General features: G+C 44.9%; 1 protein-coding gene across 1 annotated transcript; it reads right to left on the reverse strand.

Annotated features, from left to right (window-relative positions):
* Positions 1–27,748: 27,748 nt before the first annotated feature.
* Positions 27,749–60,362, reverse strand: LOC137345797 (probable G-protein coupled receptor 139). The gene is made up of 7 exons (XM_068009050.1): positions 60,316–60,362; positions 59,979–60,143; positions 58,900–59,005; positions 45,419–45,597; positions 38,401–38,991; positions 31,947–32,788; positions 27,749–27,781 (listed from the first exon to the last, which is right to left on the reverse strand). The coding sequence occupies exons 5-7, from the start codon at positions 38,462–38,464 to the stop codon at positions 27,749–27,751; spliced, it is 939 nt and encodes a 312-aa protein (XP_067865151.1). The 5' UTR covers positions 38,465–38,991; positions 45,419–45,597; positions 58,900–59,005; positions 59,979–60,143; positions 60,316–60,362.
* Between the last annotated feature and the right edge of the window lie 11,727 nt (positions 60,363–72,089).

A 72,089-nucleotide genomic window follows, 5' to 3' on the forward strand; every position in this document is an offset into this window, starting at 1 on the left:
ACCTTGAAATCATCTATCTTGTTGCGAATGCTATGTGCATTCAGGTGGAGTGTCCTTAACCTTGTCTTCTTGACATTCTGCATTCTATGCCTAGTTGATGCTTGCCTTTGTTTCGCTTGCCTTCTAACATCACTTGCTACTTTTCTATCTCTTGATACCGTCTTTACTTCCTTCCAATTTGAGTTACCCCTCAGGTTCCCATCCCCTGGACAAGCTAGTTTAAACCCTCCCCAAAAGCACTAGCAAATCTCCCTGCAAGGATGTTAGTTCCGGTCCTGTTAAGATGTAGACAGTCCATCTTAAACTGGTCTCACCTGCCCCAGAACTGCCTCAGAAATATGATTCCCTCCCTCCTACACCAACCCTCCAGCCACGTGATCAATTGATCAATCCTCCTATTCCTATGCTCACTAGCACATGGTGCTGGGAGTAATCTTGAGATTACTCCTGAGGTACTGCTTTTTAATTTACTTCCTAACTCCCTAAAATCTGATTTCAGGACCTCATCCCTCTTCCTACCTGTGTCATTGCTACAAATGTGGACCACGACTTCTGGCAGTTCACCCTCCCCCAAGGAGGATGTCCTGCAGCCGTTCTTTGACATCCTTGACCCTGGCACCAGGAAGGCAACACACCATCTCGGAGCCACATTTACTGCCGCTGAAATGCCTGTCTGATTCCCAGACTATCGAATCCCCTATTACTATTGCTCTTCCACTCTTCTTCTTTCTCCCCTCCTATGTAGCTGAGCCATCCGTAGTGCCACAGACTTTGCTCTGGTTGCACTGCCCCTGAGCAGCCATTGCTCTCATCAGTATCAAAATGGAAAATGGATTATCAAGCAAGATAGACTCAGGGGACTCCCGTGCTACTTGCCTGATTCTTTTAAGACTGCCTGGCGGTCACCCATTCTCTGCCTGCATGTTCCTAACCTGCGGTATGACCACTTCCCTAAGTGTGCTATTCATGTAGTCCTCTGCCTCGTTGATGCACAACAGTGATTCCATTCACTGCTAGAGTTCCGAAACCCGGAGCTCAAGCTTCTACTGCCGATGACACTTCCTGCAGATGTGTTCATCTAAGAATATGGTGCGTTCATGACTTCCCATATACCTCAGGATGTACATTCCACTTGGCCGAGCTGATCTGCCCGACCGTAACTTTAAAAACATTTTAGTACAATGAGAAGTAGAATAACTTACCAGTTACTTACCAATAAGCTTCTACCGAAGACAGGCAGCAAGTGAAGGCTGAAAAAAGGTAAAAGATAGAAAGAAAAAAAGAAAGGATCCTTTCACTCACGCAGCAAACTCAATCTTTACACTCGGTGCACGCAAAGCAGCTCTCAGTGCAGTCAGATTTATTTTTTGTCTTAATTTATAGTGCCCCTCCTGACTGAACTTTATCACTCATCAAACTCCCTTCTTCACACTCTGTGTTTCCTGCAGCACTCAATGCAGACAAGTAGCACTGAGAGTCCCCTGAATTTATACTCTGAAAACAATGCTGTGTCAGCTCTACTCGAGCTCTGCTAGAGCTCAGAAACCAGTTTAAGGAGGGTAGAATGTGGGAGACCAGCCAGGAATGCATTAGAATAGTCGATTCTGGAGGTAACAAAGAAATAGATGAGGGTTTCAGCAGCAGATGAGCTGAGGCAGAGGTGAAGTCGGGAGATGTTACAGAGGTTGAAATAGGTGGTCTTAGTGATGGAGTGAATATGAGCTCGGAAGCTCATCTCAGGTTGTGAACAGTCTGGTTGAGTCTCAGACAGTTGCCAGGGAGATGGATGAAGTTGGTGGCTCGAGAACAGAGTTTGTAACAGCACCGAAGAGAATGGCTTCTACCTTCCCGATACTTAAATAGAGGAAATTTCTGCCCTCCCAGTGCTGGATGTCAGGTAAGCAGTTTAATAATTTATCAACAGTGGAGGAGTCGAGAGAGGTGGTGGTGAGGTAGAGCTGGATGTTGTCAGTGTACATGTGAAAATTAACAGTGTGTTTTCAGATGATGTGACTGAGGGGCAACATGTAGATGAGAAATAGGAGGGAGCCAAGGATAGATCCTTGGGGGACACCAAAGGTAATGGTGTGGGAAAAAGAAGAGAAGCCATTAGAATTATACAGCACTGAAACAGGCCCTTCGGCCCACTGAGTCTGTGCTGACCAACAACCACCCATTTATACCAATCCTACATTAATCCCATATTGCCAACCATATGCCCACCATTCTCCTACCACCTACCTACACTAGGGGCAATTTACAATGGTCAATTTACCTATCAACCTGCAAGTCTTTGGCTGTGGAAGGAAACCAGAGCACCCGGCAGAAACCCACACAGTCACAGGGAGAATTTTCAAACTCCACACAGGCAGTACCCAGAACTGAACCCAGGTCGCTGGAGCTGTGAGGTTGCAGTGCTAACCACTGTGCCACTGTGCTGCCCCAATCACTGCGCCACTGTGCAAGTGATTCTCTGACTATGATTAGATAGATAAGCATGGAACCAGGTGAGAGTAGTCCCACCCAGCTGGACGACAGTGCAGAGGTGTTGGAGGAGGATGGTGCGGTCAACCGTGTCAAAGGCTGCAGACAGGTCGAGAAGGATGAGTAGGGAAAGTTTACCTTTGTCACAGTCACATAGGATGTCATTTGTGACTTAGATAAGAGCTGTTTCGGTATGGTGACAGGGGCAGAAACCTGATTGGAGGATTCAAACATGGTGTTCTGGGAAAGATGGCCATGGATTTGGGAAGTGACAACACGTTCAAGGACTTTGGAGAGGAAAGGGAGTTGTAGATGGGGTGTTAGTTCACAAGGATAGAGCAGGTCAAGGGTTTATTTTAGGAGAAGGGTGATAACTGGACATTTGAAAGTGAGAGAGAGAGACCATGATGAGAGGGAACCACTAACAATATCAGCTAACATGGGAGCCAGGAAGGGACCCGGCCCCGTCCACCCGAGCACCACGAAGCTGAGGCCCCGGGGTTGTCAGCTCAAGTGACGAGCGCGACCCCACTCCCTCCTGCTGGGTCCCGACACCCTATCCCAGTGCTTCAGCTGAGCTTTTCCTGATGTAAGCCCCTTCCCCCCCACCCCCCGCCACACACACAACACCGTCTGACTCAGATAGAGAGAGAGAGAGAGAGACGACAGTGACCTGGCGGGGGAATGGAAGGGAGAAAGACTCAATAAATTGTCTCCAAATAAAATAATTCACATGAGAAGATTTCCAGCAACTGCAGCATTTTAGTTTTTATAAGAATATTTTTGAATTCTAAGCAGATGTGAGGAGCTGAGAATTGAACGAGTGGAGGTGGGGGAGAGACTGGCTTCTACATACGAACATACAGATTAGGAGCAGAAGTAGACCATTCGGTCCCTCTAGCCTGTTCTGCCATTCAATAAGATCATGGCTGATCGAATACCACACTCCCATCTACCCCGGTAATCTTTGATTCCCTTGCCGAACAAGAATCTGAAGAAGGGTCACTAACCTGAAACGTTAACTCTGCTTCTCTTTCCACAGATGCTGCCAGACCTGCTGAGTATTTCCAGCATTTCTTGTTTTTATTTCAGATTTCCAGCATCCGCTGGAATCTATCTACCCCCACCTTAAAAATATTCAATGACCCCGCCTCCACCACCTTCTGTGGCAGAGAATTCCAAAGTCGCACAACCCTTTGAGAGAAAGATTTCTCCAGATCTCTGTCCTAAAAGGGTGTCCACTAATTTTAAAACAGTGCTCCCTCATTCTGGACTCACCCACAAGAGGAACCATCCTTTTCACATCCACCTTATCAAGACCATTCAGGATCTTATATACTTCCAGCAAGTCTCCCCTCAATCTTCTAAACTCCAGTGAAAACAAGCCCAGTCTTTCCAACCTTTCCTCATAAGACAACCCGCTCATTATCAATTTAGTAAACCTCTTCTGAACTGCCTCTAACGCATTCACATCCTTCCTTAAATAAGGAGACCAAAACTGCACACAGTATGAGAGATGTGGTCTCCAATGCCCTGTTTAACTGAAGCATAACATCCTGACTTTTATTTTCTATTCCTCTTGTAATAAAGGATAGCATTCCATTATCCTTCTTTATTACTTGCTGTACCTCTAGACTACCTTTTTGTCACTCATGCACACGAACACCTAGATCTCTCTGCACCTCAGAGTTCTGCAGTCTTTCTCCGTTTAAGTAATACTCTTTTTTTTATTCTTCCTTCTAAAGTGAACAACTTCACATTTTCCCACATTATACTCCATTTGACAGATTTTTGCCCAATCACTCAACCTATCGATATCAGTCTGCAATCTCCTTCTGTCCTCTTCACAACATACTTTCCTACCGATCAGCTGTTTCCCTCCTGTGCTGCAGCAGGTGGTGTTAGTCTCTTTCAGCCCCCCTAAACCTCTCCCACTCCCACCGCTGGGGGTATTTTCACATCCTCAGCGATTCCTGCTGTCATTCAGTTGATGGAAGTCTGGGGATAAATATTCCATTCATGGACTGGAAACACTGGGACCTGCCTCTGGGCTGTTCTCAGTTGTTTTGTTTATTCATTAATTGAATAATTGGTGTAACCGGATATTTCACTGCGCTCTTGACCTGCTCTCTGAACTTGGACTGAGTCACCACATAAATAAATGTGTTTGTGCAGCAACTTAAATTCTGCAGCATATATCCAACTTGTTCAAATATAAAAGAAAAATCATCATCAAAGTGATATGTGATGTTTAAATAATGTAAAACGTAAATCAACCACAGAAGTATGAAGTTGACGGATATGGTGAAGAGTAAAATCACAGACTTCCTTCTGCTCTCCATCTCTGGGTCACTATGATTCTCTCCCTTGCTCTGACCCCTCAGTCCCTGACGGACTCGACTGGCCACTAAAATGTGTCTGACTGTCAGAGCGTTGAGCAACAGAATTAAAGCGAATGGGATCAATGGGGTTAAAACTGTGTTAAACCAGTCAAATCCCACCCATCCAGGCTCAGTAAAATAGCTTGGCTTCAAATAACAGAACCACGGTACATTGTCGATTATCTCTCCAGGTTCATGTGCAAAGTAGATGGGGATGTTTTTTGAACAGAGCAGAATGTAGGTCGTTGCTAGAACCACAGCCACAGTTTTCTTGGTGCAATATTTAGTTTTCAGCTTCTGGCAACAAATGGCCACAAATCGATCAAAGGTGAAAGTGACGGTGAACCAGACAGAACAGTCTGTGGCTGCACGAAGCAGGACAATGTTAACACTACACACAGGAGTGATGTTTACAAAAGACACGGGGAAATAATAATAACTGATCTGGTTCTGTATCACCTCAAATATAATAACCAGTAGATCTGCTGTTGCCATGGCCACCAGGTAGCAAGTGGTGCAGGTGGAGAGGCCGCACTTTCCCCGGGACAGGATTACAATTGCAAGTAAATTAACTATAATAGAGAGAAGGGAAAAGAGACTGGAAATTACTGATCAAACATTTTCCGTGTCTGACCCAGACAGTAAGGGCAGGATTTTAGCACCAAAAACCAGGGGAGTTGGGGGCAGGTCAGAGGTTAAAATTTTAAAATCTCAACCCACCCACTTCCAGGTTTAACAGAGTCGGGAAAGTGGGCGGACAGACAACCGCTCCAGGGAGGCGGGTTGGTAATTTAAATATTTGAATGAGGCAGGAAGTCTCTGATTTAATCTGTTTTACAAGTCTAACTCTGTCCGGCCAGGTTTCCCTGTTAGACCCCACACCACATACAAAGACACTAAGGATTGGTGATTCGAACAGTCCCCCCTCCGGGATGAACCACTCCCTCGGGATCATCCCCACTTTCCCCACGATAGGATCCCACCAGTGCCCGGCATCGGACTGCAGCCCAAGTGATCGGACTGCAACCACCCCCAATTACCCACCCCCGTCTCAAATCGGATTTCACCAGGATTGCAAGCCCTGTGATTGAACCTCATCACTCCCTGGAGTCAGACTGCATCCCCATGGATCAGAGCTCTCCACCACCGGGATTCGAGCCAAATACCCCTAGGACTGTACCATTCCTGGGATCGGACTCTCCTACTTGGATGGGATTCCCCCTGCCCCTACACTACGGGCTTAGAACCCTACTCCTGGGAAACCCCGGAAAATCAGATCCTCCCATTGAGTCTTGGATCAGACACTCCCCCTGACCGGACTGGGATGAATCTCTAGGATAGGAGACCCCTCCCTGGTGTTGATGACCAGACACTCCCCTCTTTCTCCTCTCCCTCTCCTCCTCCCCAAAATCAGACCACGCTGCAGGGTAGGAGACCCATCCCCAGGTTTGTGGATCAACAGACCAGTGATCGTAGATGGCCCCACTCTCTTCCCCTCTGGAGATGGTGATTGGACACCCTCCGATATCAGGTATCTCCCCCAAAACGCCGGAGGCAGCATTTGGACCGTCCTGGTCCTGAGGCCTGCTCCAGAGTCCACCTTACCCGACTGGAAGCCAAGCCTGTCAATCAGGCTGACTTCAGGGCGGGGAACCTGTCAAGGATAAAAGAGGCAGTCTGTGGAGTTAAAACTCTGAAACTCCGCTCCCCACCTATGTCACTCACCCCTGTTAATATCCAGGATTAAACATTGGAGTAAAAACAAAATACTGAAACTGCTGTAAATCTGATCAAAATAGGAGAATGTTGAAAACACTCAGCAGGTCAGGCAGCATCTGTGGAGAGAGAAACAGAGTTAATGTTTCAGGCTGATAGGCTTTCATCAGAACAGGAAGATATTAGAGATTAACAGTTTTAAAACAATCATGTAGTCAGTGAAAAGTGGGATATAGGGGGAGGAAAGAACAAAAGGGAAGGTCTGTGATTGGGTGGAGGGCAGGAGTTATTCAATGATAAAAGGGATGATGGTGCAAGGTGAATGGGACAATTAAAGAAACAGAGGATGGTCCAGAGGAGGTGCAAATGGTTCCAGCAGAATAACAGAGGGAGAGGGGAGCATGGAAAACCTGGCAAAGAGGAGAAGGCTCCAGTGGCCAGGAAAAGTGATGGAGAATGGTGGGTAGACCCCAGGGATGTGGAGCAGCCTGCCAGCTGTGTACCAATAGGGGATCCTCACCCCCGGTACCAGGCCTGTATTTTCTACAGTTTCGGAGAATGCGAGGTGATGTCATTGAAGCATATAAAATTGGTACAGGACGCGAAAGGGTTGATGCAGGAAGGATCTTTCCCCTGGTTGAGGTTCAAGGAACAGGGGACACAGTCTCAGAATAAGAGGTAGTCCATTTTGAACAGAGATGAGGAGGAATTTCTTCACTCAGAGGATGATGAGTCTTTGGAATTCTCAACCCCAGAGGGCTGTGGAGGCTCAGTCATTGAGTACAAGACAGAGATCAATAGATTTCTAGATGTTAAAGATATCAAGGAGATAGTGCGGGAAAATGGCATTGAGGTAGTAGATCAGCCATGATCTGGTTGAATGGCGGAGCAGGCTCGTGGGGCCGAATGGTAAAGTCCTGCTCCTATCAATGATAGTAACAATAACAGTTATACAACAGGTTCATACAGTCTATTTCTTATAAACAAAGTGATAATACCTGTAGATGTTGTCCCTCCAGCTGTCATGTGTGTTCTCCCCCCAAGAAAAGGTTGTCTCCTGATATTTCTGTGCCCTTTCTTTGTGAATTCCAACACAATTTGGGCGGCACAGTGGCGCAGTGGTTATCACCGCAGCCTCACAGCTCCAGCGACCCGGGTTCAATTCTGGGTACTGCCTGTGTGGAGTTTGCAAGTTCTCCCTGTGTCTGCGTGGGTTTTCTCCGGGTGCTCCGGTTTCCTCCCACAAGCCAAAAGACTTGCAGGTTGGTAGGTGAATTGGCCATTATAAATTGCCCCTAGTATAGGTAGGTGGTAGGGAAATATAGGGACAGGTGGGGATGTGGTAGTAATATGGGATTAGTGTAGGATTAGTATATATGGGTGGTTGATGGTCGGCACAGACTCGGTGGGCCAAAGGGCCTGTTTCAGTGCTGTATCTCTAAACTAAACTAAACATGATGCTCAAAATGTGTATTGAAGTGAGTTCCTCCTCACCCAACCTTCAGATTTGCATAATGACTGTCTTGATGGCTTAAATATTGAGCAATTAATTTTACAAAAGGACCAGGATGAACTAGACAATCCTAAATAGTTAAGTATACTGCTTGGGTGCTTCCAATCTTCTGTCTCATATCTCATCCTCACAACTTGACATGGGATTTAGCCAACATGTCTGTATAGTTAGTACTTGCATTGTTCTGACTAATCCCTGTTAACCCAATTCCAAATTCTGATAATCAGATTAACTTTGGGCCATGGGCAAATCTAACACACCAGAACAGGAGGAGGTCATTCAGCCCCCTCGAGCCTGTTAAACAGGAACAGGAGAAGGTCATTCATCTCCTTAAGCCTGTTACACATTCTAAGATTTAGGTTCAGGTGTAACAGATTACCCAAAATAGGCAGTCGTGTACTCATAAGTAATTTAAAATTATAATATTAATATATAATAAAATCCATTCAAAAGCAACAGTGCAGATATGATGCATAAGCTAAATAGATATAAGAAGTATACGATCTGTGACAGATGGTTTTGCAGCTGATCTCTGCAGTTGGAAGTCTTCTCTCTCTCTCTCTCCCTCCCTCTCTCTCTCTCTTTTCACCTCCTCCAGTTAGCCGAGTTGTCAGGAAACTCTTTATCTTCTGCCAGACAGGAGCTGCTGTCTCTGCTGCTCCTAGGATCCTTTGATAAACCTTATTACTGGAGGCTGGAAGTTCATCCTCAATCACTTGTTCGAACTCTTCTAACCAATGAATACAGGACAGGTACCCAAGGTGGCAGGGGTCATCACCTCCCCCTTGTCCATCACTCTGTCCCCCCCAAAGTCATCTGTCACATTATCTCATGCTTTGCTTCATCTGTAAACTTCTGCCAGACACTTGTCCAGAGAGGATATGAGCCTCCATCTTATCAGCTTGAAGAATGTCTTGTTTCAGAGCCTGTGCGAGAGTCATGTCCTTGGCAGAGATAACAGACCTACTCTGTCCTAGCTGCCTACTGTCGAATCTTTCTTAAGAGCGAGAGAGAACTATTTCGATAAGAATTCTATATTATGTGAATTATCATTTATTAAAGGTCTGTTATGACTGGGTGAGGAAGGGGTCTCAGGCTCCCCTCTTCTCCCTTTCCTGGTTTGTCCGTAACATGGTTTCTCTTTTAAAACACAGTGATTTTAGTTTACCACCTCAGTGAGCCCTGGCACACTGCACTCTAATTGTAATTGCAAATGAACCAATCACACAGGTTTTCTTCAATTTAAACAAGAAAGATGCAAGTTTATTAACCTTATCACTCTAACCTGTTTAAAATCACTAAAATACATGACGTACCCATGCGCACATGCATACGAGAGGCATACACACACAAATAGATACAGAGGGGGAGAAAAAATAATTGCAGGAGGGTTGAAGAAGAGTTCATAATAAATGAAATACAGATACGGTTCTTAGTGTTCTTGCAGAACTGTCCTTGATTGAAGTGAAGGTCTTGGAGTCCTCACTGGGGCCTGGTGCACAATTTCAGGATTGCTTCTCTGGTACCAGAAGGCTGAAGTGGGACTCTGACTGTAGTCTTGAAGTTTAAGCTGCCACCGTGAGTTCCCTGGGAGTTTGCTGAAGAGAGAAAGACAGAGAGAGAAAGACTATTCTTCTGCCAGTCCAGTTGCAGTTTGTTTCCTTTCTGTGAGGCACAATTCAAAAGCTTACCAGCAGGTAGGTCATGTGACCATCTCTTTGTTGAAACAACAACTTCTGGGAGGGTTGTTGGATTTCAGAGCGTCCCAGACATGGTGGGGGGGTAAAGTTTTGTCTCTTTCAAAGTCAAAGGCTGTCGATGTGTTTGATCATCACTATTGAACAAACCCCTCTCACTAATTGAATCAGTGAGCACTCGGTTATGACCAGGTGAGAAAGTGGTCTAGGGTTCCCTTTCAACCTTCACCTGGTCTTACTGTAACAGGGTTTAATTTTAAACACACCGTGTTTTTAGCTCCGCCTTGGTGAATCCTTGTTCACAGCTTTCCAATGATAAGGCAAAGAACCCGCACACACACAGGTTTTCTGTTCACACTCTCTTGGGGTTCATGTGTCTTCAATGGGTTTTTTGGAGTTCCGTGAGAAAGAGATGGGAGCAAGAAGACAGGCAGGAGGTCTTCTTCAGTCCAGGAGCAAAGAGCTTTTTGCCAGTTCAAACACTGTCACTCCAATTTAAAACTCTCAGTTGAAACTCTGCAACAGCCAGTTCGTTATGTGACTAACTGGTCTGATCACATCTTGGCTCTATATATTGTGTGTGTCAGGAAATAGTCCTTTGTCTGCACACACAGTCTGTTAATATGCAAAAATGTTTTTCTAGCCAGGAGCCTGTCAACCCCTTGTAACAGGCCTTCTCTTCTTCCCAGCAACAATTTGAAATTTAATGTCCATGTGGTGAAATTAATGTCTCATTCTTGGCAGGTGGAGGCCTGCATGACACCTCCACACCCAGGGGGAATGAAATGCAATTTGAGAAAAGGTGCGTTTCATTAAAAGGATCGAAAAAAATATATATAAGGTACAGAAAACCATGCATTTCTCTAATTCGTTCCCAATCATTCATGAATCCTAAAGCTGATTAAAACTGTCTTTTCTTGGTGCCAGTGCTGCATTAATTTCCCCCTTTTGGCATCCCAGGAACCATGTGGTTCTTTGGGAAGTTTTTGCTTCAGTTTGCCCATTGCCATGCCGACCAAGGGTCTTTGTGTTGTTGAGATCTGCCAAAGGGAGGGGCAGGGGCGGGGGAGTTAGATTTGATTAGTCCTAAATTGCAATTTTTTCCCAAGAGAGACAGCAGCGGGCAGGTCTATCCTGAACTCCATTTCAGTGCTTTGCTGAGTCATGTAAAGGCTTTTGACTTCAGGGGATGGGTGGTTCGCTTTTTCTCTGACTGTAGGAGAGAATTCTTTATTAATCTCCCCTTTGTTCTCTGGGACACTGCTGCCTGCAGGTATGTGTGCAGACTCTACTGCACTGCCCTGGTGGCACTTCGACGAGGTGAGGCATCACCCTCAAAGTTTCTGTGCCCCTAAAGGTTTTCTTTGTCTCTGCAGGTTCCTGTAATTGCTGGTCTCAACTCTGGTGGGGTACTTCTTGTGTCTGCATTTACGTAGGAAGATATGAGGTCCAACTTTTCACATATTTCGGGGTTAGCTGACCGGACAGTAAGGGTTTTTATACGGGATTCCTCCTGGACTTCCTTTAACCTGCCTTCTTGCTCACTTTTCCCTCTTCCCTGTCTAACCTTTTCCCAGCCATATGCCTGCCTATTCCCTTTTGTTCTCGGTGGGGGTTTCTTCCAGTTCACCAGCCCTCTGCTGGACTGTCCTCCTAACACTGGTACAGGACTTAGGGGTGCAGGTTTCACTGTAGGTTGGGGTTTCTCCTCAACCTGGCACATGTGGCAATTCCTCCAGTACTCCACCACATCTTGGTAGAGTTTTGGCCAGTCAAACTGCTGTCTTATGCGGGCTTTGGTCTTTTCGTAAACCAGCAGTACAGCCACTGTAGTCTTGTGGGCCCTTCTTACCATTTCTCTCCGGTACATCGATGCACCACTAACTGGTGAACTACTGTCTACTCTTTGCTCTCAGGTCTGTGAGAAGAACTCCATTTCCTCATCAGTACCTCATTCTTTAAATAGTAGCAATCAGGGACTCCCTCTGCTTCAATTTCAGACTGGGCAGCCTGTGCGAACTCTCACAATACTGGGGCAGCTCGCTGAGCCTCAGCTAGGGAAAATCCATTTAATTCATTCCCTGGGTCTCCTAACTTTCCAAAGAAAGTCTCGGACAGGCAGACCTTATGGCCATCTGCCTGCAGTGCCAATGTAGTCTCCTCTGGGAGAGTTGGTTTAAGCATAACCTGATCCACGGCATAGTCAAGGAAACTGCAGGGGTCTGTCTCCCGCCCTTGCCCCGTCTCTCTGACTTCCTGCAGTCTTTCTTTCACTACTTGGGGGGGCTACCACCTTCAGCCCTGCCAGATCATTACCTCGGAGCAGGTCAACCCCATCCACAGGCAAACTAGGGACAATCCCTACGGTCACCAGTCCCAAAACTAGGTCGCACTCTAGGTGCACACATTGTACAGGTACAGTCATACACTGCCTTCCAATACCATCCACCACTATTCTGGTGTTCACTGCGCTCTTTGGGGGAAAAGTCAGGTCTTTTCCCAGTAAAAGGGATCTAGTGTCCCCTGTGTTCCTAAGGATTTACTATGGGCTTGTTTGTCCCACTCGAAGGGTATGGGGTTACTTTCCCTTCAGACACAAAACCTTGATAACCCTCAGGAATCCTATTAAATTTTCCTGCACTTGCAGCCATAAGCTTCCTGGGTTGCACTCTTACTGCAGTTAAAGCCACAGCTTGTTCTGCTGTGCTTTCCATCAGGTTCACATCTTCACTGAGTGGGTGTGCCCTGATTAACCCTACCGGTGTTCCCTTTAGTTTCCAGCAGTCAGCTTTTAAATGCCCTGCCTTATTACAATTGAAACACACAGGTCTCCAGGTCTCACTCTTGCTCACAGTACCTTCCTTTTAGGCTAGAGGAGGGCCCCCTTGTGTCTCCTGATTTCCTTTCTCTCCCAGGACTGCCTGGGTGGATATCACCTGCCCACCCATTATCCTTTTTGCATTTGTGGGGGAGATTAGTAAAGTTTCTCCCCTAGGAAACTGACTTATAAATTAAAGCAAACTAATCGGCCAGAATGGCCACTTGCCCCAGGCTCTCTGGACCCGTTACTTCTCTACATGTGTCTTTATGGAGAGTGGGAGAGAGTGTTTAAATTCCTCTAACAAAATTACGTCTCTGAGAGTCTCATAGCTGAATTGTATTTTTAAAACCCTCAGTCACCGCTCAAAAACCAGCTGCTTGCCGCTTTCAAACTCCAGATTCGTTTGATTGGCTTGCTTCTTGATTGTTCTAAACTTTTGGTGATAGGCTTTGGGTACTAATTCATATACCACGTGTATAGCATTTTTGATTAGTGCATAATTTGATGGACTCTCATCTGACAACAGGGAATAAACCTTATCGTCTTTTCCAGTTAGCTTGCTTTGTCATAATACAGACCAGGTCTCTAGCTGCTTTGCCAGTTTCTCAAAGGACACAGAAAATACTTCTACATCCTCTTCATTGAACTTTGAAATTAGGTGAGCTAGTTTTAATAATTCTGTACCCATCCCTGAATTACGCTCCTTTATGTTGGCCATGCTTTCACTGGGGTTACTCTGTCGCCTCCTAGTTACCTCAGGCCACTTAAACTCTCTTTCTTCGCATTCTTTCTGGAATATTCTCTCTCTCCTGCCTTTCGTTTTCTTCACGTTCCTTCTGGAAGGCTTTGTCTTTCTCCCTCTCCTGCCTCTCTCCCTCTTTTTCCTCTCATTCAACTTTCCTTTGTTCCAACTGTATCATTGCTAGCAGTACCCTGTCTGGGTCTGCTTCTAACTTTGTTTCTGCTTCTTCAGATTCAAGGGAAAAATGGTTGGCCACTAGACTTAGGAGTTCAGACGTCCTAACCTTGCCACATACAGTGATCCCACACTGCTTAGCAATTTTCCTCAACTCATCCATAGACAGTGCTTTTAACTTATCCCAAGTTACTTCACCCTGGTTTGGGGAGCTACTAGCTTCCGTTGTTGCAGACATGTTAGTATTCAATCAAACACAACGACAAGAAATCCTGTATTAATCTTGCTCTTTTTTGATTGGGAACAATTTGGCTTCCCAATTCCAATTTCTCCTGTTTGTCTGTGGGTCACTTCTGGACACTAGCACCCAAATTTCTGTTATGACCAGGTGAGAAAGAGGTCTAGGGTTCCCTTTCAGCCTTCACCTGGTCTTACTGTAACAGGGTTTAATTTTAAACACACCGTGTTTTTAGCTCCGCCTTGGTGAATTCTTGTTCACTGCTTTCCAATTATAAGGCAAGGAACCCCGTACACACACAGGTTTTCTTAGCTTTAAAGAAGAAAAGTGAAATGTTATTAAACTCAAACTCTATTCCAGTTAACGCCTATGGATACACGACGCGCCCACGCTAGCATGCATACGCAATACACACATGAAGATAGGGACAGAAAAGAGCAGAAGAAATAATGTGGAAATGTTTGAGGCAACATCTGAAGACTTTTTTGTTGGGAGTGTTCAAGCTCACTGTAGAGTCCTTGCTTGTAGGTAGATTTTTCTTTTTGTCGGGGCCTAGCATTCTTCTTAAACCATGTTCACAGTAGGAGACTTTTTTTTCTTGGAGTTCATGTGGCTTCAGTGGATTTTTGGAGTTCCGTGAGAAAGAGATGGGAGCAAGAAGACAGGCAGGAGGTCTTCTTCAGTCCAGGAGCAAAGAGCTTTCTGCCAGTTCAATCACTGTCGCTCCAATTTAAAACTCTCATTTCAAACTCTGCAATAGCCAGTTAGTCATGTGCCTAACTGGTCTGACCATGTCTTGGCTCTGTATATCGTGTGTATCAGAGAATGGTCCTTTGCCTGCACACACAGTCTATTAATATGCAAAAATGTCTTTCTAGCCAGGGGCCTGGCAACCCCTTATAACAGGCCTTCTCTTCTTCCCAGCAATAATTTTAAATTTAATGTCCATGTGGTGAAATTAATATGCCTCATTCTTGGCAGGTGGGGGCCTGCATAACAACTCCCATTGTCTCTCTATTCAACTGTCTCTCAGCTAGTCCTGGTCTTCTCAGAATGCAAATGTGCAACCATGTTTTCAGCTGTTCCGTTATTTTTTTAAAAAACAAGTTATTTGCAATGTCCAATAAAAAAAGTTTCATGTAGTGTCCCATATGACGAAATTAATATGTTTCCATTTAGCAGATGTGATTTCTGTCACAGGTATCATTTGCGTACAGCTACCCCTCTCCACCCCCCACCCCCCGGCAATACTTGAGAAGGTAATATCCTTATTGACATCTCACAACTGATTTTTAGCTAAGCTAGATATTTCTAAGCCGCCACCAAGAATAAATGTAGAAACTTTTCTGGTAAGATGTGAGCACCACTGACTTATTTTGGTGTTCCCCACATGCAGAGCATCTCACTCAATTCTAAATTATTGGCATGCCATTAATATATATGATTCAAACAAAAGATCACGCATGGTCTTAAAAGATTCTACAGCTCTCCTTTTGCCTGTATCCATCTTGTGGATAATTCTTATGAATTCTAGACCTATTCCTCAATTGTCATAAGCCAGATTCCATAACCCTCCTTATGTTAAGTGCCGACAATTCTATTTCCTCTGACAGGTACCATTCTGTCCTGATTGTTGTAAAGTCAGTTTCTCTATGGAGTCAATGCTTTGATGTTTTAAAATTTTGTTTCACTCCACTGGCCACATTAACCATCTCATGTTGTCCTGTTGTCAAGTAGCTGAGCATGTCTGAGACCCATTCTTCAGTGCAGGTTCACCATGCATTTTACATTTTAGTTACTTCACACGTAGCACATCACATTTGTACACTTATACTGGTGTCCCAGAATTGAGTCACATATTCTTGACTCTCCGGTGATCTTATCAAAAGATCAAGGGGGTGTTGGGGGAATATCTGTCTGAAGAACAAGTTATTTGCAATGTCCAATTCAAAACGTTTCAAGTAGTATCCCATATGACGAAATTAATATGTTTCCATTTAGCAGATTCCTTATCTCCTCCTACATGGTCCCAATGTCTTGGGTTGTGACCAGACTATCAAATGCAGTTACATAGCCATCTCCAAGAGAAAGCTGTCAAGTACAATTCTTAACCACACTTCCCTAAATCTTCCAATTCCTATTTGATAATGTAATTTTTTTTCTGACTCTATCACTTACCTTCAATCACTTACTCTCATCCAGTTTTACACATCCCATTAGTTACCATTCTATCTCATTCATAAGCCCTGGAGAAACTTTACAATCCAATGTAATATTCTCACAATATCTTTAGAACAAAAACTATACATTCATGTGATGCTTGACATCAACACTTACTTTTTGTCTTGCATCTTATGTTTTGTCATTTCACAATTATCCCATATTCAAATAACAGTGCTATTGGGCTGACAGGTTTTGTCGATGTTCAATTCATTTCTCCCCAAAAGATTTTTTTTTTTTGGGAACTACCTAGACTGCTTTTCCATCAGTTTTTTGTTGAATGAAAATTTGATTATCCTCTTAAATTTCAAATTACTTCTCCCTTTGAAGGCATGAAATTGCTACTCAAATCAATTTATTTTAATCAGTTCAAATCTCAGATACAATTATTCCCAGGCTTGATGGTTTAACGTTTCAAGTTGGCTTCAATATCTTCCCTTCTCAAGCACTATACCCTGGAATATAACAAATGACCTGAATGGGTTAAGGCTAAATCTTTGAAAGGCAAAACCTTTTTAGCCCAAATTGTCACCATCCTTTGACATGTGATGTCTGCAGATAAATTCTTAAATTCTTTTTAAAAAACTGCCAGATCTCTTGCTGTGACATCAGTCCTCATGTGGTCCTGGAAACCATCGTCACCTGTTAAAAAAAACACAAAGAATCCATTGTGATTCTGCCTCAGAGTCCAGTGGTTAATTTATCCAATCATATCTGTCAATTTAGAAACTTAAAAATTCAACAATATCCAATATATGAATTTACACTCAACAATACGAATGTTGTGTGGTGAATTAAATGTAAAAATAATCACAGGTGTCAGCACAAAGGGTTAACCTGTCTGCTTATTTTCAAGGTGGTTGGGGGGAGGGGGGAGCAAAACATTCCCAGATGCATCACTTTATGGAACTTTTTTTCCAATCAAACAACCAAGAACCATTTTAAACTGTTTCCCAACACTTAGAGCCCTTTCTAAACTTGCACAAGTATTTTTTTTTATATTCTAAGGAATTGAAAACAACAAAATCAGTGGCAACATTCTCAACTTCAAAGGAAAACATTGGCATCAGGGAAGATAGTATTTTAGATTAAACTCCAATTGTTTCCAAACTTATTAGTTTCTTCCTCAAACTGATTTTTCAATTTCTGATGTTTGTGAACAACACTCTGCTTTAACAATGACTCAGCAGTGGTTCACATATACAGTAAACTTTCAACAAGCCTATGATTCCGACCACTATGAATCCCACTCCTGACACCAATTTGTAACATTTAGGTTCGGGAGTCACACATTACCCAAAATAAGTGGTCGAGAACTCATAAGTAATTTTAAAATAGTTTGTTAAATTTAGTAAGAAGCAACAGTTTAGATAATGTATCAGCTAAATTGAAAGAAAAGGTATACGACCCGATCTCGGGGGAATGAGAGAGCTGATCTCTTGCAGCTGGGGTGACCATCTTTTACAGCTGATCTCTGTAGCTGGAAGGACAGTCTTCTTCTTCTTCTCTCTCGCTCTTTCTCTCTGTCTCTGTTTTTATGCCTCCTCCAGTTAGCTGAGTTGTCAGGAACCTCTCTATCTTCTGCTAGACAGGAGCTGCTGTCTCTGCTCCTCCCAGCATCCATTGATAAACCTTGTTACTAGGGCTGGTAGTTCACCCTCTGTCAATTACTTGCTCGAACCCTTCCAGCAAATGAATGCAGGACAGGTAGCCGAGGTGTCAGGGGTCGTCACCTCCCCTTTGTCCATCACTTCAGCTTGAGGTCATCTTTCAGTTTACTTCATACTGGAGTCCAAATGTTCACTTTGATTCGACACTTGTACAGATAAGAGGGAAAACAAGGTGTGAAAAGCCTCCCTCCTATTAGCTTAGGAATGTCTATGGTGTCTAGTGGCTTCTATATGACCCCCTTGAGAATGTCCTGCTCTTCTCTCCCTATCCCTATTAATGCTGGCTTTGTCAGCAGCATCCACCTCCCACACAACAATCTATACAGTGAACAAATTTGGAAAAAGATGGTGAATATTTATTCAAAGTCTTTCACAGACCTTGGTGAGTGGGGGGATTATCCTGCAGTGTGTATTCAGGGTCTTTCACAGACCTTGGTGAGTGGGGGGATTATCCTGCAGTGTGTATTCAGGGTCTTTCACAGACCTTGGTGAGTGGGGGGATTATCCTGCAGTGTGTATTCAGGGTCTTTCACAGACCTTGGTGAGTGGGGGGATTATCCTGCAGTGTGCATTCAGGGTCTGTGAGTATGTCCATGAGTTTTATGAATGGGTGAATGTGCAGTCTCGATCTCACAGAGACACTGAATGTAAGGGGGTAGGTGAATAAAGTACATCTCCTCCCCTGCCTCAGCTCACCAACTGCTGAAATCCTCATCCATGCTTTTGTTACCCCAAACTTGACAAACCCAACGCTCTTCTGATTGGCTCCCATTTTCCACCCTCCATAAACTTCAGCTCATCCAACTCTCTGTTGCCCTGTGCCCTATCTCACAGCAGGTCTCGTTCAGCCATCTCCCCCGTGTTCACTGACCCACATTCACTCCTGGTCCAACAATATCTCAATTTTAAAATACTCATCTTCGAGGTCAAATCCCTCCAGGGCCTCGATCCTCATCACTGTAAACTCCTCTGGTCCAACATCTCTCCCTATCTCTGTAACGTCCTCCAGCCCCCTACACCACTCCTGATCTCTGTAACCTCCTCCAGCCCCGACACCCCTCCCTATCTCTGTAACCTCCTCCAGCCCCCTACACCACTCCTGATCTCTGTAACCTCCTCCAACCCCTACACCCCTCCCTATCTCTGTAACCTCCTCCAGCCCCTAAATCCCTCCCTATCTCTGTAACCTCCTCCAACCCCTACACCCCTCCCTAACTCTGTAACCTCCTCCAGCCCCGACACCCCTCCCTATCTCTGTAACCTCCTCCAGCCCCCTACACCACTCCTGATCTCTGTAACCTCCTCCAACCCCTACATCCCTCCCGATCTCTGTAACCTCCTCCAACCCCTACATCCCTCTTATCTCTGTAACCTCTTCCATGTGTGAATGGAATGTTAACAGCTGGATGAACATCTGGGGAACAGCTGGGGTGGGTGAAAGGAGAATAAGCCTCTGTGTAATAAATATCTGAAGCAGATCAGGAAGTGAAGGTTGTGAGGGATATCTGTGGTCATTGCTGTGTGTGGAATGTCCCGAGATCAGGAAACAGAGAGTTACACAAATGGGCAGTGGGGGAGGGGTCTATGTGATTATTGACCCCCTTACGTATTAACCCTGCTCACTTACACATTAATCACACGTAGTGGGAATGTACTTACACACTAACCTCACACTCACCTTACGTGAGCACTTTAGTAACTTGACCTGGTCTCACCTAGAGCTGGTGTGAATACCCAGAGGATGCAGCATGTGAATCCCCAATGAGATCATTGTTTGTGAGTTTGAGTGAGGTCGATCCCATGAACACTCCATGTGATGGGTTGTATTAGTGTGTTTATTAATAAAGATTGTTAATCAGACGTCTCTCTAACTCTTTGTGTTTCCGTTTCCCTCAATGCTCCCCTCAAGCCTCCCTCATCCCTCACTGACCGAGGAACAGGTGTAGATGTGAACAGGGAGTGAGCGTGGAACAGGTGTAGGTGTGAACCAGGAGTGAGTGTGGACCAGGTATAGGTGTGAATGGGGAGTGAGTGAGGAACAGGTGTAGGTGTGAACAGGGAGTGAGCTTGGAACAGGTGTAGGTGTGAACCAGGAGTGAGTGTGGAACAGGTGTAGGTGTGACCAGGGAGTGAGTGTGGACCAGGTATAGGTGTGAATGGGGAGTGAGTGAGGAACAGGTGTAGGTGTGAACAGGGAGTGAGTGAGGAACAGGTGTAGGTGTGAACCAGGAGTGAGTGTGGAACAGGTGTAGGTGTGACCAGGGAGTGAGTGTGGACCAGGTATAGGTGTGAATGGGGAGTGAGTGAGGAACAGGTGTAGGTGTGAACAGGGAGTGAGCTTGGAACAGGTGTAGGTGTGAACCAGGAGTGAGTGTGGAACAGGTGTAGGTGTGACCAGGGAGTGAGTGTGGACCAGGTATAGGTGTGAATGGGGAGTGAGTGAGGAACAGGTGTAGGTGTGAACAGGGAGTGAGCTTGGAACAGGTGTAGGTGTGAATGGGGAGTGAGTGAGGAACAGGTGTAGGTGTGAACAGGGAGTGAGCTTGGAACAGGTGTAGGTGTGAACAGGGAATGAGCATGGAACAGGTGTAGGTGTGAACAGGGAGTGAGTGTGGAACAGGGGTAGGTGTGAAGAGGGAGTGAGTGTGGAACAGGTGTAGGTGTGAATGGAGTGTCAGGCAAACCCCCACCTGCCAAGACTGAGGCACACATGATTTAGCACATGAACATTAAAATTTAAAACTGCAAGCCCCCTGACTGGAAAGACATTTGCATCGTACCAGACAATTTTGAAACAATGGGACCCAGTTGTTGCTTCCCCAATACACAGAAGTGGTCAGACCAGTTTTAATCACATGACTAGCTGGCTGTTGAGATTTGAACATCCAACAAAGGATTCGAACTCGGAATTCTCATGGCTCCTGGTTTGATTGAGACCTCTCTCCTGTCTGCCCTCATCTCCGTTTCACCAGCTTTGGTAACCATTGAAGACACGTAAACTCAAAGAGAGAAAAAGTTTCCTATGTAAACAAGGTTTAAAAGGAACACTGGGCCCCAACGAAACGCAAGACCATATCTTCAATCAAGGACTACAGTGAGCGCAAAGCACAGTAACAAGAGATTGCCTCAAACTGTTCTACTTATCTTTTCTTCTGCTCTTTTCTGTCCCGATTTGCATGTGTGTATCATGTGTGCATGCTAGCATAGGCACATCATATATCCATTGGCGTTAACCGTATTAGAGTTTAAGTTCAAGGTTTAATAAATTTTATCTTTCTTCTTTAAACCACAGAAAGCCTGTTTGTGCTCATTTCTTTGCATTGTGATTGGAAAGTTGTGAACAAGGATTCACAAAGGGGGAGCTCAAAACCCAGTGTATTTGAATTTAAATCCTGTTATAATAAGACCAGGTGAAGATAGTAACAGATCCCTAGACACATTTCTCACCTGGTCATAACAGAAATTGGGTGCTAGTGTCTGGATTCTTACCAACAGACAAATGAGTGAAAGTGGAATTGGAAAGCCAAATTGTTCCCACTCAAAAAGAGCAAAATATCAATACAGGTTTTCTTGTGGTTGTGTGTGATTGAATACTAACATGTCTGCAAGTGAAGCGAGGAGCTCGCCAAGCCAGGGTGAAGTAACTAACAATCAGGTAAAAGCACCGTCTATGGAGGAGTTGAGGAAAATTGCTGAACAGTGTGGGATCACTGTATGTGGCAAGGCTCGGAAGTCTGAACTCCTAAGTCTAGTGGCCAACCATTTTTTTCCTTGAATCTGAAGAAGCAGAAACAGGGTTAGAAGTAGACCCAGACAGGGTATTGCGAGCAAATTGGAACAAAAAGGAAACTTGAATTAGAGGAAAAAGGAGAGAGACAAGAGAGGGTGAAAGAGAGAGTCTTCCAGAAGGAATCAGAAGAAAATGAAAGGCAGGAGAGAGAGAGAGAAAGCATATTCCAGAAAGAATGCGAAAGTGTATAGCAGGTGTAGGTGTGAACTGGGAGTGAGTGAGGAACAGGTGTACATGTGAAATGGGAGTGAGTGAGGAACAGGTGTATGTGTGAAATGGGAGTGAGTGAGGAACAGGTGTATGTGTGAATGGGGAGTGAGTGAGGTACCGCTGTAGGTGTGAACTGGGAGTGAGTGAGGAACAGGTGTACATGTGAAATGGGAGTGAGTGAGGAACAGGTGTATGTGTGAAATGGGAGTGAGTGAGGTACCGCTGTAGGTGTGAATGGGGAGTGAGTGAGGTACAGGTGTTGTTGTGAACAGGTATATTTGTGAACAAGGGGTAAGTGTGGAACATGTGTAGGAGGGAACAGGTGGAACTTGCAGGTGATGGTGTTTCCATGCATTTGCTGCCCTTGCCCTTCTAGTTGGTAGAGGTCGCGGGTTTGGAAGGTGCTGTCTAACGAGCCTTGGTGCGTTGCTTCAGTGCATCTTGTAGATGATACACACTGCTGCCACTGTGCGTTGGTGGTGGAGGGAGTGAATGTTTATGGATGGGGTGTCAATCAGGCAACTGCTTAGTCCTGGATGATGTCGAGCTTCTTGAGTGTTGTTGGGGCTGCACCCATCCAGGCAAGTGGAGAGTATTAAATCACACAAAATACTGGAAATACTCAGCAGGTCTGGCAGCATCTGTGGAGAGAGAAGCAGAGTTAACATTTCAGGTCAGTGACCATTCTTCGGAACTGGCAAATATTAGAAATGTGAAAGGTTATAAGCAAGTAAAGGGGGTGGGGCAAGAGATAACAAAGGAGAAGGTGTAGATTGGACAAGGCCACAGAATAGCTGACCGGAAGGTTGTGGAGCAAAGGCAAACAATATGTTAATGGTGTGTTGAAAGACAAAGCATTAGTACAGAAAAGGTGTTAACAAGCTGAAAATAGAACAGCAGCAAGTACAAACATGAAAAAAACACTGGGTAAGCAAACTGAACAAACTAAGATGAAATAAAATAAACATACAAAAAAAATGTAAAAAATGTAAAAAAGAAAAAATAATTAAAAATGAAAGTAAAATGGGGGGCCCGTCATTCTGTGAAATTATTAAACTCAATGTTCAGTCCGGCAGGCTGTAGTATGCCTAATCGGTAAATCAGATGTTGTTCCTCGAGCTTGCGTTGATGTTCAGTGGAACACTGCAGCAAGCCCAGGACCGAGATGTGGGCATGAGAGCAGGGGGGAGTGTTGAATTGGCAAGCAACCGGAAGCTCAGGGTCCTGCTTGCGGACTGAGCGGAGGTGTTCCGCAAAGCGATCACCCAGTCTGCGTTTGGTCTCCCCAATGTAGAGGAGATCACATTGTGAGCAGCGAATACAGTATACAACATTGAAAGAAATACAAGTAAATCGCTGCTTCACCTGAAAGGAGTGTTTGGGGCCTGAGATCGTGAGGAGAGAGGAGGTAAATGGGCAGGTATTACACCTCCTGTGATTGCAGGGGAAGGTGCCCTGGGAAGGGGACGAGGTGGTGGGGGTAATGGGGGTGTGGACCAGGGTGTCGCGGAGGGAATGATCCCTTCGGAATGCTGACAGGGGAAGGGAGCGGAAGATGCATTTGGTAGTGGCATCACGCTGGAGGTGGCGGAAATGGCGGAGGGTGATCCTTTGGATATGGAGGCTGATGGGGTGGGAAGTGAGTAGAGTTGAAGGACAAGTTGTTCAATGTGAGAACATGTTCAGCCAGGTGAGGAGGGTGGTGGTGGATGGGGACCGTTGGGCCTCTGTTCAAGGAAGAAGCGGAGAGTCCTCAAACTGTCCTGGTGGGGGATGGGGGATTTTTTTTTCATGTTTCTTTTTCATTTTTGTACTTGCTGCTGTTCTATTTTCAGTCCGTTGACAGTCTATCTGTACTAATGCTTTGTCTTTCAACACATCCTTAACATATTGTTTGCCTTTGCTCCATGACCTTCTGGTCAGCTATTCTGTGGCCTTGTCCAATCTGCACCTTCTCCTTTGTTATCTCTTGCCCGACCCCCGTTTTATAACCTTTGACATTTCCAATATTTTCCAGTTCCGAAGAAGTGTCACTGACCCGAAACGTTAACTCTGCTTCTTTCTCCACAGATGCTGCCAGACCTGCTGTGTATTTCCAGCATTTCTTGTTTTCATTTCAGATTTCCAGCATCCGCAGTATTTTGCTTTTATTTTGTATTAAATCACACTCCTGACTTGTGCCTTGTAGATGGTGGACAGGCTTTGGGGAGTCAAGAGGTGAGTTACTCGCCATAATATTCCTAGCCTCTGACTTGCTCTTGCAGCCACGGTATTTATATGGCTACTCCAATTCAGTTTCTGGTCAATGGTAGCCCCTAGGATGTTGATAGTGGGGGATTCAATGATGGTAATGCCATTGAATGGCAAGGGGAGATGGTTAGATTCTCTCTTGTTGGAGATGGTCATTGCCTGGCACTTGTGTGGCACGAATGTTACTTGTCACTTATCAGCCCAAGCCTGGATATTGTCCAGGTCTTGCTGCGTTTCTACATGGACTGCTTCAGTATCTGAGGAGTTGCGAATGGTGCTGAACATTGTGCAATCATCAGTGAACATCCCCACTTCTGACCTTATGATTGAAGGAAGGTCATTGATGAAGCAGCTGAAGATGGTTGGGCCTAGTACACCACCCTGAGGAACTCCTGCAGTGATGTCCTGGAGCTCAGCTGATTGACCTCCAACAACCACAACCATCTTCCTTTGCATTAGGTATGACTCCAACCAGCAGAGAATTTTCCCCCTAATACCCATTGACTTCAGTTTTTCTAGGCCTCCTTGATGCCATACTCGGTCAAATGCTGCCTTGATGTCAAGTGCAGTCAGTCTCTCCTCACCTCTTGAGTTCACGTGTAGGTGTGAACTGGGAGTGAGTGTGAAACATGTGTAGGTGTGAATGGGGAGTGAGTGCAGAACAGGTGTAGGTGTGAACCGTGAGTGAGTGAGGAACAGATGTGCATGTGAAATGGTAGTGAGTGTGAACAGGTGTAGGTATGAACGGGGAGTAATTAAGTAGCATGTGTAGGTGTGAACTGGGACTGAGAGTGACCATAACTTTCCCTACTGACTGGGAGTGACAATACCTCACCACACTCACCAGAGGTGACCATAACTCCCCACATTGACTGGAAGTGACCATAACTCCGCACATTGACTGGAAGTGACCATTACTCCTCAAACTGATTGGGAGTGACCATAACTCCCCACAATGACTGAAAGTGACCATAACTCCCCACACTGATTGGGAGTGACCATAACTCCCCACACTGACCAAGAGTGACCATAACTCCCCACACTGATTGGGAGTCACTATAACTCCCCGCATTGACCAAGAATGACCATAGCTCCCCACACTGACTGGGAGTGACCATAACACCTCACACTGATTGGGAGTGACCATAACTCCCACACTGACTGGAAGTGACCATAGTTCACCACATTGACCAGGAGTGACCATAACTCCCCACACTGACCTCAATTGCGAAACTGGAGCAGGAACATGTGGGAACTGGACCTTCAGCTGCCTGGGCCCTAAGCTCTGGAATTCCCTCCCTAACCCTCTCCACCTCTCCACCTCTCTCTCCTCCTCTAAGATGCTCCTTAAAACCTACCTCTTTGACTGAGCTTTTGGTCCCTGTCCTAATATCTTCTCCCGTGTCTGGGTGTCAGTTTTTGTCTGATTGGTGATGAGGTGGAGATGAACAAGCTGTTTGTTTGTCTCTCGGAGCCTCTTGCAGTGGTGGACAGTCTCCACTCGATGTGTGTGTGTACACAGTACAGATGTTGTGTTCAGACTGTGCGTTGTTCTCCAGCTGGGATTAATAATTGCTGATTTCTCCTGACACATGCAGCTGACCCAAAGCTGGGTCACACACGGCCAAGTATCTCATCACTAGAGATCACGAACCTGAAGCAAGGTAGGAGCTCTCAAACAATGAGCAGAAAGAAAAGCATTTAAACATCAATGTATATCCATTCCCTATCTCCGTCTTGCTCCTCAAGACCCAGGTTTTTTGGGTCCGTTTCCCAATGTCTCTTTATCGAAGCTTGCTGTCTATTCAGTTACCTGTCCACCTGATTCTTCATGTTCCGTCCATAGTCATGTCGAATTGAAGGAAACCGATGGAACCTAATCAAAGGCCTTTTGAAAATCCAAATATATTATATCTGCCATTATTTTCAATATATAATAGGCATTTTCTCCTTAAAAAGTTATCTAAAAGTTATTATATATATTAACAAATTAAAATGGGAGTTTTTGCAGCTGATAAACATCTTTTCCAGATGCCTTGTGAATGATAATGCAAGTTTACTGGAAATGTTGTGTTTCGATGGTATTTCTTTAAAATTCTTCCTGCTTCTAAGGCAGAACTGAGAATTGTCTCTTGCTGTCATTAATTTTTGACATTTATTAACTTAATTCCAAGCGTGCTCGGACATGAGGCCGATGAACCTCACATATTCTTTACTGCCCAAGTTATCCTGAGAGACTTGTCTGTGTGTCACATGCTACGTTTGATTGTTTGATAAACACTGTCGGCTCATTCAGTCTATTTGAGTATCATTCACTTTGTGTGGGTGTGGGAGCGGCCGCTCAACAAACGAGAATAGGACTGGACCCCTTCACTTAGTCAGGTTTGCTCACTACTTTGTTCAATAAAGGTGTGGATTATACATGGTGATTGGGCAAATTTGACTCTTTGATCATGAAAAATGGAGTGTATGTTCTAATGTATTCAGAAAATTATGGTACTAAATTACCCTTGTCTACCCTTTCTGTTACTTCTTCAAAGACTTCAGTAATGTTGGTCAAGCATGACCTTCTCTTTTGGAATCTGTGTTGATCACTCTTTATTATATTTGCAGTTTCTGAATGTTTTTCTATTGTATCTTTGAATAAGGATTCCATATCTTTCCGACCACTGATGTTCACCGAATTGGTCTATTGTTCCCTTGTCCTTTTTAAATATAGGAATCACATTAACTGTTTGCCCGTCCACTGGCACTATTTACATTTCTAATGAATTTTTATATCTTTGTAATAGAGCCTTCCCGAACTTCTTATAATATCCACAGATGCTATGTGGGCCAGGGTTTTATCCTCTCTAACTTTGATTAGTTTATCAATTATCTCCTCCATTTCTATCTTTATATCTTTTTGTTTTCTTCCTCGAATATCATCTCCACCATGTTAGTCTCGCTGGTAAATCCCGAGGCAAAGTAATTATTTCATATTTCTGCCATTTCACTGTCATTACCTGTGAGTTTATCGTGTTTATCCCTTAGTGACCCTATCCCTGTCCTGATTTTCCATTAGTTATTTCTGTGTCTGTCGAATGCAATTCAATGATCTGAACCTTTCTTTTTTCTGTCCTCTTGCAGTGGGCGTGTGTGATAACTTGCTGACTCGGTGTGAGAATGGAGGAGTGTGTGAGGACAATGGGAGGTGGCTCTGCCCCGCTCCCTATACCGGCCTCCTGTGTGAGAAAGTCCAGTGCAGGAAGGAAGTTGGAGGATGTGTCTCCCAATCCCCCGGCCGAAACCCCACCTTACACCGGGTGCTGCTGTCACTGACTGTGCTGCTAACCAGTGCTAATGGCTGCCCGCCGCTCTGACCCACTTCCAGCATCATGGCCGCTCACCAGAAGGTGTGAAGAGCGCAGGAGAATCCAGCGTTTACTGCGTCTCCGGAAGAACATGCTCCCCACCTCCACATTCCTGGGGAAGGCAAACTGGAACTGAAGCCTGAGCCCAGCCACCCAGTCAGCCCGACTGGATCTCAGAGCCCGGAAGGAATGGGCAGTCAGTGGGGACTGGACTCTCTGACTCCCCGCGGCACCGAGGCAGCTGCTAATATTCATTCTCCAATCACCAGCCGCTCGTCCCATGTCTAGCTTTGGGACAAAGAAACAAAGAAAGGATTTGGATTTCTACAGAACCTTTCACCACCTCAGGACATCCCAAAGTGCTTTACAGACAATGAAGGACTTTTTCAACAAACAGCAATGTGATCATGAGCAGATAATCTGTTTTAGTGATGTTGGTTGTGGGATAAATATTGGTCAGGACACCAGGGAGAACTCCCCTGCTCTTCTTCAAATAGTGACCGTGGGATCTTTTACACCCACCTAAGAGGGCAGACAGGGCCTCAGTTTAGCATCTCATCTGAGTTACAACACCTCAGATAGTACAACACTCATTCCCTCCCTCCTCTCCCCTCCTCTCTCTCTCACCGCCTCCCACAACCCTTCCCTTCCTTCTGCCCTCCCTCCCCTCCTTCTCTGTCTCCCTCTCTGTGAGGGATTGCTGAGTGGGACCAGTCCTCTCTGTCAGTGCACCGTGATCTGAGGGAATGTGAGGAGCAGCTTCGAGTGTCCCACAGCCTGGGCTTCAGTGAGCGTTGCTGTGTAATCCTGGTCACTGGGGTTTTGTGTAATCACTTCCCCCCCGACCCACTCCTTATGAAATCCCGCTCCTATCCTGGTCTATCCACAGAGGCTGCATCAGTCCCATGTGGGAATAATCCTCAGCTACGATCGCAGTGTTAGTGCGTTTATTGATTGTTTTGTATTAAGATGAAGTTAATTTCTTGCAATCCCACAAGGTTTGATGTAGTTTTTGTATAAATAGTGGTTTGTGTTGGTGAATATATCTGTCACTGTCCACCATCTACAAGGCACAAGTCAGGAGTGTGATGGAATACTCTCCACTTGCCTGGATGGGTGCAGCTCCAACAACACTCAAGAAGCTCGACACCATCCAGGACAAAGCAGCCCGCTTGATTGGCACCCCATCTACAAACATTCACTCCCTCCACCACCGACGCACAGTGGCAGCAGTGTGTACCATCTACAAGATGCACTGCAGCAATGCACCAAGGCTCCTTAGACAGCACCTTCCAAACCCACGACCTCTAACAATTAGAAGGACAAGGGCAGTAAATGCATGGGAACAAGACCGCCTGCAAGTTCCTCTCCAAGTCACACACCATCCTGACTTGGAACTATATCGCTGTTCCTTCACTGTCACTGGGTCAAAATCCTGGAAATCCCTTCCTAACAGCACTGTGGGTGTACCTGCCCAAAATGGACTGCAGCGGTTCAAGAAGGCAGCTCACCAGCACCTTCTGAAGGGCAATTAGGGATGGGCAATAAATGCTGGCCTAGCCAGCGATGGCCACATCCCTGAATGAATAAAAAAAAATAGAAGAGATATTGTACCAAATTCAGGAAAAACTTTGGCATTTTCGACTCCCTTAAGGAAACTGAGCAGCTGACAGGAGTCCACGTCCAGTGTGAGACGTTTCCAGGGGTCTTTATCCTCAATCCCCATACCCTCCCCCAGGATATCTCCAGCCTCCGACAGTTAAGGAGCAACCATCTCCAGAGGGCCAGTCTCAAAGCTCAGTGTTGAATTGTATGAGCTTGTCTTTAGTGACTATATAGGGAGAGACAGACACAGCACTCAGATTCCACCCACCAGTTAACACGAGCTGTAATAGCCCAGTTAGAAGGCCAGGGAAGGATCTGCTCTCACTATCGATCAACACGATTCATACCTCAGGCACTGGCGGAGGAGCTGGATGAGGATTCCCCTTTATCAGGAGCTGTTAGTGAACAGTTTGTTAATGCCTGTACTACCATTATCAGAGAGACAGAGACAGAGTCAGTGAGCAAGATACAAAGAGAGTTGGAGAGACGGAGGGAGATGTAGGGAGAGAGGGAGAGGCAGGGACAGAGGGAGACATGGGCACAGAGGGAGACTGGGGATCGAGGGAGACAGGGGCACAGAGGGAGACAGGGGCGCAGAGGGAGACAGGGGCGCAGAGGGAGACAGGGGCGCAGAAGGAGACAGGGGCGCAGAAGGAGACAGGGGCGCAGAAGGAGACAGGGGCACAGAAGGAGACATGGGGTAGGAGGTTGACATGAGGAGGGAGGTTGGCACGGGAATGGAGGGAGACAAGGGGACAGTGGGAGTCACGGGGTCGGAGGTTGGCACGGGAAGGAGGGAGACACGGGAATGGAGGGAGACACGGGAACAGAGGGAGCCACGAGCTGTTGAGTGTATCATACACACAATGATCAATGAGCATGTGGTGTTCGTCTGTTCACTCGAGATCTACCGCGGAGGATGAGCATCACAAAAAGCAACTGACAGAGAGTGTAACTGAGAGAGGGGAGAGTGAGAGAGGGTTGGCGAGAGGTTGGGAGGGTAGAGGGAGGTGAGAAACGCGAGATTGAGAATAATAGTGAGACTGAAAGGGAAAGTGAGCAAAAGACAGAAAGAGAGACAGAGACAAAGAGAGAGAAAGTGAGGGAGACACAGGGGAAGAGAGACAGAGAGGAGAAATCACCGCTCCTGGATTTCCAGGTTGGAGATAGTGCAGAAGTATTTGGAGAGGTTCAGTGGGTCAACACTGGGCTTGAGGAGGTTACAGAGATAGGGAGGGTTGTAGGGGCTGGAGGAGGTTCGAGAGATAGGGAGGGTTGAAGCAATGGAGGCCTTTAAAAGCAAGGATGAGAATTTTAAAATCGAGGTGTTGCTGGACTGGGAGCCAATGTAAGGCAGTGAGCACAGGGGGTGTTATGTGAACGGGGTTTGGTGCGAGTTAAAATATGGTCAGCAGAGCTTTGGATGACCTCAAGTTTAAGGAAGGTAGAATGTGGGAGACCAGCCAGGAATGCATTAGAATAGTCGAGTCTAGAGGTAACAAAGGAATGGATGAGGGTTTCAGCCACAGATCAGCTGAGGTAGGGGTGGAGTCAGAAGATATTACAGAGGTTGAAATAGGCGGTCTTAGTGAAGGAGTGATTTTGAGCTCGGAAGCTCATCTCAGGTTGTGAACAGTCTGGTTGAGTCTCAGACAGTTGCCAGGGAGATGGATGGAGTCGGTGGCTCGAGAACAGAGTTTGCAGCAGCACCAAAGAGAATGGCTTCTGCCTTCCCGATACTTAAATGGAGGAAATTTCTGCCCTCCCACTGCTGGATGTCAGATAAGCAGTTTAATAATTTATCAACAGTGGAGGAGTGGAGAGAGGTGGTGGTGAGGTAGAGCTGGATGCTGTCAGTGTACATGTGAAAATTAACAGTGTGTTTTCAAATGATGTGGATGAGGGGCAGCATGTAGATGAGAAATAGGAGGAGGCCAAGGATAGATCATTGGGGGACACCAGAGGTAACGGTGTGGGAGCAGGAAGAGAAACCATTGCAAGTGATTCTCTGACTATGATTAGATAGATAAGTATGAAACCAGGTGAGAGCAGTCCCACCCAGCTGGACGACAGTGCAGAGGTGTTGGAGGAGGATGATGTGGTCAACTGTGTCAAAGGCTGTAGACAGGTCGAGAAGGACGAGGAGGGAAAGTTTACCTTTGTCACAGTCACATAGGATGTCATTTGTGACTTTGATAAAGAACTGTTTCAGTACGGTGACAGGGGCAGAAACCTGATTGGAGGATTCAAACATGGTATTCCGGGAAAAATGGCCATGGATTTGGGAGGTGACAACACGTTCAAGGACTTTGGAGAGGAACGGGAGTTTGGAGATGGGGCATTAGTTTGCAAGGACAGAGTGAGTCAAGAGTTGTTTTTTTTCAAAGGGTGATATTTGGAGATTTTAAAGAGAAAGGGACAGAATCTGAGGAGAGGGAACTGTTAACAATATCAGCTAACATGGGAGCCAGGAAGGGAGTCGGCTCTGCCATCTGGGCACCGTGAAGCTGAGTCCCTCTGACTGCCGGCTCCTGTACCGAGCCCGACCCCACTCCCTCACCCGGGTCCTGACTCCCTATCCTATTCCCTCAGCTGGGCTTGTCATAACGCAAACCCTCCACACACAACATCATCTGACTCAGAGAGAGAGGGAGAAAGAGAAACGACAGTGATCAGGTGGGGGGAATGGAAGGGTGAGGGACTCGACAATGTGTCTCCAGAAAAGAAATCTATTCAAACGATAAGATTTCCAGCATCTCCAGCATTTTGGCTTTTGTGATAACATTTTTGTTTTCTGAGCAGATGTGAGGAGCTGAGAATCGAACCAGTGGAGGTGGAGGAGAGACTGTGGCTGTTGTTTCTACTCCTGTCCTTCAGGGGGTGGTGTTAGTCTCTTCCAGCCCCCACTCCCACCGCTGGGGGTATTTTCACATCCCCAGCGATTCCTGCTGTCATTCAGTTGATGGAAGTTGTGGATAAATATTCCATTCATGGACTGGAAACACTGGGACCTGCCTCTGGGCTGCTCTCAGTTGTTTTGTTTATTCATTAATTGAATAATTGATGTAACTGGATATTTCACCGCACTCTTGACCTGCTCTCTGAACTTGGACTGAGTCACCACATAAATAAATGTGTTTGTGCAGCAACTTAATATCGACAGTATAAATCCAACCTGTCTAAATATATAATTAGAATCATCATCGAAGTTATATGTGATTTTAAAGTAATCTAAAATGTAGATAAACCACAGAAGTATGAAGCTGCCGGATATGGTGAAGAGTAAAATCACAGACTTCCTTCTGCTCTCCATCTCTGGGTCACTGTGATTCTCTCCCTTGCTCTGACCCCTCAGTCCCTTACGGACTCGACTGGCCACTAAAATGTGTCTGACTGTCAGAGCGTTGAACAACAGGATTAAAGCGAATGGGAGCAATGGGGTTAAAACCTTATCAAATGATTCAAATCCCACCCATCCGGGCTCAGTAAAATAGCTTGGCTTTGTAACACAGAACCACGGTACATTGTCGATTATTTCTCGAGGTTCATATATAAAGTAGAGGGAGATGTTTTTTGAACAGAGCAGAATGCAGGTTGTTGCTAGAACCACAGCCGCAGTTTTCTTGGTGCAATATTTTGTTTTCAACTTCTGGCAACAAATGGCCACAAATCGATCAAAGGTGAAAGTGACGGTGAACCAGATAGAACAGTCTATGGCTGCACGGAGCAGGACAAGGTTAACACGACACACAGGGGTGATATTTAGAAAAGATCCTGGGAAATAATAATAATTGATCCTGTACAGTATGACCCGAGTGATTATGACCAGTAGATCCGCCGTTGCCATGGCCACCAGGTAGCGAGTGGTGCAGGTGGAGAGGCCGCTCTTTCCCCGGGACAGGATCACAATCGCCAGTAAATTAACTGTAAGAGAGAGAAGGGAAAAGAGACTGGAAATTACTGATCAAACATTCTCCGTGTCTGACCCAGAAAGTAAGGACAGGATTTTAGCACCAAAAACAGGCGGGTTGGGGGCGAGTCAAAATTTAAGTGTCTCAAACCCGACCCCAACTGACCTCCGACCTGCCCACTTCTGGGTTTACTGGAGTCGGGAAAGGGGACGGACAGACAACCGCTCCCAGGAGGCGGGTTGGTAATTTAAAGATTTGAATGAGGCTGTAAGTCTCTGATTTAATCTGTTTTACAGGTTTAACTCTGTCCGACCGGGTTTCCCCGTTATACCCCAGACCACAAACAAGGACACCCGGGACTGGCGACTGGAACAGTCCTCCCCTCCAGGATCGAACCGCTCCCTCAGGATCATCCTTCCCACCCTGGGACTGCACCCCACCTTCCTTGCATAAAGACACCACCATTCCCCAGGATTGGACTGCACCCCCACCAATGGGATCCCAACCCCCCCACAGATTGGACCTCACTGCCCCTGGGATTGTATCCCTAACTCCGGGATTAGATACTCCACCTGGGAAGGGACCCCCCCCACCCCCCCCGGCCCACTACAGGCTTGGGCCTCATTTTCCAAGATCAGACCACAAACCCAGGTTCAGAAGACTCGAAAAATCAGGGTAACCCCATTGTGTCTTGTGTTAGACACGCCCCCCGCCCACTCTCCCTAACGGGACCGGGACCAATCTCCAGGATAGGAGACCACTGCCCAGAGTTGGGGATCAGACATCCACCCTTCCCCACCCCTCCCATCCTGCTCCTCCTCCCCTGACTCAGACCAGGTTGCAGGATAGGAGACCCCTCCCCGAGTTTGGGATCAACAGACCAGTGATCGGAGATGTCACCACTTGCTCCCCCTTTGGAGATGGTGATTGGACACCCCCTAGTATAAGGCATCTCCCCACAACACCAGGGTCAGCATTTGGACCGCCCTGGTCCTGAGGCCTGCTCAAGAGTCCACCCTGCCCGACTGGAAGCCAAACCTGTCAATCAAGCTGACTTCAGGGCGGGGAACCTGTCAAGGATAAAAGAGCCAGTCTGTGGAGTTAAAACTCTGAAACTCCGCTCCCCACCTATGTCACTCACCCCTGTTAATATCCAGGAATAAACACTGGAGTAAAAACAAAATACTGAAACTGCTGTAAATCTGATAAAAATAGGAGAATGTTGAAAACACTCAACAGGTCAGGCAGCATCTGTGGAGAGAGAAACAGAGTTAATGTTTCGGGCTGATAGGCTTTCATCAGAATGGGAAGATATTAGAGATTAACAGTTTTAAAACAATCATGTAGTCAGTGAAAAGTGGGGTATAGGGGGAGGAAAGAACAAAAGGGAAGGTCTGTGATCGGGTGGAGGGCAGGAGTGATTCAATGATAAAAGGGATGATGGTGCAAGGTGAATGGGACAATTAAAGAAACAGGATGGGTCCAGAGGAGGTGTAAATGGTTACAGCAAAATAACAGAGGGAGAGGGGAGCATGGAAAATCTGGCAAAAGAGGAGAAGGCTCCAGTAGCCTGGAAAAGTGATGGAGAATGGTGGGTAGACCCCAGGGGTGTGGACCAGCCTGCCAGCTGTGTATCCCCACCCCAAGCACCAGCCACACCCCCTCCACTCCCAGTGACTCTGATGTAGCCATCCTTCATTACCAGCAAAGGCCATCCCAGAAAGTGGCAGCAGCAGTTACATTCTGAAGGTTTTAATCTCAGGGTTGTGTCTGACAGGCAATATAATGCCTAATTGAAAAATACAGTACTATTCCTCATTGAACTTCAGTGAAGAGTGTAGGATATTGAGGACAGAGAGGTCAGAGTGGGAGTGGGGTGTAGAATTAAAATGACAAGTGACTAGAAGCTCAGGGTCACATTTGCAGACTGAACGGAGGAGTTCAGCAAAGCAATCACTCAATCTGTGTTTGCTCCTCTCCCAATGTCCAGGAGATTCCATCGTGAGCAGTGAATACTGTTAATAAATTGTAAGAAGTCCAAGGAAATCACTGTTTCACCTGGAAGGAGTGTTTTGGGCCTTGGACAGTGGGAAGGGAGGAGGTAAAAGGGCAGGTGTTACATCTCCTGTACTTGCATGGGAAGGTGCCTGGGGAAGAGGAGTTGATGTTGGGGGTGATTGAGGAGTAGATCAGGGTGTCACAATGCGTGGGGGGAAGGGAGGGGAGCAGAATATATGTTTGGTGTTGGACTTAGCTGAATGTGATAGAAATGTTGGAGGATGATGTGTTGAATGTGGAGGCTGGTGAGGTGGAAAGTGAGGACAAGGGGAACCTTATCGTGGTTCTGTCAGGGAGGGAAGAGGTGAAGGCAGTAACATGGGAAATGGGATGGACACGGTCGAGGGTCCTGTTAATCACAGTGGCGGGGAATCCTCGGCTGAGGAATAATGAAGACATTTCAGAAGCACTGGTGTGGAAGGTACCATTGTCAGTACTGATGGAACGGAGGTGGAGAAACTGGGAGAATGAAACAGAGTCCTTCCAGGAAGCCGGGTGGCAGGAAGTATAATCATGGTAGCTGTGGGAGTCGGTGGGATTATAGTAGATATTGGTGGATAGCCAATCCCCTGAAATGGAGGTAGAGAAGTCGAGGAAGGGAAGGGAAGTGTCAGAGACGGACCATGTGAAGACGAGGGAGGGGTGGAAATTAGAAGCAAAGTTGATGTAATTTTCCAGTTCAAGGCAAAAGAAGGAAATGACATCAGCACAGTCATCAAAGTATCGGAAAAATATGTGAAGGAGGGGAGCTAAGTAGGATTGGAACAAAGAATGGTCCATATATCCTACACAAAGGCACATAGCTAGGACCCAAAGTAAAAACAGGAAATGCTGGAACCACTCAGCAGGTCTGGCAGCATCTGTGGAAAGAGAAGCAGAGTTAACGTTTCGGGTCAGTGACGCTTCTTCAGAACTAGGACCCATACAGCTCCCATAGTGACAACTTTTGAGTGTGGAATATCCCAATGTTTACACCCGAGGTCCACACACCTATACTTTACAACAGGATCCCTGCACAAGGATCAGGATCAGGAACCTGCGAGGGTTTTCATTCCCAGACTAGATCTGGTGAGGAAGAGAGGAGTTCCAGCTGGAATGGCGAGTGAATGAAACAAAATGAATCAATTCCAAATGTGGCTCTCGGAATGTCCCAGCTGGAGATGGTGGAGGGAAACTGGCCGGGAAACGGCCTCATGGTGTCTGCCAGACAAGATCCCATCCACTGTGAGTTTAAGGAGAGCTCGGATTTACTGGACTTTGGAGCAGAGAGGGTCAGACTGACATGGACAGAAATGTAAATGGAATTCTGCAAGACAGCTCCGAGCTCAGAAGGAAGGAAGTCTGGGGTGTTGTGGGACAGTCGGGGCCAGAATGACCCAGTGGATGAGGATTCAGAGCCTGAAGAAGGGAGTGAGATCTCTGAGGGGACGAACTAAACTTGCAAATAATAATGAATAAATTCAATGAAAACTTCAAGACATTTAAGGCAGAAAGTGGGGAGATATTTGATTAAGTAATCAGAGACAAGAGCAAACTCTCTGGTTCAGATGGACTGTATCCACACAGACTAAAAAAGAAAGGTAGAGATAGCAGATGCACGATTATCTGTTCATTAATAATCATCAGAACAGAGAAGCAGTGCAAAAATCTGCAGACCAGTGACAGAAAAGATAATGGAATCCTTATTCAAAGATGCAACACAAAAACATCCAGAAACAAATATTATCATAAAGGCTGGTCAGCACATATTCCAAAAGGAAGGTCACACTTGACCAACCCTATTGAATTCTTTGAATAATATCAGAAAAGAGTGGATAAGACTAATATAGATGATGTCATCTACATTGATTTTCTAAAGGTCTTTGATGAGGGACCACACAGCAGACTCATGATTAACCTCAGAGCAAGTGAAGTTAGGGGACAAGCAGCAGAATGGACAGTGAGCTGGCTACAGAAACAGAAAACAGGGAGTAGGGGTTAAAGGTATTTCCTCAGATTGGTGGAAGGTGGGAAGTGGTGTTCCACAAGGATCAGCACTGGGAACATTGTCGTTCACCATTTACATAAACAATTTGGACTCGGGGAAACTGCAGCACAATTTCAAGATTTGTCGACAAATCAAAATTGAGAATACAGTTAATACAGAGGAAGATTGAAACAAAATAGCTGAAGACATTATTATTCCCGATTATACCTTGGAAAATAAGTATCTGAATGGGGTCGAGGGGAAAAGGGGTTCGGGGGCAGATTCACAAATCATTTAATGTAACAACACAGGTTAACAGGGTCATAAAGATACAAACAAAGCACTGGAGTTCATTTCTAGAGGAATGGAATTGAAAAAGCAAAGAGCTGATACTAAACGGATATAGAACCTTGGTTATACAACACTTAGCCTATTGTGTGCAGTTCTGGTCTCCATATTACAAAAAGGATATTGATGCACTGGAGAAGGTGCAATTGTTTTAACCAGAATGATACCAGAACTGAGAGAGGTGTACTGTTTATTTCATCATTAACAGTTTACTAATGTTATTATTTACTGCCCTCGGTCTGATCTCTTTATTGTGACATCTTTGTTACTCAGTTACTGGTGTCTCTCCTCACAGAGACACACCTCACTGAGATAAGGGCAGAGATTGGTTCAGGTTATATGTGTCGAGACTCTGAATCATAGATAAGAACTGATCCATCAAACCATAATCAGTTACAGAAGTGGATGATTCAATAAACAAAGCCCAATATTCATCCTGTGTAAGAGACAGATAATAAAATTCACCACTCAAGACCCACAGATTCTCAGGACCATGTTGGGGGAAGGGGATTAATTATCACTAAAAAAAAACTTGTGTTTACAGGGACTATACTCAGGGTAAGAAACATCATTATCCAGAGGATTAGAATGCAGTAACAGTGCTGTCCTGCTGTTTAACTGTCAGTAGGTAGTTAACATCTGTTTCTGTTGGAGCAGTTCAATAGGAGACAGAGCAATATCAATACATTTCACTTTATACACTTATTACCAAACAACAGCAAAAACGACTCTGCAATCAATTACATTGTTAAAACACAGAGGCAGCTTCATGGAATGGAGAGATCAGATACCTGAAACAATGATTTCAAAATAGAACCGGGTTGTACAATTGCACTCAGTACAATCCCACAGTTACAGATACTCCCAGTAATATATGGTCACTGGGATCAGGTGTTCCACTCCGGTTAGTGACCCACACTCAGTTTGATTTTACACTGACTGATGCTCCCACTAATACCTTCATTCAGAGAGTTGCTTTCACTGAGATCTAATTCAGCATTACACAATATTCCACGAAACATAATAACTTGATAAGTCAGAGAGCCTGTCAGTTACAAACAGACCTGACCGAGGTAATGGAATAAAACTGCAGAGATAATTCAGGATATTTGACATAAGGAAATGATATCACTGATCGGGTGTCTGTCTAACAGTGACCACTAGATCAGCATTTAACATTATCAGTCACAGAGAAAAACCAGAGACCAGCTCACACACAGATTTACACAACTTCAATAGTTAAAGTCACTTACTAGAAACCCCAATGACGGCAAGAATTGGGTAATATATTTTCAAGATACGATGAAATGTTTCCATTATTTTCTGTGAAGTGATGTGTCTCTTCGTGCTGCAGGCAATCTCTGTATTAAACTCTGAGGTGACACATTTCCAGAGCTTGTAATTTATACCCTGTGGGTTCGCCCCGGGGATATTGCGGTTGCAACATTGTTCAAACTGTTTTTTTCAAATTGAACAAACAGATTACAACATCGAGTTCAGTCCGTGTTGTGATAGAATATATTTATTTCTGAGATTGAATTGGAAAACTCCAAAGACTGGACAATTCTGATCACATTAATTAACTAATGAAAATTTGAAGCTGTATTCTCCCAGCAATGAGGTTGTTCTTTCAAACACCATCAGTCCCATCTCTAGATCTCATGTTGTTTCAGTGATGTCCTTCACTCGACTGTGGTTTGGGTGGTGAAGAGCAGATTGTGGCCATCGTCCATCTGGGCCTTAAGCTGCAGGCTCTCATTGTAAAGCACAGAGAACTGGGACTGCAGGCAGTGAAACTCTGGGGAGTCCTTCACCATCTCACTGGCAAGAGTCTTCAGCTGTTCCTGGGGAGAGTGAGGAGGAGACACAGGATAAGAACAGGGTTAACCAGAGAGAGTGATTCACTGCCCCACACCATGTCTGACCAATCAGAGTAAACACAGTAACAGAAGAAGGCCATTCAATCCCCTCGGGCCTGTTACACAGCAAAAGGAGGAGGCCTTTCAGCTTCTCGCGCCTGTAACGGAGGAACAGGAGGGAATTCAGCCCTCGAGGCTATTCTGTCTTTTGATTGAAGCTGAGGGAGCTGAGGGAACAGGAAATTAGGGAACAGATGAGAGTTTTAAAGTGATAGAGAGTCTCTCAGCTGGAAGGTGGAGCCGTGGAATCTTTTACCTCCGACAGAGAGGATAAACAGGACCATGGAATAACATCTTATGAAAGAAACAGCATCTCCAATAGCGCAGCACTCCCTCAGTACTGCCCCTCCGACAGTGCAGCACTTCCTCAGTACTAACCCTCGACAGTGCAGCGTTGCCTCAGTACTGACCCTCGACAGTACAGCGTTCCCTCAGTACTGACCCTCTGACAGTGCAGTGTTTCCTCAGTACTGATCCTCGACAGTGCTTTATTTCCTCAGCACTGATCCTCTGACAGTGCAGCATTCCCTCAGTACTGTCTCTCCAACAGTGCAGCATTACCTCAGTACTGACCCTCAACAGTGCAGCTCTCCCTCAGTGCTTCCCCCTGACAGTAAAATGGTCCCTCAGTACTGACCCTCTGACAGTGCAGCACTCCCTCAGAACTGACCCTCTGGCAGTGCAACTCTCCCTCAGTACTGACCCTCGACAGTGTAGCACTCTTTCAGTATTGCCCCTCTGATAGTGCAGCACACCCTCAGTACTGATCCTCTGACAGTGCAGCGCTCCCTCAGTACTGACTTTTTGGGAGGTAGTAGCACCGCAGGTTAGAAACATGCAGTCAGATAGGGAATCTGTGACCGCTTGGCAATCTAAGAGAGCCAGGCAGGTAGTTCAGGAGTCCCCTGATATGATCTTACTCACTCATCGGTTTTCCATTTTGGATCATGGTGAGGGTAATAGTTCCTCAGAGGAGTGCAGTCAGAGCCAAGTTTGTGGCACAACAGGCGGCTCAGCTGCACAGGAGGGAAGGAAGAAGAGTGGAAGAGCAGTACTTATAAGGGATTCGTTAGTTAGGGGAACAGACAGGTGTTTCTGTGGCAGTAAACATGACTCCAAGATGGTTTGTTGCCTCCCTGGTGCCAGGGTCAAGGATGTCATGCAGCAGCTGCAGGACATTCTTCTACGGGAGGGTGAACAGCCAGAGGTCGTGGTCCACATTGGTATCAATGACATAGGTCAGAAGGGGGATGAGTCCCTGAAAACAGATTTTAGGGAGCTCGGAAGGTGATTAAAAAGCAGGCCCTCAAAAGCGATAATTTCAGCATTACCCCCAGTCCCACAGGCAAGTGAGCATAGGGATGGGAGAATTGAGCCATTGAATATGTGGCTGGAGAACTGGTGTAGGAGGGAGGGCATCAGATTTATGAGACATTGGGACCAGTTCTGGGGAATGTGGGACCCGTAAAAGATGGATGGGTTGCATCTTAGCAGGACTGGGAAGAATATCCTCTCAGGGAGATTTACTCGTGCTGTTGGTGAGGGTTTAAACTAAATTGTCAGGGGGATGGGAACCTGAGAGGAAGCTCAGATTAGAGGGAAGCAAAACTGGTAACTAGTCATGAGCAAGTAATCAGAGAGGAATACCAAGGAGCACAGAATATTGGGGGAGATAGATAGCATGAGAGTAAGGAACAGTACATTATTAGGTGGGGTCTGATTAAGGGAGAATGTAATAAAGTCTGAATCAGGGTTAATGTGCATCTATGTGAATGCACAGTGTGGTTAATAAGACTGGTGAGGTAGAGGCACAGATTGCCATGTGGAAATATGATGTGGCTATAATAGAGACCTGGCCAAAGATGGGCAGGACTGGGTATTAAATATTCCTGGATACAAGGTGTTCAGGAAAGCTCGGAAAGGGAAGAAAAAACAGAGAGGGTTGGTGGTATTGATTCAGGAGAGCATTGCTGGAGAATAAGGATGTCCCAGAAGGGTCGAGGATAGAATCAATTTGGCTAGAGTTAAGGAACAAAAAAAGTTGTGGTTGCATTGCTCAGTGTTGTCTATAGGCCACCAGCTGGTGGGAAAGTTGTGGAGGAACAAATTCGCATGTAAATTACAAAGAGGTGCAAAAATTATAGGGTAGTTATAATGGGTGACTTTAATTATCCAAATATAGACTGGGAGAATAGTAGTGTAAAAGGCAGAGAGGGCCAAGAGTTCCTATAGTGTGTTTAGGAAAATTTTCTGCAACAGTCTGTTGCTACACCTGGTTCTTGGGAATGAGGTGGGCCAAGTGGATCAAGTATCCTGATATATATTAATGACCTAGACTTCGGTGCACAGGGCACAGTTTCAAAGTAGGAGAGCATTTAGGTGATAGTGATCATTGTATCATACGGTTTAGGCTGACTATGGAAAAATACAAAGAGCAATCCAGGGTAAGAATAATTAACTTGGGGAAGGCCAACTTCAATAGGGTAAGAATGGAACTGGGGCGAATAAATTGGAGTCAAAATCTGGCAGGAAAACCGATTGAAGAACAATGCGCTACCTTCAAAGCAGAGTTAGATTGGGCAAAGACAAGATATGTTCCCTCAAAAGGGGAAAAGTAGGACAAACAAATCCAGAGCTCCCTGGATGACAAAAGAGGTAGCAATTAAGAAAAAGAAGAAAAAGTGTGCTTATGACAGATGCTGTTGAGAACCAGGCTGGATATAGAAGGTCCAGAGGGGGAGTGAAAAAACAAATAAGAAAAGCAAAAGGAGAGCATGAAAAGAGACTGGCAGCTAGCATTAAAGGAAACCCCAAAGTTTTCTATAGGTATATAAAGAGTAAAAGCGTGGCAAATGGAGGAGTGGGACGATTAGGGACCAGAAAGGTGATTTACACATGGAGGCAGAGGGCATAACTGAGGTTTTAAATGAATACTTTGCATCTGTCTTTATCAAAGAAGAAGATGCTGCCCAGGCAATGTTGAAAGAGGACACTAGAGGGGTTTAAAATTGATAAAGAGGAAGTATTAGATAGGCTGTCTGTACTTAAAGTGGGTAAGGCACCAGGACCAGATGAGATGCATCCAAGGCTACTGAGGGAAGTGAGGGTGGAAATCGCAGAGGCACTGGCCATAATTTTTCAGTCTTCCTTAGACCCGGGGATGGTGCCAGAGGACTGGAGAATTGCAAACATTACATCCTTATTCAAAAAAAGGGTGTAAAGATAAGCTCAGCAACTATAGGCCAGTCAGCTTAACTTTGATGGTGAGAAAACTTCTGGAAAAAATAATTCTGGACAAAATTAATAGTCACATGGACAAATGTGAGTTAATTGAGGAAAGCCAGCATGAACTTCTTTAGGGAAAATCATGTTTATCAAACTTGTTGGAGTTTTTAGAGGAGGTAACAGAGTGGGTTGATGAGGGCAATGCTATTGATGTGATGTACATGGACTTTGAAAAGGCATTTGATCCAATGCCGCACAATAATCTTGTGAGCAAACCTGTAGCTCATGGAATAAAAGGGACAGTAGCAACATGAATACAACAGGAAACAAAGAGTAGTGGTTAATGGATGTTTTTGGGCTGGAGGTAGGTCTATAGTGGAGTTCCCATGGATCAGTGTTGGGACCCTTGCTTTTCCTGATATATATTAATGACCTAGACCTCAGTGTACAGGGCACAGTTTCAAAGTTTGCAGATGATACAAAACTTGGAAGCATTGTGAACTGTGAGGAGGCTAATGTAGAACTTCAAAAGGACATAGAAAAGTTGATGGAATTGTCAGATAGGTGTCAGTTGAAGTTCAATGCAGAGAAATGTGAAGTGATTCATTTTGGCAGGAAGAACATGGAAAGACAATCTAGAATAAAGGGTACAATTCTAAAGCAGGTGCAGGAGAAGAGGCACTAGGTCATTCAAGGTGGCAGGACAGGTTGAGAGCGCGGTTCATAAAGCATGCAGTATCCTGGGCTTTGTGAATCAGGGCACAGAGTACAAGAGTAAGGAAGTTATATTGAACTTGTATACGACACTAGTTCTGCCTCAGCTGGAGTACTGCATCCAGCTCTGAGCGCTGCACCTCAGGAGACATGTGAGGGCATTGGACAGAGTACAGAAAACATTCACTGGAATGGTTCCAGGGATCAGGAATTTCAGTTATGAAGATAGATTGGAGAAGTTAGACCTGTTTTTCTTGGAGAAGGGAAGGCTGAGAGATGATTTGATAGAGGTATTCAAAATCATGAAGGGTCTGGACAGAGTAGATAGAGAGAAACTATTCCCACTTGTGAAAGGACCGAGAATGAGAGGGCACAGATTTAAAGTATTTGTTAAGAAAAGCAAAAGTGACATGAGGAAAATCATTTTCAAGCAGCGAGTGGTTAAGGTCTGAAATGCGCTGCCTGAGAACATGGTGGTGGCAGGTTGAATTGCAGCAAACAAAGGGAAGTAGACAGTTATATGAAAAGGAAGAATGTGCATGGTTACAAAGAGAACAAAGAAAATTACAGCACAGGAACAGGCCCTTCGGCCCCCCAAGCCTGCGCCGATCCAGATCCTCTATCTAAACCTGTCGCCTATTTTCTAAGGGTCTGTATCTCTTTGCTTCCTGCCCATTCATGTATCTGTTTAGATACATCTTAAAAGACGCTATCGTGCCCGCGTCTACCACCTCCGCTGGCAACGCGTTCCAGGCACCCACCACCCTCTGCGTAAAGAACTTTCCACGCATATCCCCCCTGAACTTTTCCCCTCTCACTTTGAACTCGTGACCCCTAGTAATTGAATCCCCCACTCTGGGAAAAAGCTTCTTGCTATCCACCCTGTCTATACCTCTCATGATTTTGTACACCTCAATCAGGACCCCCTCAACCTCCGTCTTTCTAATGAAAATAATCCTAATCTACTCAACCTCTCTTCATAGCTAGTGCCCTCCATACCAGGCAACATCCTGGTGAACCTCCTCTGCACCCTCTCCAAAGCATCTACACCCTTTTGGTAATGTGGCGACCAGAACTGCACGCAGTATTCCAAATGTGGCCGAACCAAAGTCTTATACAACTGTAACATGACCTGCCAACTCTTGTACTCAATACCCCGTCCGATGAAGGAAAGCATGCCGTTTGCCTTCTTGACCACTCGATTGACCTGCATTGCCACCTTCAGGGAACAATGGACCTGAACACCCAAATCTCTCTGTACATGAATTTTCCCCAGGACTTTTCCATTTATTGTATAGTTCACTCTTGAATTGGATCTTCCAAAATGCATCACCTCGCATTTGCCTGGATTGAACTCCATCTGCCATTTCTCTGCCCAACTCTCCAATCTATCTATATTCTGCTGTATTCTCTGACAGTCCCCTTCACTATCTGCTACTCCACCAATCTTAGTGTCATCTGCAAACTTGCTAATCAGACCACCTATACTTTCCTCCAAATCATTTATGTATATCACAAACAACAGTGGTCCCTGCACAGATCCTTGTGGAACACCACTGGTCACACGTCTCCATTTTGAGAAACTCCCTTCCACTGCTACTCTCTGTCTCCTGTTGCCCAGCCAGTTCTTTATCCATCTAGCTAGTACACCCTGGACCCCATGCGACTTCACTTTCTCCATCAACCGACCATGGGGAACCTTGGTACGGGTAGAAGGTAGGAGAATGGAACTGAGGGAATTGCTCTTTCAGAGAGCCAGTGCAGACACGATGGGCCAAATGTCCTCCTTTTGCACTGTAACAATTCTGTGACCTTCCAACAGTGCAGTGCTCCCTCAGCACTTCCCCTGTGACAGTGCAGCACTCCCACAGTATGGCTCTTCTGACAGTGCAGCACTCCTTCGGCACAGGATTTCCATTATTTATATCACAACTTGAGGTTCTATATTTAAAAAAACTGAAAATGATATCAGTTTCATTGAATCATCTGGAAATGGCTGAATTTGGCATTTTTTTTCAAAGAAGGAGAAAGGATTGGGACTGAGTTTGACCTGAGAGTGGAATGTAAACAGTAACTGGAAAACACCTGTTTACAGGGAGGTTGTTTTCTGACCTAAAGGGACAGATGTTTACAAGCAAGTGACAACAGAGTGATTTATGTTGGCCAGGTGACTTGTTTCTGAAAAATTTCAGTTTCATGTTGAACTTTAAAAGAAAACATTTGCATGAAGTGATACTGTTGCCTCCTGCATTTTTGAAGAAACCCTGAATTTGCAGAAACCTTGCATTTTAAAAAGAATTTTGCATCGAGAACAGACACCTGTTGCTACCCTCTGATAGAAGAGCTATGTGAAGCCTTCTACAGTTGAATTTCTTTGAATGTCTACCCAACATAGACTGTTCATCAACCTCACCTAGAAAGACTTCCAAGTGGCATCAAACTGTTCGGTTTTGGGACACCTCACCAAACCAAAGAACTTCCTTCCAGATCATTGCAGACTATGTTTTTTTTGTTCCTTTGAAACAGCTGTAAAGAAGAATCCCTTTTTCTTAGGTAATTGGTTTTTGGATGTATTGAGCGTGTTCATGAAGGCTAGGACATATAAATACAGGGATTTATTACTTTGATTTGCATATATATTTACTTCATTATTGGTTAAGACCTAGTTTTATAATAAAGATAATTTTGTTGTTTATTAAAGAAACCTGGTTGGTGTGCTTTATTCTGGCACAGTGCCGCAGTGGTTAGCACTGCAGCCTCACAGCTCCAACGACCTGGGTTCGATTCTGGGTAGTGCCTGTGCGGAATTTGCAAGTTCTCTCGGTGATTGTGTGGGTTTCTACCAGGTGCTCCAGTTTCCTCCCACAGCCAAAGACTTGCAGGTTGATAGGTAAATTGGCCATTGTAAATTGCTCCTAGTGTAGCTAGGTGGGAGGAGAATGGTGGGGATGTGGTAGGGAACATGGGATTAATGTAGCATTCGTATAAAATGGGTGGTCATTGGTCGGCACATACTCGGTGGGCTGAAGGGCCTGTTTCAGTGCTGTATCTCCATGACTATGACAAATAGAGCAGCTAATCGGAAGTTTCAGGTCTGGGGAAGTTTTATTAATATGCTGTGACCTGTGAGAAATGGGACTGAATTAACAGTGCACTCCTCCCATCTCGGTCGTAATACCTTTAACGGTGCAGCACTCTCTCAGTACTGATCCTGTGACAATGTTGTATTCACTCAGTACTATCTTTAATGCATTCTTTTTATGTTATCTGATGCAACATAAATTAGATGCGTGGAGTCCCAGTTGTTGAAGATCTCCAACAGGTTTATTAACAGCTCACTTATTAAACAGCACAGAGCTAACTATTTACAGAACTTTCCTCTATGTGTTCAAGCAACAGAATGAGACTATCATGTAGTCACATGACTATGTCCTGCCACTTAGCTCATTAACACACTAAGATCTTAAAGGGACATCACTCTTATAGGCAATCATACAACATCCCCCTTCTTTCCAAAGATAAGTCTTTTATGCTAGAATGGAAAAAAAATCAGATATCAAAATTAGTATGCACAAGGATCGAGATGTGAAATTTAGAAAGAATAGTAGTAGTGGTAATCCTGCCACTGCTGACCTGCTCGTGTCTACTGGGTAGAACGTTTGTGGTTTCCATGCTGACTTGCCATAGCTGCATTGCATTGTTAGTGTGTCACTGCAAGAAATGGGTGACCCATTGTATACGGTGTTACAACTGCTCAGGACAAAGCCCCCAATCAAAATATATGATTCTGATTGTGGTGGGAGCAATGCACTGTCAATTTAGTCCCACCATTCCACAGTTTGCATCATATTCTCTTGAAGCGTTCCAAGTTGAAAAAAAACCCCAGCCAAACTGAACAATCTAGTAACCCCCGAATGAAGTGAACTAAACCAGGTATCTTTTGATATCAACAAATTAACTATTTATTTATCAAAACTAAAATCATAAACACTACTGAGATAAACCAATATCTAAAGACCTTACAACTTCTTATTTAAAAATCTCTCTCCTGCATTAGCAAATTACTCAATTTTAAATTAGCTGACTGAAAAAATAAGAAAAAAAAAGTATTTTCAAATTACGTTCCTGACAAATGTTCTTCCATTACAACACAGTCAAAGTTCGCTTGCAGTCTTCCAAGGTCTGATGAAAACAGAAGGTCCTTCCAAAGATAGGGGTTCAACAGTTTGGCTGTTCTAGTATTAACCTCTTTTTTCCCCAGCGATGAACACAGCAGATATTAATAATTTGTTGTGAAAGAAAATTTGTTATTTTTTAATGGAATTCACTGGGCTTGAAACTTTGTAGCATTTTGAGAGATAACTAACACAGCTCTTTTCCCTTTGGTTTAAATTGTCTCAGAGCTCTCAACTGATTGCTGCTTTGCTAATTTTAAAAGTCAAAACTGCAACATTGAATCTCGCGCCCCTTTCTCTGTGTGGCTGTTGCTTGGCAGCCAGAATGCACCCTCATTCACTGTGCCTCTGGAGAGTTTTGGAAAGGTGCACTGTCCTTTTTACTGTCTTAAAGGCACACCGCAATATTTCCGAGGAGAGAAATAAAAACACACGACCGTGACAGCAGATTACTTGGCAGTTATCGGTTATATAATTAATTTCCAGTGACTCTGGACACGTCTTTGAGGATTTGGACTTGTCAGATATTTGCACAAGCTCCAGTGTCAATCTTGACCCTGAGTATATGTCTGCCAGCTTTCTTTGGGCATGTGATGTTAATGGGGGCAAAAGCTTCCAGTTGTTTGACTTTATCAACATGATGTGTCAGGTTCACAATGTGGAAACTTGCTCAGCTTCCGTCTGACAACTGCCCAAGTGTCCACATTTCGTTTTGATGGTTTGACAACTCCTGCTGGAGAATGTGTGTCTCAGGTGTTGCTTTTCCTTCGAAGTTTGCCCCTTTCTGCATTCATTTTCTGTTGCTCTGCCTTCAGCCTGCTAACATGCTCTGTTGCTTTTCTCTAGATGACCATTTTTGAGGCATTGAGGTAGAGGTCCGGCACCTCATCGTGAAGATCCAACAGACAATGCTTCAACTCATTCTTCCTCTGCCTTTTCACCTCGCCTCATCCTCCATGTCTGAAAGCTTGAGGCTCAAGGTTGAGGAGCAGTTGGGGGAAGGAGTACTTGGTCTCATGGAGCTACCTGTCTATTCTGGCTTGTTGTGGTGCTGGTGGTTCTCAAAAGAGCAGAAGTGAAGGTACAGCATAGTTGTGCTGTCGCTGGGTTTCCAGACTGCACCCTTTGATACTGGTCAGAGTCTGTGAGTGGGTTCCGGTCCATGGAGATTTCCTCTTGGTTTCTTCTGCTGTAATGGGTACCTTGGTAACCTTGTGGATGGCTATGATGTTGAGATCCTTATACACTGGTAGTCCTGCCACTGCTGACCCGCTTATGACTACCAGATAAACCATTGTGGTTTCCATGTTGACTTGCCATAGCTGTATTACATTGTTAGTGTGTCACTGCAAGGGATGGGTGACCCATTGTATGCAAATAACTTGGCAGTTGTTGGTTGTATCATTGATTTTCAGTGACTCCAGTACATATCTTTTAGGGTTTGAACTGGGAGGATATTTGCACTAGCTCCGGTGTCAGTCTTGACCCAGAGTGTATGTTTGTCAGATTTCTTTAGGCACATGATGTTAATGGGGGCAGAAGCTTCCAGTGGGTTGATTTCATCAACATGATGTATCAGGTTTACAATGTGGAACGCTTGCTCATCTTCTGTCTGAGAACTGCTTCTCTCAGAGTCTGGTCTCAGGTCTGTTTTACTGTGGACTTTGTGGATCAGCTTGCATTTATGCAGGTCTTTGGTGCGTTCCTTGCTGCTGTTATCCTGTTTTCTGTTTGCTTGCCTTCTACCGTGACTTCTGGCTGCATATTTGGAGTCAGAATTCTTGCATAGGTGGGCTCAGTGTTCTTTTGCACTACGCCTAGCACAGGTCTCGGAATGCAGGACAACTTTACCGTGACAAATTTACCATGCAGCTTGCTTGCTCTATTCAACCGAGTTATCGCACTGATACTGTTGGCCGCACCTAGTAGCTTCGTATTTCCTGCCATCTTCCAGCAGTGCATCAATGCTGTGACCTTTCATTTTCCCTAAGAGGTCTTTCTGAAATGCTTCAATGAGTGTTGATACGATCATTAGCTCCGTTATTCGATCAGGCAGCTGAGTTTCTGAGAAGTTGCATTTGTTGCCCTTACTATGGCATCTACTGATGAACTGCTCCATTGAATCTTGTGGCTGTTGCCTGTAGGACATCAATTTCATGAGGTAAATTTGAGAATTCACTCATAATCGGAGTTGATCATCCAGCACTTCCCAAATATTTGTGGGATCTTTCTGGTCCTCATCAGATAAGCCAGAGGTATTGATTCTGTGTAATCCCTCATTTCTGACTGCTATTAATATTTTTACAGCTTGTCTTTCTGGTTCTACAAGTAACTTGTCTGTAAAGCATAATTACTTTCTTTGATGGAACAGTTTGAACTCAGATAGGATATGCAAGGCTTTGCAGTTCCGTCTGGGAGATTTGGTATTCATATTTCCAATGCTATTTTGCTTTAACTTGCTTTAAGACTTGGTTCTGTGACTCTGTACTGCTTTCCCTTTTTAAAAAAATATCTTGGCTGCTTTGATTGACGGGAGCAGGTGTTTAGCAGTGCTAGTCTGTTTATCTAACTTCCATCACTCCACTCTGTCGGTTTACACAGCTGTGCAATAGGCATTTAAAGTGCTCTTTTTGAGAGATTTTGTTTGTACAGCTGTTCAATAGGCAATTCTTTATAGGTAATTTGTTTTATGGCTTTTTTAAACTCTGGTTGAGTGAATGAAAACACTTCATGCTTGAGTGGTTTGATGATTTTTTTAAAAGCTTTTGCTGCATGGAAGAAGGCTCTGCGGTAATTGGGTTTTCCCGTGTTTTTAGAATCGGGCACCTCTCGTAATGTCACTGCCCTGATCAGCCCAGGAAATGAGTCAGGACCTTCCCTATTATTTATTTATTTTTACATGGGGCCTTTGAAAAGAATCATTTTTTCAAGCACTTCAAGGCTTTTAAAGAGTATACCTCAACTGTTGGCACAATGACTCACCCGATTTTCTTGTAGCCTCTTGTTCTGAGCTCTGTCTGCTCCAGCTTGTGATAAGTGTTTCTTCTTTCCCTGTTTGGGCCAGTTTTATTTTTTTAAATTTCTCTCTTTTAGCTGTAGGGAGGGTAGTTTTTAAAGCTGTTATCCCTGAGTTCTTCAATCATTGATTCTATCTTCTCACCCAGCTGCTACCATTTAATGAGGTCTTTTACATTGTCTTATGCAACATATATAAGATGCATGGAGGCCAGGTTGTAGAAGATCTAAAAACAGGTTTATTAAAAGCTAACAACTATATATAATGCAGAGCTAACTATTTAAAAGACCTGCCTCTAGCTGTTACAGCTACATATTAAGACTTGGCAGGCAGTCACATGACTGCGTCCTTGTACTTAGCTCATTAGCATATTAAGATCTTAAAGGGGCATCACTCTTAAAGGCAATCATACAGCAGTGGCAGTAACCATGAGGGACTCTTACCCAGATTATGGCCTAGAATTTGATGAATTTAATGAAAATTTATATCCTCCCTTCCCCGTTCATTCCATGCCAGGTCCTCCACCCTATTTAAAGAGTAACAAAGAGGAAGTTCTGAAAATCTCCTGTGAAGAGAAAGTTCAACTTGATTTCCCAAATACAGAAAACCCAGTTAGTGTACTAATTAGAACTCAAGTAGTTTCTAATGTCCCAGCCGCAGGACTGGGAGAAAATCCACAAAATCCACCACCAGGAAATGGGAATGAAGGGCAAGGACCAATTCTGCCCGGAGTTTTGTGGGCAGGTACATATGAATGATTCCAAACCTTGGACTATTCTGAACTACATGCATGAATTTAACAATTAGGACCAAGCAACCACAAACATTCCCCATCGATCAAAGGGAGAAAGGATATGTTAAACTAATGTCATGCTCAGTCCCCAACTGCCAAGAACGAGGTACCTTAATTTTATCATGAACATTGATTTTAAACTGTTACTGGAGTGAAGAAAGGACTTGTTAAACAAATCAGCCATGGCTGGAAAGACATTTGCACATTAACAGACAGTGTTTGGAAGGACAAAACAATGACTCCCTGATGCATTGAACCCATAATGGACTTTTGATCACCAGACATTGAAGGTGGGGGAGCTCGCATTCCAGGTTGACTGCTAAAATGGCAAAGACCAAGCTGAGGTGTTTGCAATCACCTTCAGCCAGAATTGCTGAGTGGATGATCCATCTCTGCCTCCTCCTGAGGTCTCCTGCATTCTACATACCAGTTTTCTGTCAATTCAATTCACTTCATGTAATATCTGAAAACAAATGAGCACATTGGACATAGCAAAGGCTATGGGTCACCACAATATCCCGGCTGTAGTACTGAAGACATGTGCTGCAGAACTAACTGTACATCTAGCTAAGCTGTTCCAGTACAGTTACAACACTGGCTTCTACTCCACAATGTGGAAAATTACCCAGGTATGTCCTATCCACAAAAACTAGTACAAAACCAATCTGGCCAATTACCATCCCATCAGCCAACTCTCAATCATCAGCAAAGTGACGGAAGATAATAAAAACAAGAAATGCTGGAATCACTCAGCAGGTCTGGCAGCATCTGTGGAAAGAGAAGCAGAGTTAACGTTTCGAGTCAGTGACCCTTCATCGGAAGTGACGGAAGGTGCTGTTGACAGTGCTATCAAGTGACACTTAGAAATAAACTGCTCACTGACCCTCAGTTTGGGTTCCACCAAGGTCACTTAGCTTCAGACCTTATTAGTGCCCTCATTACAGCCTTGGTCCAAACAGGGACTACAAAAAGAGCTGAATTCCAGAGGTGAGATGAGAGTGACTGCCCTTGACATTAAGGCAGCATTTGACCGAGTATGGCATCAAGGAGCCCGAGCAAAACTGAAGTCAATGGGAATCAGGGGGGAAACCCTCCGCTGGCTGGAGTCATACCTAGCGCAAAGGAAGATGGTTGTGGTTGTTGGATGTCAATCATCTGAGCTCCAGGACATCACCGCAGGAGTTCCTCAGGGTAGCGTCCTAGGCCCAACCATCTTCAGCTGCTTCATCAATGACCTTCCTTCAATCATAAGGTCAGAAGTGGGGATGTTCGCTGATGATTGCACAATGTTCAGCACCATTCGTGACTCCTCAGATACTGAAGCAGTCCGTGTAGAAATGCAGCAAGACTTGGACAATATACAGGCTTGGGCTGATGAGCAGCAAGTAACATTCACACCACACAAGTGCCAGGCAATGATCATCTCCAACAAAAGAGAACCAAGCCATCTCCCTTTGACATTCAAGAGCATGATCATCACTGAATCTCCCAGTATCAACATTCTGGGGGTTACCATTGACCAGAAACTGAACTGGAGCAGCTGCATAAATACTGTGACTACAAGAACAGGTCAGAGCTGGAAATTCTGTGGCACGTGACTCACCTCCTGGCTCCCCAAAGCTTGTCCATCATCTACAAGGCACAAGTCAGGGGTGTGGTGGTATACTCTCCACTTCCAGCCCCAACACCACTTAGGAAGCTCAACACCATCCAGGACAAAGCAGCTGACTTGATTGGTACCCCATCCATCACCTTCAACATTCACTCCCTCCACCAGTGACGCACAGTGCCATCTACAAGATGCACTGCAGCAACTCACTGCGAATCCTTCGACAGCACCTTCCAAACCCATGACCTCTACCACCTAGAAGGACAAGGGCAGCAAATGCATGAGATCACCACCACCCGCAAGTTATCCTCCAAGCTGCATGTCATCCTAACTTGGAACTATATTGCCGTTCCTTCCCTGTTGCTGGGTCAAAATCCTGGAACTGCCTCGCTAACAGTGGTGGGTGCACCCACACCAAATGGACTGCAGCGGTTCAAGAAGGCAGCTCACCACCACCTTCACAAGGGCAGTTAGGGATGAGCAACAAAGACTGGCATTGCCAGTAACGTCAACATTCCATGAATAAATAATTTTTCAAAAACTTCACTATATCCAGTAAACCTCACTATATCCTGGCTGTATTGCTGAAGACTTATGCTCCAGAACTAGGCGCGCCTCCAGCTAAGCTGTACAACTATAATACTGGCATCACATGGATGAAGTGCAAAATTGCCCAGGTAGATCCTGCCCACAAAAAAAAGGACAAAACCAATCATAGAAACATAGAAAATAGGAGCAGGGGTGGGCCATTCAGCCCTTCGAGCCTACACTGCCATTCATTATGATAATGGCTGATCATCCAACTCAGTAACGTGTTCCCGCTTTCACCCCATATCCTTTGATCCCTTTAAACACAAGAGCTATATCTAACTCCTTCTTGAAAACATACAATGTTTTGGCCTCAACTGCTTTCTGTGGTAGACAATTCCACAGGTTTACCACTCTCTGGGTGAAGAACTTTCTCCTCATTTCAGTCCTAAATGGTTGACCCAGTATCCTTAGACTATGACCCCTGGTTCTGAACTCCCCCACTATCGGGAACATCCTTCCTGCATCTACCCTGTCAAGTCCTGTTAGAATTTTATAGGTTTCTATGAGATCCCCCCTCACTCTTCTGAACTCCCGCAAATATAATCCTAACTGACTCAATCTCTCCTCATACGTCAGTCCCGCCATCCCAGGAATCAGTCCGGTAAACCTTTGCCAACTCCCTCTATGTGGAAATTGACAATCTAGTCAATTACTGCTCCATCAGCCCACATTCAATCATCAGCAAAGTGATGGAAGTTGTAGTTAACACTGCTGTCAAGCAGCACTTACTCACCAATACCTGCACACTAGGCTCAGTTTGGAATCCGAGCAGATTGCTCAACGCAAGACCTCATTACAGGCATGGACCAAATTTGGATAAAACACCTGAATTCCAGGGGTCAGCAGAACGTGACTGCTCTCGACATCAAAGAGTCCTAGTTAAATGTAAGTCAATGGGGAATCGGGGGAAAGCTCTCCACTGACTGGAGTCATACTGAGCACAAAGGAAGCTGGTTGGCCCTTTCCAACAATCATCTCAGCTCCAGGATGTCACTGCAGGGCTTCCTAAGGGCAGTGTCCTAGACCCAACCATCTTCAGTTTCTTCATCAATGACCTTCCCTCCATCACAAGTTGAAAAGTGGGGATGTTCACTGAGGATTGCACTGTGTTCAGTTCCATTCAAACTTCTCAGATAATAAAACAGTCCATGCCCACATGCAGCAAGACCTGGACAACATTTGGGCTTGAGCTGATAAGTGGAGAGTAACATTCGAACCAGACAAATGCCAGGCAATCATCATGCCAAGCAAGAGCGAGTCTAAACACCTCCCCTGGTCATTCAATGTCATTACCGTCACTGAATCCCCCACCATTAAAATTCCAAGGGTCATCATTGACAAGAAACTGAACTGGACTAGACACATAAATACTGTGGCGACAAGAACAGGTCAGAGACTGGGTATTCTTCCGGAAGTAAAATACCTCCTGATCCTCAAAACCTGTCCACCATCCACATGGCACAAGTCAGGATAGTGATGGAATAATCTCCACTTGCCTGGATGGCGACAGCAACACTCAAAAAGCTCAACACCAATGCAATCCACCTGATCAGCATTCCATCCACCACCACTGTGGCTTCAGTGTGTACAATCCACCAGACACACTGCAGCAACTCACCTATGCTTGTTTGGCAGCACCTTTCAAGCCCTTGTCCTCTATCACGCAAAAAGACAAGGGCTGCAGGTACATGGGAACAGCACCACCTCCAAGTTCCCCACCAACTCACCTGCCATTCTGAATTGGAAATATATCACCGTTCCTGCATCATCACAGTCAAAATCCTGGAACACATTCCCTACCAGCAGCATGGGGAGAATATCTTTCCCACACGGATTGCAGCAGTTCAAGACAGCAGCTCACCACCACCTTGTCCAGGGTAATTCGGGATGGGTAATAAATGCTGGCTTTTCCAGTGAAATCCAGATCCCAAGAATGAAGAAATAAAAAAAAACTTGTTTTTTTCTTAATATATTGTGCTTTTTTTTAAAATTATAAATTAATTTTGCTTTAACCTTTTCCTATTCTTTCTCCTGTTTTGCAATTTTTTTTAGTTTCCACCTCTCATTTTCTATCCCCGTTCTTCACTACTTTCTATCCATCTCGTTTTGTACTGAAAGTTTCTCCCATTCTCTCTCTTATTTTTCTCTTCATTGATGAATTATTATTTCTGCCTTTCCTTTTCCTCTTCTCAGTCCTGAAAAATGGGAGTGGAATAGTTAGGTGCTTGATGGCTGGCACAGACACGATGGGCCGAAGGGCTTGTTTCTGTGCTGTACAACTCTATGACTATTACTCCTCTTGATCTGCAGCCAATCTGGAGTAATTGTGAACAAACATTTCAAACATATATCTGGTATGAACACACCATGATCTGAGGATCCTTATTTTGTTCAGAATCCAGTTCTTCAAATCTTTACATTTTCTGAGTCTTTCCTTCACCATCTCTTGGGTCGAGTGACTGACTGTCTTTTACAGCAGAGCTACTGTTATCTCCCTCCGCAGGGAAATTCCAGCATTTCTCCATCTACCACAACACAGCAACAGGTGTGGGCAGGATGGATGTTGCTGAGTGTAACTGCACATGTCCTATCTCTTAGAGTGGTATGTGAATGAGTTAGATAAAGAGTAACTTTCCCTCTACACTGTCACAGCAAACACTCCCAGGGCGGTACATGAATGCAGGTATCAATCCCACTACCTCTCACAGGCAAAGAAAGTGCTCTACCATTTGAGCTAATTCCCTGGTCTCTGCTGACACCTCACCCTAACTTGTTTCACAGGAGCCCCTCAGCATCCACCTCCATGTTGCTCTGTGACCAGCAGTGAAATCCTGCTTCAGGTTGACCCACTGTCTGAACACATTAAATATTTTGCTCGGTCCAAGTGGCAGCAGGTGAGCACCGGCCGGATGGAAAGACACAATAACGATGGACGAAACCGAGAAGAGCCCGAGCTTAATTTGTTTTTCACATTAAATTTAAAATGGGACTTCTATATAATTTCCCAGAATACAATAACAAAACTCTGAAATTTAACAGGTTGGGTTGCATGCTTGTTGTTACTGATATCAGAAAGAAAACATAAATAACCAATATTTCTTCCAGGGTATTAAAAAAATGTTTTTCATTAACACCAGTATGTCTTCAACAAAAACATCATCATTGAGAAGAAGGAATGAAAAGAGCAACTTATTTCTTCTTCCTTCCTACATACTTTCAATTAACCTATCTGTTTTCTTTCTCTTTCTGTCTGGGTATCTTCTTCCATTTCCATTAGCTTGACTCTGCTCTCCTAACATCTCAGATTATGTCAACCCTGAACTTTGACTTTGACGACCAACTCCACTTAATGGTTAGGACTGTGAAACTGATTTATTAATCTTAATCAAAGACCCTGACTCACTTTGCTGTACCAGTGGATTCTGTAATACTGACAAACTTTGAGCTTCTTTGTCATTTGCACTTTTTGGGGCACTGTAGTTAATGTTTCTCCCATTCTCTCTCTCATTTTTCTCTTCATTGATTTATTCTTTCTGCCTTTCCTTTCTTCTTTTCATCTTCATTCTACTGATCTTTGGACTGGTTTCTTTCCTTCTCCCCCTCATACCTTTTTCGTTGATTATTTCTTATCTTTTCCAGCATCATTTCCCTTTTTTTTATTTTTCTATTTAATAAACATCATTCTCAATTTGAAACTTAATTCCTCATCTCATCTTGTACTTACCACATTTCATCTCCTCAAATCCAATCCTTCCTCTTCGTATAATTTCTTCAGTTGTTTTTCTTAATTATAATTTAATTTTACTTTTGCTTATTTCCCATTTTACTCCTTTTTGTTGCTCTCATTTTCTATCGACGTTTACTCTGAACAGATTTACCTGTTTCGACTTTTCTTTTCTCAATTCTTTTCCATATTTCACATTTCAATCTTGTTTTAATCTTCTCCCTCATTTCTCTTTTCCCTCATTCATTCTACTTCCCTTTTAACTCTTCATTTTCTCATTTTTTTAATTAACCTTTGTCTCTTCTTATTTCTGACACTTTTCTTTGTACTTTTTGTCTCCATCACAGTATTCTTGTTTCTTTATTTCTCACTTCCTCACATCTCACTTCACTATTTCCATTTATTAGTTCCTGCTTTTAAACTTTTCCTCATCTCATTTCCCTCATTTTTCTACAAACTTTTTGTCTCCTTCATATCTCTCATTTTTACCTCAAACAGATACACAACTGGCACTATCAGTGTTTACACACTCCTTAATCTGACACAATTGGGATCTCTCTGAAAGATTCACCGTGATTGGGACATTACCAGACTCGGCCAACTCCTTAGTGAAGAGGACACAGTGTCCAACCAAAGATTGTCAACAAATTCCCCCTCATGCAGTGGGACTAATATCACTACCTCTCAGGTGGACATTTCCTCCAGAACCAAAGATACTCTTGTAAATTTCTCCATGAACCAATCTCCCAAAATTACCCACAGTCATTCTATTCCTAGGCCCCAGAGATTGGTTCATGAAGATGGTTCATGGTTCATCACTTTCAATCAAATTCTGCTTCTCCTGAGTCTGGGCCGTGCACCTGGAATCACAATTAGAAAAAAAATAGTTTTCAGGATTCCCTGCAGTCTAAGAAAAGGAATCAAAGGAAGACCAGTAAGGTCAAGCTGGTTTTTTGATACAGGAGCTGGTAAAGGGATGTTCTGCTGATGAATGAAACAGACCCAAGGGCAGTGTTAGTGCCATTAGAGGGAATCCTCCTCCCACTCATGAAGTGCCAGAGACTGGAATCTCCATCAGTCAGATGATGCTTTCCATGGAAATGGAGATGTCATCTCAGTACTTCAGAGGGACTGGGCCTCGTGTCCCCAATCTGACCCAGCATTAACAGGAATGGTGACTAAGGGAGTCAGAAGTTACCACTTGTATCTCCAAAGAGTTATGGGTGATGTAAAAGAGGAGAAAATGATCTGTATAAATTTCCCCTCTGATCCAGTGTTGGCCAGTGTCTGTACATTGGTCAGCTCTGTACCATCAGCTTCTGGAGAGGAAACATCACAATAAACTGAACTGAAATAAATTGAATGTTGGAAACTAAGAGTGAGATTCACTGTCAGCCCATCGAATGGGGCCAAACCCACTCCAGAAGCAGCAGTGGGAAAGGAAATGTAAGTGGGAAATGTTGATCCTCCTGCTAAGTCCATGGCCCAGCATATTAGTGCTTCAGTGTCGTGGTTATTCCAGATTAGCACCTTCCTTCTTTTCCTCCTTCCTTCCTGCTGGCTCAAATTTCATCCAATTCCAATCTTCCCAATGATCAATACTTCAATGTTATTTATCTGTGACCGGTTTGGTTTCTAATCCCTTTGTAACAGGCCTCATATGTGTTAACCTGGTATTGACTGTTACTCCTCTTGATCTGCAGCCAATCTGGAATAATTGCAAACAAACATTTCAAACACATGTATCTGGTATGAACACACCATGATCTGAGGATCTTTACTTTGTTCAGAATCCAGTTCCTCAAAGCTTTACATTTTCTGAGTCTTTCCTTCACCATCTCTTGGGTCGAGTGACTGACTGTCTTTTACAGCAGAGCTGCCGTTATCTCCCTCCGCAGGGGAATTCCAGCATTTCTCCATCTGCCACAACACAGCAACAGGTGTGGGCAGGATGGATGTTGCTGAGTGTGACTGCACATTTCCTACCTCTTTGACGTCACTTTCTTGTCCCTTGGACAGTCCTGGAAATGCAATGTCAGGAAATGCAGGGCATCTGAAGGACAGTCTTGGTCTTCAATGATGAGCTGAAGGACTGAAGAGATCAAAGTGGGAAATTTCTCAGACTGGATGTCACACACATACAATATTCCAACTGTAACCAGTAGAAAAGGATAAAGTAGAATGGGAGCGGACAAGGGCTCATCTCTCGAGGTTTCTAATGTACCTGTAGAGTGAGTGCTGCACCATCCCAGGGGCAGCTCCTGTGAATGGAATGTTTCGTGGTCTTGTGCCGATCTCTGTGAGTGTGCAGAATGTGTCTCAATTCAGGTCAGTGCTGGATACAACAACAACAACTTATATCTGTACAGCACCTTCGACTTTATAAAATGTCCCAACGTGCTTCACAGGAGCATTTTAAAACAAAGCATGATACCGAGCCACAAAAGGAGATATTAGGTCAGATGACCAAAAGCCTGGTCAAAGAAGTCGATTTTAAGGAGTGTCGTAAAGGAGGAAAGCGAGGTGGAGAGGTAGAGAGCTGTTAGAATCAGGGGACCTTAAACAGCAGGAGAGAGGGTTTTGGAGGGAAAAAGAACAACAGACGGCCACAGATGAACATGCAGAGTGAGGAGGTCCCTCGGGAGCTGACTGTCCAGGAATCATCTTACACTGGTATGTGAACGAGTTAGAGAGAGTAAATCTCCCTCTACACTGTCACAGCAAACACTCCCAGGGCGGGTACAGCCCCAGTTAGATACAGTGTAAAACTCTCTCTAAATTGGTTCACAAAGCACAGCCGACTCAGTAACAGCCTGTGTTAAACACAATGGACAAACTCTCTGATACTAACCAACAAGACACACCAGCTCAGGTACAGCATGGTAAACAGACAGATTAAAAATCCCTCTACATGTCAGTGTCAAGTCCTCCCAGGTGACGTATAGATTCATTTTACACACGGGTTAAGATACAGTCAACTTGTTGCATCAAAGTCCGAGCCTCATGGTTAGACTGTCACCTCGGCAAAATCCTGAACTGATGGGAATCTCAGTAAAGTTCCTCACCTTTACAATCATTGAAGCTGCTGTTTCATCCCATCCTCAATACTGAGGGACTTGGAGCCACCAGATCTGCTCTGTGAACCCAAAGACCTTTCTCCAGTCCCAGTTAGTGTGGTGATGACTCAACTTCTCTCTCCAGCTTCCTGAGATACTGTTCACTCCAAGAATCTTTCAATATTAAAGTGATGAATATTAATTCTAGAATCTGTATCTTCAATACATTGAGACTATGTGCATGACTATGATTACATTTAATTGACATTTGTTTGAATTACTTCCTTTAATGTGAAATTGTTCTTTTCTTTCCATTTCCCTATTGATATGGTCGAAAGTCACTCACAGTGTCAGCTGCCGACTCCAGCCTCTCCCGCAGTAACTCCACTGATTTGGAACCAAGGCCGGAAACCCGCCTCCAACTGACATCACAAAGGAGCCAGGAGCCAATCACAAAGCAGCCCGAGTCTCTCCACTCATGGGGCTACAGGGTCACATGACCAAGCTCTGCTCCAGTCACAGAGTCACCACAGCACAGAGGAGAAACTATTTCTATTGGCAAAAGCTGTGGTAACCAGAGGACACAGATTGAAGGTGATTGGTAAAAGAAAGCGGTAATATAAGGAAATATTTTTTACAGTGAGTTGTTATGATTGGGAATGCACTGCCCAAAAAGAGCAGTGGAAACAGGTTCGGTAGCAACATTCAAAAGAGAATTGGATAAATTATCGACGGGAAAAAATACAGAGCGACAGAGAAAGAGCAGTGGAGTGGGATGAATTGGATTGCTCAAGTAAAGGCCATGCATATATAGGACACAATCATTCGGGGTCACATCAGTATGAAATCCTACAGGAGGCATATTCATTTGGTGCAAATTCAATACATAACATGTAATAGGTATCAGGGCATCACATTTCAGATTGAGATGCACCTACAGCTGAGGAGAGGATTTAAACATCCTCTACAGAGATTATCACCCTGTTATTACAGTCCTGCAGGCTGTTAACTGGGAACACAGAAACCTCACCATTTTGGAACTGCCAGAGATCCAGCTTGTTGATACCAATGTCAGCAACTTCATTCCCCAATCCAAGATACTCCATAACCAATAACTCTTCTGGATACAGGCAGTGTCATTGTGCGAATCAAATCCTCATTTAACATCACAATATCATTTTAGTTTGTCAGGTCCAATTGTATCTCAGGGAGGGCACTTGTAGAATGTGTTGCTTCTGTTCTGGAGAGATTGGGACAATGGGCACCTTCAAAAGGGTTCCAGTCACAGGTACTGACAGGGTTAATGGGGAAGTTGCTATATCTGCCAATCATCTTTGGAGCCGAGTTCCTAGATCCATTTTACCAGGCAACCCAACTTTACAGCATTTGGGAAATGAATTAAACTCAATTAGATGGCAAGGTAGCCAGTAAAACACATTTAGGTGGAAGGAATGAACCTGATTCATTCCTCTGCTGTAAGTGCACAGTTTGTTTAAAGCAGAAGAGCTGTTGGATTAATATTAGTAACTGTCCAGTCTCTGGATTGATTGTTTCATGGCTTGCAGTGCAGAGAATGGGAGTTATGGAGAAGTCCTCATCTGTCCCCTTTGCTTCAGGTTATTTGTTGATGCTGTCCTAGTGGACTGCGATTGTAATTTCTGCTGCTTCTGTATTGTGTCCTACAGGAAGGTGCAGGGAGGGTCTGTCTGTTGCCCCCCAGTGTGGTGAGGATGCTGTAGAGCTGACCCTGCAGGCCAACCATGTGTTGAGGAATGTGGCAGACAAGAACTGTAGGCTGACCGGTCCGCAGGAGGTGACTGAGGAGGAGAGGTGTCTGTGCCAGAAACACTAAGAGAATCTAAAGTTCATGTGTATATTGATCCTCTTTCCTTAAGAAAATGGGGTGTAATGTGATCTGCCATGTTGCACAGCAGATTGCTGACCTGCACCAGTTCTTCAATGACCAAGAACAACAATTAATGTAAAATCTAGTGGAAAGTATCTTGACAGGAATGGAAAGCAACCTGACAAAAATGCACACGATACTCTTCTCCATTGAGCTGGACATCACTAACATTGAGGCCAAACAGAATCGAAGTGAATTGACCTCTCTGAATGTACGCACTGCGCTCATTTCCTCTGCCATGGCGCTGGTTGACATCTGTAACTTGGCTTCCAAGTTGCTTGACAACAAAGGGAAGCCAAAGCCAGGGTTTCTGTAGCAGACATCCATTGGTTTCACTTAGTTCATATTATCACACCTCACTCTTCCTCCGAAAATGCATTGTTTTACCTTTGTGTTAAATTTAATCAGCCATGTGCCCACCCATTTTACCAGTCCATGCCCTGTTACTATCCCCCTCACTGTCTGATAAATTTGAATTTCATGCCATTTGTAAACTTTGAAACAATGTCCTGTCGACTCAACTAAATCAGAAAGAACAAGTTCCTACTATTGACCCCTAGGGGACACCACTGTATCACCTCCCTCCAGACTGAAAAACAACCAGTCACCAATCTGCTTTCTGTCTCTAAGCCAATTTTATATCCATGCACCCACTGTCCCGATTAATCCAATGGGCTTTACATTTCTTAGCCAGTCAGTTATCTGGTACTTTATCAAGATATCCTAAACCTGCATCTTTTTTGAAACCTATTACACAATAATAGAAGAGTAAATCCATCTGAACTCTCTGAGCTGGTGGGTGAGGGAGGGGAAGCCATTTGAACCATCCCAGCTCCAGAATCTACAGTTATTCACATTGCTCTGATTTTTGTCTGTTCAATAGTTCCTGGCTGTTCCCTTCACCCATCTGTCTGTCTGGAAATCCATTCCATGTGTCCTCTTTGAGTGAAAAACTTCCTGACCATCCGAAATTTAACTTCACCCGGTTTAACCCTTTGTCTGTCATAATTTACCTTGAATAAATTCTGATCCATCTCTAAATGCCATCCACTATATCACGAACTTCTCTCCTCTCACCTGTTCCTCCTTCCGAGCCTCAACAGTCACCAGTAGTTTCCTTCTTCCGTCTCGCCTTTACTGATTTTTTTTTGAAGGGTTTAAAAAGGGGAACAGGAGCAGGTAACAGATCTGCTGGTCCAGCTTGGCTCCTCCTGCTGCCCTTCCCGCCCCCGGTGGTCGGGTAACTCGTTCTGCCAGAATGCGGAGCTGTCGACTGTTTCTCAGCTCTGTCATTCATTCAATTCCCGGAGGCGGCGATGGCGGCTCCGCCTTCCCACAATGCAGCGCGCCCGAGAAAAGGCCCCATCGCTCGGGCCGCGCAGCACTCTGGGAGACCAGCTGCATCCAGTGTGCTGAACATGTCAGCATTTTGTGACCAGCAGTGAGATGAATGAGGACTGATTGCTTTTGGTTGAGAATTATAAAGCAGTCCAGCACAATAGGAGGCTTTTCTGCCCATCGAGTCTGTGCTAGCTCTTTCGAAGAGCAATCCAGTTGGTCCTGCTCCCCCGCTCCTTCCCCCATTCCTGCAATTTTCCCTCCATCAATTATTTCTCCAATTCCCTTTTGAAGGCGACTGTTGAATCCATAACCACCGCCCTATCAGGCAGTGCATTTCAAATCCTGAGCTCTCGTGTAAAAGGTTTTTATTTTCTCCTGTCATCTGTAGTTCTTTTGCCAATCACCTTTAAATCTGTGGCCTCTGTTATTGATCCTTCATCCGTTGGAATTAGTTTCTCCTGATTTATCTTTTTCAGGATTTTAAACACATGGATCAAATCTGTTTTTAGGCTTCTCTAAGGAGAACAATCTAACTTCTCCAGTCTGTCTGTGTAACTGTAATAACCTCATCCTGGAACCATTCTAGTAAATCTCTTCTGTACATTCACCAAATCCTTTCTGTCCTTTCTAAAATGTGGGGCCCAGAATTGGATACAATTCTCCAGCTGTGGCCAGACTAGTTTTTTTATAAAGGTCTAACATCACTTCAGGGGGGAATATTGTGATTTTAATTACTGGAGTGGGGAGAATGAGGGGAGAGGGGCCTTGGCTTCGCACCACTGGATGATGACAGCACCTCTGGCAGCAAAGCAGTCCCTAGGGAGGTAGGACCCGAGGAAGTACAGAGCGTCAGAGGGACTGTAGTGTACTTGTCCATAGATCACTGAAGGCAGCAGCACAGGTAGATAAGGTGGTTAGGACGGCATACTTGCCTTTATTAGCCCGAGGCATAGAATATAAGAGCAGGGAGGTTATGATGGAGCTGTATGAATCACTAGTTAGGCCACATCCGGAGTACTGTGTACAGTTCTGGTCACCACACTATAGGAAGGATGTGATTGCACTGGAAAGGGTGCAGAGGAGATTCACCTGGATGTTGCCTGGGCTGGAGCAATTCAGCTATAAAGAGAGACTAGATAGGGATGGGGTTGTTTTCCTTGTAGCAGAGAAAGCTGAGGGGTGACTGATTGAGGTATACTAAATTATGAGGTTCTTAGATCGGGTAGATAGGAAGAAACATTTTCCCTTAGTGGAGGTATCAATAACCAGGGGGCATAGATTTAAGGTAAGGGGCAGGAGGATTAGAGGGGATTTGAGGAAAAGTGTTTTCACCCAGAGGGAATTTGGAACACACTGCATGAAGGGGTGGTGGAAGCAGGAACCCTCACAACATTTAAGAAGTATTTAGATGAGCACTTGAAATGCCATGGCATACAAGGTGACGGGCCAAGTGCTGGAAAATGGTATTAGAATAGATAGGAGCTTGTTGGCTGGCATGGACCGAAGGGCCTGTTTCTGTGCTGTATAACTCAATGACCCTATTAGCACTGCGCTGCAGTGCCTGTTATACTGATTTCCTATCTCAAGCCCAACAACCTTACAGCTGAGCTGCCAACCTGACATTCCTGAGCACAAAGCAGCTTTGTGTTGGTCCTTGAATTCTAACCAGATCCTATGGCCTTTACCACCTAGAAGGACAAGGGCAACAGATGCATGGGACCACCACGATCTGCAAGTTTCCCTCCAAGCCACACACCTTCCTGACTTGGAACTATATTGCCATTCCTTCACGATCACTGGGTCAAAATCCTGAACTGCCTCTCTAACAGCATTGTGGGTTTACTTGTTCTGCTATGCTTTCCATCAGGGTCCCTTTGTCACTGAGCGAGTGTGCCCTGATTAACCCTACCAGTTTTCCCTTTAGTTTCCCCCAGCCAGCTGTTAAATGCCCTGCCTTATTACAATGGAAACACACAGGTCTCTGGGTTAAAATTTGTTTTAATTGATTCAAATCTCAGAAACAATTATGCCCAGGATTGATGGTTTAACATTTCAAGGTGGCTTCAATATCTTCCTTTCTCAAGCACTCTGTCTTGGAAGGAAATAAAATGAGATGAATGGCTGAAGGCCATATCTCTAAAAGGCAAAACCTTTTTAGTCCAAATCGTCACTATACTGTGACATGTGGGGCTGCATTTTGCGCCAAGTGGATGGGAGCTGGCCATCAACATAAAAGTCGGTGGTGAATCCACTTCCTCCCAGCCCTGGGATCTGTCCTGCATTTTATGGGTCTCCGGGCTTTAATTGGTCCAAGACAGGACCCGCCCACTTGAGGGAGGAAGTCCCGCCTCATTGAGCTGCCAGCCAATCATCGGGCCAACAGCTCTTAGTCCCAGGAAATGCCACCGGGAGCGGTGGCCACTGCTGGAACTGCAGCCCAGCTGACGACAAGGAGCCAGGAATGCAGGAATGTTCGGATTGCTTGCGCCCCAGCGAAGCATGGGTGGTTGTTTGGAGGGAAGTGGGGGGCGTGTGTCTCAGGTCCTGAGGGTGGTTGAGGAAGCGGGGCTGGCCTTCAATTGGGCACCCTGTGCCCGTTTGTCAGACCACACCCCCGGGTCACTGAGAGGCTTTCACTAGGTGACCTTCCACGTCTCCCGGACGCTCACTTGCCACGGGTAAAATCCCTGTGGAGGCAGGTTAAGGCCCTTAAGTGGCCATTAAGTGAGCACTTGAGGGCCTTGATGGCCTGGGGCAGGCGGCCCATTTCTCGCACCCCCCAACCGCTGACCTGGCGCACGTAAAGTGGGGCGGAGGCGGGAGTGGGTAGGAAAGGCCTACCCGCACAATTTTATGCCACCCCCACCACCGCCACCCTCCTACCCACCCACCCCCCGCCACAATCCGGCTTGCCGGAGTGGCGTTCAATTTCGGCCATGATGTCTGCAGATACGTTCCTGGTCCTCATGTCGCCCTGGAAACCGTCGTCACTTGTTAAAAACACAAAGAATCCATTGTGATTCTGTCTCAGAGTCCAGTGGTTAATTTATCCAATTATATCTGTCAATATAGAAACTGAAAAATTCAACAATGTCCAATATATGAATATACACTCAACAATACGAATGTTGTGTGGTGAATTAAATTTTAAAAAAACACAGATGTCAGCAGAAAGGGTTAACTTCACTCCATGTTTTCAAGGGGGGGGCGGAGCAATCCCTTCCCAGATGCATCACTTTATGTAAAAAAATTTTCCCAATCAAAGATGGACCAAGCACTATTTTAAACTGCTTCATAAGTTTTAGAGCCTTCATAACATCTACAAGTTTTTTTTTTGTGTGGGGATTATCCTGCAGTATGTATTCAGGATCTTTCACAGACCCTGGTGAGTGGGGGGATTATCCTGCAGTATGTATTCGGGGTCTTTCACAGACCCTGGTGAGTGGTGGAATTATCCTGTAGTATGTTTTCAGGGTCTTTCACAGACTCTGGTGAGTGGTGGAATTATCCTGTAGTATGTTTTCAGGGTCTTTCACAGACTCTGGTGAGTGGTGGAATTATCCTGTAGTATGTTTTCAGGGTCTTTCACAGACTCTGGTGAGTGGGGGGATTATCCTGCAGTATATATTCAGGGTCTTTCACAGACCTAGGTAAGTGGGGGGATTATCCTGCAGTATGTATTCAGGGTCTTTCAGAGACCCTTGTGAGTGGGGGGATTATCCTGCAGTATGTATTCGGGGTCTTTCACAGACCCTGGTGAGTGGTGGAATTATCCTGTAGTATGTTTTCAGGGTCTTTCACAGACTCTGGTGAGTGGGGGGATTATCCTGCAGTATATATTCAGGGTCTTTCACAGACCCAGGTAAGTGGGGGGATTATCCTGCAGTATGTATTCAGGGTCTTTCAGAGACCCTTGTGAGTGGGGGGATTATCCTGCAGTATATATTCAGGTTCTTTCACAGACCCTGGTGAGTGGGGGGATTATCCTGCTGTATATATTCAGGTTCTTTCACAGACCCTGGTGAGTGGGGGGATTATCCTGCAGTATGTATTCGGGGTCTTTCACAGACCCTGGTGAGTGGTGGAATTATCCTGTAGTATGTTTTCAGGTTCTTTCACAGACCCTGGTGAGTGGTGCAATTATCCTGTAGTATGTTTTCAGGGTCTTTCACAGACTCTGGTGAGTGGTGGAATTATCCTGTAGTATGTTTTCAGGGTCTTTCACAGACCCTGGTGAGTGGTGGAATTATCCTGTAGTATGTTTTCAGGGTCTTTCACAGACTCTGGTGAGTGGGGGGATTATCCTGCAGTATATATTCAGGGTCTTTCACAGACCCAGGTAAGTGGGGGGATTATCCTGCAGTATGTATTCAGGGTCTTTCAGAGACCCTTGTGAGTGGGGGGATTATCCTGCAGTATATATTCAGGTTCTTTCACAGACCCTGGTGAGTGGGGGGATTATCCTGCAGTATGTATTCAGGGTCTTTCACAGACTCTGGTGAGTGAGGTGGGGGGTGGGGGGAGGTGGTTATCCTACTGTGTGTATTCAGGGTCTTTCACAGTCTCTGGTGAGTGGGGGGATTATCATGCAGTATGTATTCAGGGTCTTTCACAGACCCTGGTGAGTGGGTGAATTATCCTGCAGTATTTATTCATGGTCTTTCACAGACCCTTGTTAGTGGGGGAATTATCCTGCAGTATGCATTCATGGTCCTTCGCAGGATCTGGTGAGTGGGGGGATTATCCTGCAGTATATATTCAGGGTCTCTCATAGACCCTCCTCCAGACCCTACACCCCTCCCTATATCTGTAACCTCCTCCAGCTGTACACGTCTCCCTATCACTGTAACCTCCTGCAGCCCCGACAATCCTTTGAGATCTATGTGATTCTCTAATTCTGGCTTCTTCTGAATCCCCTCACGATCCCCACCAACACCATCGACTGACTTGGGGTGGGGGAGAGAGGGAAAGAAACGGCAGTCGGGGAATGGAGGGAGACAGACTCAGTATTTCCAAAAAAAAACAAGTAATAATAATCAGCTGTCATGAGACGATTTCCAGCGTCTGTAGCATTTTGCTTTTATAAAAACAGGTTTTATTTTCTGAGCAGATGTGAGGAGCTTAAAATGGAACCAGTGGAGGTGGAGGCGAGACTTTGGCTGCTGTTTCCCATCCTGTCCTGCAGGGGGTGCTCTGAAACCTCTCCTGCTCCCTTCTGTCCGCTCCTCCATAGGTCACCTCTTGCCTGCCACTCCGCTGCTCTTTGATGTGTGTGGCCGCCACACCCGCCTGTGTATTTTGGGTCATCCAGCTGAAGGTCACTTCTTTCCTATTGGGGATAAATATTCCATTCATGGACTGGAAACACTGGGACCCGCCTCTGGGCTGCTCTCAGTTGTTTTGTTTATTCATTAATTGAATAATTGATGTAACTGGATATTTCACCGCGCTCTTGACCTGCTCTCTGAACTTGGACTGAGTTGCCCCATAAATAAATGTGTTTGTGCAGCAACTTAAATTCAACAGCATCCATCCGACTTGTTGAAATATATATTCAGAATCGGTGTAATCCCTGTGTTCTGTTCCTGTAATGTGATAATATAAGAATTCTATAATATACACCAACCACAGAAGTATGAAGTTGCCGGATATGGTGAAGAGTAAAATCACAGATTTCCTTCTGCTCTCCATCTCTGGGTCACTGCGATTCTCTCCCTTGCTCTGACACCTCAGTCCCTTACGGACTTGACTGGCCACTAAAATGTGTCTGACTGTCAGAACATTGAGCAACAGAATTAAAGCAAATGGGATCAATGGGGTTAAAATCATTTCAAACCTGTCATATCCCACCCATCCAGGATCAGTATAAGAGCTTGTCTTCATATTACAGCCCCACGGTACATTGTCGATTATCTCTCCAGGTTCATATGTAAAGTAGAAGGGAACATTTTTTAAACAGAGCAGAATGCAGGTTGTTGCTAGAACCACAGCCGCAGTTTTCTTGGTGCAATATTTAGTTTTCAGCTTCTGGCAACAAATGGCCACAAATCGATCAAAGGTGAAAATGACGGTGAACCAGACAGAACAGTCTATGGCTGCAAAACTAAGGACCCCGCTAACACTGCACACAGGGGTGATGTACAGGAAAGATCCCTGGAAATAATAATAACTGATCTGCCACAGTATGACCCCAGTGATAATGACCAGTAGATCTGCCGTTGCCATGGCCACCAGGTAGCGAGTGGTGCAGGTGGAGAGGCCACACTTTTCCCGGGACAGGATCACAATCGCCAGTAAATTAACTGTAAGAGAGAGAAGGGAAAAAGAGACTGGAAATTACTGATCAAACATTCTCCGTGTCTGACCCAAACAGTGAGGGCAGGATTTTAGCACCAAAAACAGGGGTGTTGGAGGCGGGTCAGAGGTTAAAATTTAAAAATTTCAACCCCGACCCCAACTAAACTCCGACCTGCCCACTTAAACCATAGAACCAGAGAAAAAGTGCGGCACAGAAGGAGGCCATTCAGCCAGTCGTGTCCGTGCCAGCTGAACAAACTAGCCACCCAATCTAATTCCACCGTCCAGCACCTAGTACATAGCCTTGCAGGTTACAGCACTTCAGGTTCATGTCCAGGTACCTTTTAAAAGAATCGAGGGTTTCTGCCTCCACCACCATTCCTGGAAGTAAATTCCAGACACCAAGCACCCTCTGGCTTCAAATGTTTTTCCTCATTTCCCCTCTAATCCTTCCCCCAATCACCTTAAATCTGTGCCCCCCGGTAATTGACCTCTCCGCTAGGGGAAAAGGTCCTTCCTGTCTACTCTATCTGGGCCCCTCATAATTTTTCATATCTTTATTAAGTCACCCCCCCCCCCCCTCAGCCTTCTCTGTTCGAAGGAAAACAACCCTAGCCTATCCAATCTTTCCTCATAGCTGCAACTTTCAAGCTCTGGTAACATTCTTGTAAATCTCCTCTGTACTCTTTCCAGAGCAATTATGTCCTTCCTGTAATGTGGTGACCAGAACTGTACGCAACACTCCAGCTGTGGCCTAACCAGCGTTTTATACTGTTCCAGCATTACATCCCTGCTTTTGTATTCTATACCATGGCCAGTAAAGGAAAGCATTCCATATGCCTTCTTCACCACTCTATCTACCTGTCTTGCCACCTTCAAGGACCTGTGGACATGCACTCCAAGGTCTCTCACTTCTTCTACCCATCTCTGTATTCTCTTGTTTATTCTGTATTCCCTCCCTTTATTTGCCCTCCCCAAATGCATTACCTCACACTTCTCTGGATTGTATTCCATTTGCCACTTTTCTGCCCACTCAGTAAATCCATTTATATCATTCTGGAGTCTACAGCTATCCTCTTTACTATCAACTATTTGGCCAATTTTTATGTCATCAGCAAATTTCCCAATCATGCCTCTCACATTTTAGTCCAAACCATTAATATATACCACAAAGAGCAAGGGACCAAGCACTGAGCCCTGTGGAACACCACTAGAAACAGCTTTCCATTCACAAAAACATCTGTTGACTACTAACCTTTGTTTCCTATCCCTGAGCCAATTCTGGATATAAGCTGCCCCATTCCACAGTATTCCATGGGCTTTCATTTTACCTACCAGTCTGCCATGCAGGTCTTGTCAAATGCCTTACTAGAATCCATGTAGACCACATCCTCTGCACTATCCACATCAATCATCATTGTTACTTCCTCAAAAAACTCAATTTACTTCGTAAGACATGACCTACCACTAAGAAATCCATTCTGACTATCCCTAATTAATCCGTGCCTTTCTATGTGGTAGTTTATTATGTCCCTCCAAAATGATTTTAACAATTTACCCACCAGCGAGGTCAGACTGACTGGCCTGTAATTATTTGGCTGATCCCTTGCACCCTTTTTAAACAATGGTGCAAAGTGGGCAGACCTCCAATCGTCTGGTACCTCGCCTGTACCTAGTGAGGATTTGAAAATGATCCTCAGCGCATCTGCTATATCCTCTCTGGCTTCATTTAACAGCCTGGGATGCAATCCATCCGGCCCTGGTGATTTAGCCACTTTCAAGGATGCCAGACCCTCTTGTACTTCCCCTCTCATTTTGCTTATCATATCTAATATTTCATACTCCTCCTCTTTAACTACAATGTCTGCATCAACCCTCTCCTTTGTGAAGACAGAGACAAAAAACTCATTAAGAAACCTGCCCACATCTTCTGCATCCACGCATAAGTTCCCTTGTACATCTCTGATAGGCCCTAACCTTTCTTAGTTATTCTCTTGCTCTTAATGTGCTGGTAAAACACCTTCAGGTTTTCCTTGATCATACCTGCTCATAATTTTTCATGTCCTCTCTTTGCTTTTCTAATTTCCTTTTTTACTTCACCCCTGTACTTTCTATACTCCACTAGGCTTTCTAATGTATTACAATTTTTTTGATTGTCATAAGCTTTCTTTTTCTGCTTTAACTTACCCTGTAAGCTTCTAGATAACCGGGGGCTCTAGATTTGACAGTACCGCCCATTATCTTTGTGAGGACATGCCTACACTGTGTCTGGAGTATCTCGCTTTTGAATGCCTCCCACAGGTTTGACAGTGGATTCCTTGTATCCAGTCCACTTTCACCAGGTCACCTCTCAATTTTGTAAAATTTGCCTTCCCCCAATTTAGAACCTTTAATCCTGTCCTATCTTTGTCCTTTTTCATGATTATGCTAAAACTAACTGTATTATGGTCACCATCTCCAAAATCGTCACCCACTGTTACTTCATCCACTTGCTCAGCTTCATTACCAAAGACTAAATCCAGAATTGCGTCCCCTCTCATTGGACTTGCTACATGCTGGCTAAAAAAGTTCTCGTG

Source organism: Heterodontus francisci, chromosome 29 (assembly GCF_036365525.1).
Source record: "Heterodontus francisci isolate sHetFra1 chromosome 29, sHetFra1.hap1, whole genome shotgun sequence".
NCBI classification, from domain to species: Eukaryota; Metazoa; Chordata; class Chondrichthyes; order Heterodontiformes; family Heterodontidae; genus Heterodontus; species Heterodontus francisci.

Coding starts and splice junctions, on each gene's coding strand:
- LOC137345797 (XM_068009050.1), bottom strand. CDS start 38,464: ATGGAAACATTTCATCGTATCTTGAAAATATATTACCCAATTCTTGCC. Junction 32,789..38,400: donor TGCCGTCATTGGGGTTTCTA/GTAAGTGACTTT, acceptor TCTCTCTTACAG/TTAATTTACTGGCGATTGTG. Junction 27,782..31,946: donor GAGAGCAGGTCAAGAGTGCG/GTGAAATATCCA, acceptor CTGCCCTCTTAG/GTGGGTGTAAAAGATCCCAC.